Below are 72,089 nucleotides of genomic sequence, written 5' to 3'. Positions count from 1 at the left end.
AACCCAAAATCATCACTGAAATAACGAAAAATCAAAGAGATGTCTTGTTCAATTTAGAAAACGATTTCGGGTTTGTTTTAGTAGAGGTATTGGAATGATGATTCTGTCATAGCAAGAATATGGTAGTGAGGTTGTTGTAGAGTCGAAGAAGATGAAGAGAAGAAGAAGAAGAAGAAGAAGAGAATGGCGGCGGTGGATTTTGGAGTAGATGCTGGGCCGCATGATTCAGAACTTCAAACGGAGTGTAGGTGATGGCTAACGTGTAAATAATTATACTCACAGACATTAATCATGATAACGTTTTGGCCACAATATCCAGTTGACTAACGGGTCAATGACCCAAATACTAAATTGGACAAATTTAAACATGTACCAAAATTCACGACCCAAATGCAAAACAACTCTATTTATTTGTAATCTTTTGTGATAAAATCACAATGTATCTTATCAAAATCAGGTTTTGAAATTATTTGAAACCAACACTTACAGATACACGTCGATTCCTGTGACACCCTCTTGGGAATCTTTAGGTACATATCGTCCGGAAGGCTCGACATGTTGTTATTGCGATCACCACTTCCTTCTTCTTCAGCTTCGGTTTTCTGGTTGATAAAAAACAATCTAGGGTTTTGATACATTGGAAATAGTAAGGTTTATTAACCTCAATATACATGCTAATACATGGTTTTAATCTCTGAATAACAGAAAATATTCTTTATATAAAAATAGAGTTTTTTCGAGCGTTGTGGTTAACCGGAGCTTCTGGTTGATTCTGGCCCCACCATTATAATTAATTTTGGTAATTTTATAAAAATCCGAGAAAATATCTTTTAAGCTATAAGATATTTTCTGGACAATCATATTCAAGAAAAATATTTCCTAAATTAAGTAAATTTTAAGAAAATTTAGATATTTTCTGGACAATCATATTCAAGAAAAATATTTCCTAAATTAAGTAAATTTTAAGAAAATTTTATAAATTACCAAATAAATTCAAAAACAATCATATAAAATTATAATTAATTCCTAACATTGAAACATACAAATAAATACAGCAATTAAATAAAATCATATTTATACAATGCATTATGATTAAACTATAAACATTAAATTATGCACCATGATTATCATCACAGAATTAAATCAATCACAAAATTAAGAAAAAAGTCCATTGTCCGATTACATTTCTTAAAATTAAATTATTTCCTAATTACAATTCCAATATGCTAATAATTAAACAAATTTTAATAACAATTGGGATGAAAATAGAAAATTATCCACCAAATTTAGATGATTAATGATTAAAACTTGAAATAAAAATACCTTTTGATGATCAAAGTGTACTCCTTCTGCAAAAAAATCGGCAAATCCTGTCAAATAGTTGAAAAGAAACTTATTAATGATTTTTTTAAGCAAAACCATAAACACCAATCCAAAGCAAAATAAAACAAGGAAATATATAAAAATCATGGGAAGAATAGCAAAATGAGCTTCAATAATTTTTGTTAGTATTATTCATTCTAACAAAATAAAAAAAACAAAATTAATTGCTATCCCTAGACATGCACGATATTCTTAGTATGTATTATTTATTTTTGACAATAATATAGAAAAAAAATAAAAAATATTTATTTTCATTATTATTTTTTGTGTGAACTTTGGAATAAAATATTTTTATTATATAAGAGTTTTTGATATTTTTAGACATGTATCAAATTATTTTTATAGAAAAATCTTTATTTTATGGAAATTGTGGTTATGTTATATCTATATAAAGCATTTTCCATATAATAAATGAATAAATATAAAGAGAATTTCTATTCTGACTAATATTGTTACCGAAAAAGTGTTATATTTGATTGATATTATTTCCAAAACAAGTCTTTTTTTTATGAGTATCTCTATATAAATCCTTTAAGAAGAGGCAAAACATGTTTCTGGTTTTTTTTTCTCTAATAAAATTATTTATTGTGCAGATGCTTGGATTATGCACCTATTATAGTTGTTGTATCATGACATACGTAAAGAAATATCAAGGGATAAACTCAGGTAAAACTTCAGTACTCTTTAATTCATAAATCACGGAACTCATTCAGTAATTCATAAAAGTCATGAAACTAATCGACAGTAACATCGTTGTATTTGGTTTTGATATTTTTATTATTTTTTCGTTTAATTTCTTACAGGTCCTCGGTATATTTTTCTTGTGTTTTTACAGCTTCAGTTATGTCTTTTTATGGCAGTTAAAGAAAAAGGTAACTGATGTCAACATAGTTTTGATTTTCATATTTTATTTTGATTCTCTCTGTTAGTTATATAATTCGATTTTCATATTTTATTTTGATTCTCTCTGTTTAGTTATATAATTCGTCTGTGTAATTATACACAAATTTAATATCAATTTTTTTCCATTAGCTGGAGGAGGATCCAAGAGTTTGTATTTTTGACTTCAACAAGTTGTTCATGTAAGTATTCCCTTATATTTTTAATATAGCGGGTGATGACTCCTTCTTTTTTTTTAATCGGCATATAGCTTGTGATGATACATGGATCTGAAACAATGGAGGCAACCTATGGTGATGATACATGGATCTGAAACAACGGATGCAACCTATGGTGATGATACATGGATCTGAAACAACAGAGGCAGCCTATTTTGTATGATTATTGAGAAAATCTCGCAAATTCTTGCCCTACTATTTCTCACAGATTTAGTTTTTTCTTTTTAATTTTGCAGGTACGATTTTTACTTTATCAAAATATTTATTGAAAAGATATGTATTTTACTACAAAAATCTAACTTTATTTTCCATTATGTTTTTTCTCCTCCACTCACCGTATGTGCATGTTATCTACTAACCAATATAATTTTTGTCACCAGAAGTTTCAGTTTTACTACCCAATCTCTTCCCTCGATATCCAGGTGACTTTACAACAAAAATGTGAAGCTAAAATTTGGATTTAGCATAAAACATTAAGAAAAGAAAAATATATAAAATATATCTAAGTTCATATTTGTGTAATTATTTGTAGGTACTTTTAAATGCTTAATTTTTGTGTAGGCTAATGGAAAATATTTCAGTTAAGTGAAAGGAGATGGTGGATCGTGATGTTCATACTCATATATCCAATGGTTTGAGGAGGTTGGTTAATTTATGAATTAATCGATGTTCTACCCAAACAGGTAACAATCATCTGGATTGGTTATTTATTATGAGTTTCTTTCATTTATATTAAGTTGCATTAGATTTAGTCTTTCTCATGGAGGTTATATTATTTTACTTCATTTTGAATAGCTATAATCAGATTTAGTCTTTCTCCTGATTAGGTGGCTCCCCATGCTATAACTTATTAAAAACAATTTCCGCTGATTCTCACTTTTGTTCATATTTTTTTTATCTTTTATTTCAGCTTTAATCATGGTAATCATATCAACAATGTAATATCACAATTTTGATTTACAATGTTTTTTATATTAAGTTTTTTAGTAATGCAGATGATTATTATCATTGTTTTTGGTTTTTATATTTTTATTATATGTTTTTTGCACCATTGATTTTTATGTGTTTGCAGCTTCGGTAAGAGAATAATATTTTTATTTTTATTTGTGGTAAGAGAATAATATCAACAATATCATCTCAAATTTTGTTATTTGATTTTTGTTTTCTCTATTTAGTTTTCGTTTGTATAATACAAGGGACTCAATCTCACAAGTAGTTGTTGAAGTAATAGTCATCAAGTACATGTAGTCGATATCCTTGACGGAGAAGAAAGCCGGTGGTAGTCCCGTAGTCCCCTTTTTTAAACCCCTAACTTTCAGTTTTTTGGAGGTTTTTTAAGATAAGTTTTGGCCCTCCTATTTATACTTAGTCATAGAACTCATAGATTAAAATAGATGGTTCCAAAAAATTAATAATCATCCATTTCAATTATATGTTCTCTTATATTTGTTGATTTGGTTGTTTGATTTGCAGTTCGGGGATTCACGGGCGGCCGAATAAGCAATCAGGCCAAAGAAGCAGTTCGGTTAATACCACTTAATAATAATCCAGTCTTTCTTATATATATTTTCATTTGTATCCGTATAGCATTAGTCGGCGGGTTGACTGTTATTTGGTTATGCCTGTAGATTGAGCTTGAGATTGCCCATGGGGTGAAAGGCAATCATCTTCATTTGATGTTCGCTCTGAATGTCTAGATTCATAAAGCCCAAAGATTGTTAGAAATTTTTTGTTTGAATTGATATCTATTCCATCTACATTTCCTTTTTTATAACCAATATGTGGTTTTGAGCCTCATTTGATGTCTTGACAGTTCTGTTTCTCTCAATTTTTCTTTTTTGTTTGTTTTTCTTTTTGATAGTCCTGGTTCTTAGGTTACCTGCTTCTTCTTAATAGAAAGATCTAAAGGTTCATATTAATATCCAGGATCTCCGATTGCCAAATTCACAATCCCGCTTCTGGCACATCTATAAACACTGTCCAATATTCTTTTTGGGGTATTTTTATATATTCAATTATATATGTTTTCTAAATGACGTTTTAGTTTCACATTGCAAATTAAATGATTGTAGAAGCCATTTAGCTTAGGTTTTAAGCTTATATTATAAATTAGTTTGTGTTGTATTTCAAGTTCTAAGCTCTCGACATAAATTAAGATCTTTATGTACTATATTGATTGTAGTAACTGTAACTCATATAGACAAAACGAATTGAGCAAAGGACACTAACTCATATAATTAAATGTTCATCAAAGAAGAACCAATGTTCACTAAAGAAACAATTAAAGATTAGCTGGTATCCGATTATTTTATACGAACCAGTTTCATTATACTCTAGATCTTTGTTAATATAAAATGATGATACGACTTTTTAAATTTCAAGATTTCTTGGTTATAATGGAAATGGTTTTGTGTGTCTTACTCTTATAGTTATGTTGTATTTTCCTTGAGTAACATATGGTGTAACCATATGGGATTCTGGGCTTGAGTTTTCTTTGACATTTAAAACTTACTTTACGTGCTTTGATGATGATAGTAAATTTATATTCTTCTAACAGATGATCTCTAGAATATAAGGAGGGTTATAATTATATTTTATTTTATTGTTTCTTTTAGTTTTGCTTGACAGTTCCAAACAAAACCAAATTCAATTTGCAACCATCCAAGTGTATTTTTTGGGTCATTTATAGCAGTTTGGTGTAATAATAAGATTCTTCAGATCTGTGGTTCATCATCCATATACTTTAATATGTTCACTACACTTATGCGGAGCCAGTGAACCAGACAGAGGATGTTGTGGTCATAATGCACCGGTTCAAATTGGTCTGCCCTCCAGCGTTGCATTTGAACTTTTACAAGTACAACTATCCTCTTGAGTTCAATCCCTGGAGAAATGGGATATGAGTAATATATTACACATTTTTCCTTTTTTTATTGCATGGCTACCAATTCACATCATATAATTTTTTTACAAGGAGTGAAATTGAATGGATGTGTTTGTGTGTGCATGTGACAAAAAGAGAGACGTGACCGAATTTGATGTGTGAATTTTCGGGTGGACAACAATCTAAGGGACTTATGGTTTAGCATTTCCAAATAACTTGCACATTAATATTTCAAAGAACAGTAATAGAAAGAAGAACACAAAAAAATATAAATACTGATTCAGGAACATAAAATGCTCATTAAACCGACACTGAATACTAAAATCCTAAATGTTCCTACTAACAGTCTCTTAGCTCATTGGCTCCAAGCGCGAGGGAATGCTAGACGTTTGGTAATTTACCTTAATGTTCCCACCGACAATATCTTGGAAAATTACCCCAGCTATAAAAATAAGAAGAGTCAACAATACTTTGCAAGAATGTAGTGTATAAAAAAGATATATAAAGTTATAAACAAGCAATTCTGGCCGGATCTTCTCAACTCAACCTCACCTTAACTTATGATCTTGGAAAAAAAAATTAAATCCCGAAAATATAACACACTTAGCATATTAAACTGACAAAAAAAATTTAAAGGCGCACATAGGATTCTCAATTACATCCAAATGGATTTTATTTAACCTAATCGACTATATGTTACCGTAGAGCTAAACACTATTAACATTCACAGGAAAGTGCTCACTTGGTAGAAGATAAGCCAATTTAATAAGCTTGAATATTCGTACCATACTACCATGTCATCCACATCGACCGTGGTTGGGTATCTGTCGATCTGGAAAATAGATTGCAATTAAAGACATATTATTTTTATCTTATCATTATTTTTGATGAAATTAGTAATATTTATTTACTGGCTAGGGATATATCAAGTATAAAATGGAACCATAAATGGGAAACAATGCAATCTGTATTTCAGTATTAGTGGTCCCGTGTTAATTTGTGGCTATGTAAGTACTGTTAATTTTTGAGTATGTAAATATAATGTCATTATCATTGAGCATCTTCAACAAATGATGACCCGATACAGAGATGATACGCCTCTTACTGTAGCTACACCATAAAAAGATATCACACAGAGTGAGACGATGTATCTATGCGCATGAATACTTAGATGTGAAGCATGCTGAATCAGAGGGCTTGCTGCAAGCTATGGGATGAGAAGAGAGGCTAGCTTTACAACAAGTTTGCTTTGATTTTGATGCTCATAATGTTGTAGTAGCAGCTAATGGAGATCTTCATAGAGTCATATAGGAGATCCAGAATCTATCTACATATTACAGATTTGCAAATATGAAGTTTATTAATATGAAGCTTAATAAACCAACTGAATTTAGTTAGTATTTATATGTCTTTGTTGTCCCCATAGGCCTATGTGCTTAGACATATATCCTAACCGAATTTAGTTATACCAATTCAATGTGGTGTCAGCATCAGCGTAATAATGCATCCATGAGAATAAAAAACCAAATCTCTATCGAAGGTTTGTGTTTTGGTTCCTCCACTCACAGTTGTCGTAAGCCCTCCAAATTGGCTTCATGCATCAGTATTACCCCAATTCCAGGTTTGCATGAAGGTTTATGAAAAATTTGTTAATCTTTTGAGAATTTTGAATTTTGGCTTTGGCAACATATCATTTACCCACTGTACATTCTGCCTTCAATCTCAATCTGACGTGAAAGTATTTTAGTTTATTTTGTATGATTTGTATGATTAGTCTAAATTGTGAACTGCAATATCGGCAGTAGCCTTGAAGGAAGACCTAAAAGAAGTAATCTCCCAACATGAATCTTATATTTCATAGGCGAGAAACAGACCCGTGCATCGCGCACGGGTGAAAAACTAGTCCCACTAAAACAAAAAGATCCTATAAAGTAGCTAGGAAACAATCCCACGACCAGGAGTCCACTAAAACACATTCAAATTTTGGACTTGCTAACGTAACCCTAACTAGGATCTTAAATCTCGTCTATGAGCTACTTTGGCTTTGGGGGCATGCCTACGAAATCGGTCTGTGTGCGTCGGCGCTTTACATGCAAGAATACATGCAGTATCTGCATTGTTAAAAATCTAGTCCCCGGACGATCAACACAACGAGTGCAACAAATGGAACAGGCCCAATGTTTAATAGCCCAATCATGGCAGTATATGAGTACATACCGCCTTTGAATCTTATAGACCTTCTTTAACAACCGAAAAGGAGAGGTGTTCTCATTTCTTGATCCAACCAGTAATCGAAAAAGGCTTCCATAATAAAGTATTATGTACTATCGTTGTTCGCATAAAATTGTGCTCGATTTCAAGTCTGTCAGACCCTTGCCAGAACAAGAAATGAGAATTTTCTGAGATGGAAATACAAAAAAATATGGCAAGACATATACCATTTGTAAGTTGATTGATTTTTTCATTCTGTGCATAAGAATTTCACACTAACATGCAGGTATGGATATTTATAAGAGAGATCGGAAAACAAAATGTTACATATCTGTAAACAGTCTATGTAATTTTAGTTTAACCAATGTTTCCATGAATGTCTCGATTATAGTGTTCCCATTCACCATTTTTGTCGTCCCAGCGATCAAGTCATATGCCATTCCTTCCTGGAAATCATAAATATGTTAACAGCTTTACAAGAGAGAAATGGGATGGTGAATATCAACCTTCTCTTTAATCTCGTATAAGCACAAAAAAACAAACACATTTCAGTGTATATCTCATTGGGATTTCAAATTTCCACATTTGAGGAAAAAGTTACTACACTCTTTTGTCTGCAAATGTAACTCCTCCAACAAAGACAACAAGTACTACTGAGCGCCTCCCATCCGCGACTCTGTGATTCCGTACAGAGATGTCAGCTCTTACGAAATGGGTGTGGCAAAACTTAACCTAAAAGAAATTCATCTGTGCATAACTTTCAAGTTAAGAAAAAAGATCCTTGGACATACTTGTCAATACTGGCTGGAGCACCAGGAAGCGTGTCAATCGATGGGGTGCTTGAATATCCGCCCTGTATGCGAAGTAGGACATCATATAAATGGGAAGAACAAAGAAAAATGACAACTGAAAGGTGAATGCTTGATGAAAGTAGAATCTCACTGTCTTAATTTCAGAATGTGGTCCAGGAAGCAGCTTCAAGATCTCTTCAATGGGACGCCTTTATACCAAAAAATTAACCCTAAAATCACATCCAGGGTCTAATCAAAGCAACTGTAGCCTATAACCACAGCGGACAGTGTTAATGTCCACCACTGGTTGTTGGTTCTTTTACCTGTCCGCATCTTCCTGGCTCCATTTCGATATCTTTAGTGATGATCTTAGGTACGTTTAATGAACTTTTCATCATTGCATTCCCAGTTTAGATGGATAAGTTAAGTTTGATCATTTTCGTTCATATTGCAGTATAGACTTGGACGTGGTTTCGAAGAAACACTAATGGTGCACATTGACGATGTAGTCTCAGGACATATATTTCTATTTGAATGCCCAAATGCAAAAGGACGATAGCGCGATACATTTGCTCGTTGGCGGAGACATCTGTATATGAACTAGCCAAATTGATTTCAACTCATTAGTCATTACCCGGATATTCAAATGCCGTTGGAGTAGGTTACAGTTCAAATTGCGCATTTCGTTACCATATTTTGTGTATGTCCATTATCCAACTTTTGTAGTAACACAAACTATTTGGCATCTCTTTCTGCAGGTTCTTAGATGAGACAAGAAACGAAAAGAGTTTTCATCTTTCAGCAAAGAAGCTCTTAAATTTGGGGTTCAAATTCAAATATAGTCTCAAGCATATGGTTGACGGAGCAATCCAAAGTTGTAAGCAAAAGGGTTTCTTGTAGAGATGTGTTGTGGCGTTTGACAAGATTAGAAAACACCATCTGGATACAGTTTCTTTCCTATGTCCTTTTTTTTTCATTCTTTAATTCATTTTGATGTCAAATGTATTTTTTTTTTGTCAAATCTTTTTTGGATCTTATCACAAATACTTCACCATCCAATATACAGTGTATCTGGAAATCGAGAAATAAATTGATATCAATGTGCAGCTTGAAAATTTAAGATACATTACGTAGAAACAAACATAACACCAAGTAATGTTGTGTACTTGTGTTTGTTGCTCTCAATTTCTACTTCTTTTACAACCAATTCATTAATTATATGTACACAAAAATAAACATAGCTAGACAAGAAAAATCTTATAATACAGTAATTGTGTTCCTTAGAATGGAAGAGGAAAAGAAAAAGATTCAGGAGAAGTTACGTCTCTAGACGTAGGTTATGAGCAAAAAGAAAACGAAGCTTACATGCAAACTTACGTCTGGAATAAGAATAAGGTTGGGCTTTTACATAATTGACGTGGACAATTGGATGAGAGTCGATTTTTTCTCACGGTGAATACTTTGAAAGGAGAAGAATGAGAGAAGAAAATCTATGGTTTTCTTTGGCGATTTTAGCGTTTGATCATCACGATTAAATTTAAGCTTTGCTTTCTATTGTTCATATTGTTTTTACATGGATATTAAGAAATCCACGAGTAACTAAACTGATCATATTGGTTAAGGATGTAGTTTGATATCATAATCACGTTACTTAACATTAGTTTTGTCATCTTAATCAAATCATACCAACTACACAAGTTACGTAATGATCCCAAAGGTTATGTACGACTCAAAATAAATACAGTAAATAACATGAAATACGATAAGAAGAAAAGAAAACAGTTTTATCCCTAAGGTTAGGTCTTAAAAAAAGAACAGTTTTATCCCTTACATTATTAATCTATCAGACTCTCCTCGCAAATCTTCACCCTCTCATATTCTCCTCATTGAACAGATGAAGGAGGTGGACCATTACTACTTTCGGATCCAGCTTCTTGTGCCAATGCCCGTGATTCTTGTTCCTTCCTTACCTTTTCGTCTAACAACATTTTCCGATACTTTAATCTCAATGCCGCTGATTCTCTAACCCTAACCTCTGATTCTCTAACCCTAACCTCTGCAGCATACAAAGCTTCTGCAAACTGTGCTGAATTGTCTTGAGGCCGCATGTCTTTCCTGTCCGACATGGCAAAGACCAAGAGCGAAATCGATATAAGAGTTAATACTAACCAAACTGCTGGTATTTATAGACGTCTCATCAAGTCTAATTAAGCTAGGGTCCTTTTTCCAAACAGGAATCCGTTTCCAAATTAAACCGACCGATCCAAGTACAGAGAACACTGCCCAATCAAACCGACCTAAATAGGACCATAAAGTTTTTAGGCATGGGTCAATTAAAAGACCTGCGGCCATTTGACCAAATTCAGGATCTTGGAAGAATTGTGTCAAGGTTATAGAAATTTGTGACTGTAGAGATTCGAACTCTTATCCAATCGTGTTCACCATACATCCATTTGACCAATCCGTAGATATGACTTTTCGTAACTCTTAATTGGTGTGCCTTTATACTTCCGGTAAGAGAAATTCCATCGCAGTCCAATGGGGACAGGTCAAGCAGGTGTTTTAACCATTAACATAATCTAGTTGGTGTACTTGGTTGCTCAAACCTTTGGCAATCACAATTGCTGAATTTAGGTTGCGAAGGTTTAACCAACTACGCAATCGGCTAATTTCCGAAGCTTAGTTGCGGAAGAGCGGTTTATGCAACAAATCTCGCCTTAGTTGTGTTTTTAGTTGCTTAGATATGTAGGCTACTAGTGCATTATATGTAGTGGGCATATCTTTGTTTCCGAAGAGTTTGCAAAATAGGGAAAACAATAGTTGCGATTGATGTGTTGCCAAACTATATAGGAACTAACAGTTGCCTTCGCCTAGTTACGGAAGCAACTAGTGTACTTCATGTAGGTGGCATATATTTGTTGCTAAAGAATTTAGAAACTAATGAAAATAATAGTTGCGGTCAGATTGTTGCCAAATTATATATAAGAACTACTGGTTGCCTTTTACCAGTTTCGAAATCATTTGGCAACTAAATGTTTGAAGCGGTTGCGAGATTTTAGTGGCCTTCGCTAGGATTTTTTGTAGTGAACTTGGAACTCTAGAAGATTCGTCTTTCAGGTGATGGAAACTTGGAACCACTATACTCATTGGCCTTGCTATGCATTGTGAGACTAGGAAATGCAAAAATCTGCAGGTCCACTGAATATGTAGCTGCTTAGTAAGCCCAAGTTACTGGTGAAAATTCGCATTAAATTTGTAGCGCTGCAAAAACTGACAGCATAACAAGCAGAGCCTTTTTTGCTATGTCGCCCCTAGTTCCTGAAGTTTTCAAAGCTGGTGGTGATCATGATATCCATGAAACGACCCGGAGCATAGAAGCTGCTCTTAATGTTTTAAGATTATTAGGTGCAGCACAACCTAAGAATAAGTATAGACCATCCGAACAATCGGCGGCAACTTTCAAGCACACGAAGGTTCCATAGATAATGGTGGCCAGTCTGGTCGAAGTCGCATTAGTTTGGAAGATGTGGACGTTAATTAGATTTAGACTTTATAATACTCTTTCACGACTATCTGGAGATATAGAGCAAGTCGCATTAGGTTTCTGGAGAATAAGCTTGCTGCTTGCAGGTTGTTATAGTTTAGAGATTATATCACGGTTATATGAACTTATGACTAGAGAAATTCGAACGCTTAACCGCCTCTTCGTAAAAGGAATCCAGAAACTCTGATAAGTGCGTTTGGAATATCTACGGGTTTTGGTCGGTTTAGCGCACATTGCGAATACTACAAAAGACGGATTGCTTCACATAGCCTGAGCTTCTCTACAAGCTCGTGCCTTGGGGACATGTGATATCCGATCATGATGATGATGAGATGACACACACAAATCTATCTATCGAACCATTTTTATGAAATGGAGAAATGATGATCGAACTAATTCACAAAATGAGACATTTTACTGAGAGCTCCATAAAACTGTTAAGAGCTCATAAAATTATTTCTGACAAAGAACTGGTTTTATTAAGAAAATGAAATCATACAGTTTTGATGAAGTAACTTTTTGTAAATCCGAACATAAGCTAACCAACTGGAAATATTGACATTACAAAACTTATTAGTTGGAGAAGCAGTGGTGCCTCCATTCCTTCACATCTCTAGAGTCTCGTCAATCTGTTCCTTGATACAACTGACCTGACTCATCAGTCCATTCCCAATTCTTAAGAGCATTTGATGGGTGTCGTGTAATTCCGACAGTCCCTCTTCCGTAGTATTTCCATACAAAATAGCTTGCATGATCCAACTCTCATTCTGGTTAACATAATTCGCCAAATTGAGAAGGTGCTCATACAATGAACACTTAGATAGTATTTCCACCATCTTTCCTTTGTGTAACGAACCATTGTTGTTGAGCATATCTTCCAGGGTATTCCTCTTCAATCTACAAATTTCCAATTCTATGTCTAACTTGCGCTTTCTGGATTCAGAAGCACAGAAAACTGACCAAAATAAATTTTGGCTAGTGTGCTCTCAACCGACAATATAACAGACGAACTGGCTCTGGCAGCACGTATTAGACTTGCAAAGAGACTATACATTTCCAAACCAGTCATTTCGTTGATTGAAGAAGAGTTAGAAGAGAAACCTGAAGAACCGGTTTCTTGATATGCAGAAGCTACTTTATCTTCTTCTGCTTCTTTATTATTCTGAATAGATTCTATAAGCTCCTCGGTTTCACTCATCGCCATAGACAACTCCTGAACCACCTTTTGCCCATCACTATGTAATGGCAACTGCAAGATGAAACTTAGCTTATATAAAGACAACTCTCTTTATTGATGTTTAGAAAATCTCTCAAAACTAAACACAAGCTCTAATCTTGCTCATATGATCAACCACAACTTTGGTGATCATATATATATAGAACTATGAATTCTTTTTCCTAGTCCTATTACCTTATTACATGTCTTTCCTTTTCTTAGAACTAGATGACTTCTAATTCCCTTAGGATTACATCAATTTCCTAATCTTTTCCTAACCAGCTTGTTAGTGACTTCTATGTTGAAGTTTAACCAACATTCTCCCCGTTAAGCTTCAACCTTACCCGTGACATATCTTGTACTCCAATCAATTGTCTCATTTCTTCAAACTTGATCCGAGCTAATGCCTTTGTCAATATATCTGCTTTCTGCTCAGTTCCTGGTATGTGTTCAACGTTGATGATCTCCTTCTCGATACATTCTCGTATGAAATGATACCTTTTGTGAATGTGTTTCGTCTTCCCATGAAACACTGAATTTTTAGTTAGTGCAATTGCAGACTTATTATCAATCTTGATGAGAACTTTTTCAGGTTCTCTTCCTTTGATTTCACCCAACAGTTCTTGAAGCCATATTGATTGTTTAGGTGCTTCTGTTGCGGCCATGAACTCAGCTTCACAGGATGAGAGGGCTACAGTGTCTTGCTTCCGTGAACACCATGTAATAGGTGCTTCTCCTAGATAAAATATATGACCAGTTGTACCTTTTCCATCATCTTGGTCAATATTATGACTGTTGTCACTATACCCAACAATTCCTTTTGATCCTCCTCGACCATACTTCAATCCACAGCTGATTGTTCCTCTTAGATATCTCAATATCTGCTTTATTACATCACCATGAGACTTGTGTGGATTCTGCATATAACGGCTTGTTACTCCCACAGAAAGCCAAGTCTGATCTTGTCTGTAACAAGTATCTAAGGCATCCAACATTTCTTCTATAACTCGTTGGATCAATCTCAGCTTCTTCTTGTGCATTTGAAACTTTAAGTCCAAACTCCATTGGTATCTTAGTTGGATTACAAGTTTCAAGTCCTGTTTCTTTCAGAATTCTCCTTGCATAAGCTTCTTGTTTAATCTGAATCTCATCTACTCCTTGATGGACTTCTATGCCAAGGTAATAAGTGAGTTTTCCGAGGTATGACATCTCAAACTTTAATGACATTTCTCTCTTGAACTCATTGATCACCTTAAGGGAGTTGCCAGTCAAAAATAGATCATCTACATAGACTGCAATCACAAGAAGCGTTCCCTTTTCTTCTCTTCTGTATACTGATGTTTCTTTAGAGCACTTAACAAATCTGATTTCTCTTAAGATTTGATCTAACTTTGTATTCCAGGCTCGAGGAGCTTGTCTTAGACCATATAGAGCTTTTGATAACTTATAAACCTTATGCTCTTGTCCTTTTACTTCAAAACCTTCTGGTTGTTCAACATACACATCTTCTCGCAATTCACCATGTAAGAATGTTGTCTTAACGTCTAAGTGGTGAATTTCCCATGAGTTTGATGCTGCTTCTGCTATTAAGAGACGAATTGTCTCTAGTCTAGCAACTGGTGCGAAAACTTCATCAAAGTCTATGCCTGATTCTTGAACGTATCCCTTAGCTACAAGTCTTGCCTTATATTTGTTGACAGTACCATCAGCATTCCGTTTTATTTTGAAGATCCACTTAAGACCAATCACTTTTACCCCACCTGGCTTATCAACTAGAAACCAAGTCTTGTTTCTGTTGATTGAAATAATTTCTTCTCTACATGCTTGTGTCCATTTAGTCGAGACCTTTGCTTCCTGAAAATTCCTTGGTTCATCATTAACAGAAAGTAGCATAATCTCACATTCTTCTGCAGCTTGAAGAACATAATCCTCCAGATACTGTGGCTTTTGTATCTGTCTTGTTGATTTTCGCAGTGGAATGGGTTGAGTTATTTCATCGATATCTCTTCTTCTTCTTCTTCTACTTCTTCGTTATTCTCAGTGTTTTCATTATTCTTCTTCTTCTTGATTAACATCATTGTTTCCATTGGTATTGATGATTATGGGTCCTTCGCCTTCATCAATTACTTGACCCCATCTCATGTGAAACATTCCTGGATCCCTACTTGGTCCATCATTAGTTTCTTTCCAGTTCCAGTTTGCTTTTTCATCGAATACCACATCTCGACTCACTATTACTCTTTTCGTTGTTGGATTGAATAATCTGTAAGCTTTGGATCCAGGCTCAATTCCTAGATCACAAGAGTCTGAGATCGATCATCCAGTTTCTTAAGAGTTGCAGAATCAACTTTTGCGTATGCTTTGCAACCAAACACTCTTAAATGATCTATGTTTGGTTTTCTCTTTCGCAAACTTTCATATGGAGTCATGTCTTTCAGAGCTTTCGTAGGTATCCTGTTTATTAGGTATGTGGAGTGTCGTACATTCTCCCCATAGATAATTAGGTACCTGCATAGCCTTTAAAGAACTTCTTGTCATCTCCATTAGAGTCTGTTTCTCCTCTCCACCACTCCGTTTTGTTGTGGTGTATATGGTGCTGTGAGTTGCCTTTTGATTCCATTTGACTCACAGAACTTGTTGAACTCTAAGGAAGTGAACTCTCCTCCTCTATCAGTTCTAAGCATTTTGACCTCCTCTTTTAACTCTTTTTCTATCAGATTTCTGAAAGCTTTGAATCTGTCAAATGCTTCACTCTTTTCTTTCATAAGAATAGACCACATATATCTTGAGAAGTCATCTATAATAACAAATATGTATTTGTTATTTGCAAGGGTTTGTGGTGTAATAGGACCACATAAATCAGCATGAAGAAGCTCTAATGGCTTTGAGGCTCTGAATGTTGTTGCTTTTGGAAACCTTGACGAGTTTTTTCCCAACTAAACATGATTCACAGATTTGCTTCATCATTTATCTGTGGTAGTCCTCGAACCATCTTGTTCTGAGACATTGCCTTTAAAGTTCTAAAGCTTATGTGTCCTAACCTTGCGTGCCACTTCCATGTCTGATCTTCCAGTCTCATATTCACACAATGGCCTTCCAATCATGAGACTTATCTTGTAGAGTCTATTCTGTGAGCGTGAGACTCTAACTAAAAGTCTTCCACTTGGGTCATGAACTGTTAGATAATCTTGTCGCATTCTAACATCACATCCAACTTCTGTAGCTTGTCCTAAACTTAGAATGTTGCTTTGTAAGTTTGGGATGAAGTAGATGTTTGTGACAAGCTTCTGTTCTCCGGTCTTGCTCTGAAATAGAATTGATCCTTTCCCTTCAATTTCTACAGAAGATCCATCCCCAAACTTCACTTGTCCTTTGATTTTCTCATTGAGTTCAGAAAAGTAGTGTCTCTTACCAGTCATGTGATTGCTGGCTCCATTATCTAAATACCAGATTCCTTCTTCTCCATCCTTTGATTCGTAGTTCTTTGGTATTAGTTTCCCTTCGTTTAAGAATACAACTTCGTGCATGAAAAGAGTTGTATCTGCTTCCCTTGTTTCATTCTTGTTTGCTTCTTCCATCTTTTGTATTCTTTCAGGGCATACAGAGGAGAAGTGTCCTGGTTTATCACATCTGTAACAAATAATGTTTGATCTATCCTTCTTTTCTTTCCCTTGGTTTTGATCATTCTGACTTGTTGTTCTATCTTGTGAGTTAAACCTTCCTCCCCTTCCTCGGCCTCTGTTTCCTCTACCACCTCTTCCACGACCTCTTCCTCTTGTCGCAGAGTTTTGTTGGTAAGAGTTTGTGTACAAGAGTTTTCCTTGAGTTTCTCCATTGTTTTCTTCATCAAGGATTCTCTCTTCATATGCTTTCAATCTTCCAATTATATCTTCATAGCTAGTCTTCTTTAAATCTAAGACTTGTTCGAGAGAAGCTATGATATGAATATACTTGGATCTTGGTAAACTATTGAGAAACTTCTTTACCAGTTTATCTTCATCAATGGATTGTCCAAGTGACGCAGCTTTTGAGGCTATCTCTGATAGCTTTCCTGCAAAGCTATCAATAGTATCAGTGTCTTTCATCTTCACTCTTTCAAATTCAGACATTAAGGTTTGCAGACGGGCTTCTTTAACTCGATCAGCTCCGAGATTACGTGCCTTTATTGCATCCCAAATTTTCTTTGAAGTTTCCTGTTCACCAACTTGTAGAACAAGACATTCTGGTATTGCTTGAAAGAGTAATCCAATGGAAACATTGTTTTTGTCTGGGTCCAATGTACCAGGATCAATTGTTTCCCAGACTTTGTAGATTTTCATCAGTACCTTCATTCTCATGGCCCATACTGTGTAGTTTGTGGCGTTGAGGATTGGAACTTGTATTGATGGTGGCGTGAACTGTTTTGCACCCACAATGGTGGTTTCGTTTTCCATGGCTCATAAACAAGCTCAGATACCAATTAATGGCAACTGCAAGATGAAACTTATCTTATATAAATACAACTCTCTTTATTGATGTTTAGAAAATCTCTCAAAACTAAAAACAAGCTCTAATCTTGCTCATATGATCAACCACAACTTTGGTGATCATATATATGTAGAACTATAAATTCTTTTTCCTAGTCCTATTACCTTATTACATGTCTTTCCTTTTCTTAGAACTAGATGACTTCTAATTCCCTTAGGATTACATCAATTTCCTAATCTTTTCCTAACCAGCTTGATCATGTAATGTTTTCTAGTGGTTTTAGAATCAATGAATCTGAGAAGTGTGTATATACTAAGCTTGTAAATGATGCCTGTGTGATCGTATGCTTGTATGTTGATGATATGATTATACTTGGTACAAACAAGGATGTAATTGATTCCACTAAGAACATGCTGAATGAGAACTTTGACATGAAAGACTTAGGCCCTGCAGATGTAATCTTAGGGATGAAATTAGGAGAAATTCTAACGGTTATACTATTAGTCAATCTCATTATGTTGAATCTGTGCTTAGAAAATTCAATCATTTTGATTGTAAACCTGCTTATACTCCGTATGATCCTTGTTGTAAACTCAAAAAGAACAGAGGTAATGGAGTATCACAACTTGAATACTCACGAGTTATAGGAAGTCTGATGTATTTGATGAACTGTACTAGGCCATACATTGCTTATGCTGTGAGTAGGTTAAGTAGGTATACTTGTAATCCAGGGCAGGAACACTGGGATGCACTTTTTAGAGTGTTGAGGTATTTGAAATACACGTTGACCTTTTGTTTGAATTATGAAAGGTATCCTGCCGTCCTTGAGGGATTTTGTGATGCAAACTGGATATCAGACTCAGAGGAGTCTAAGTCTACGAGTGGATATGTTTTCACTCTAGCATGTGGGGCTGTTTCTTGGAAGAGTTCCAAACAGACCTGCATAGCTCGATCCACTATGGAATCTGAGTTTATTGCGCTAGATAAAGCAGGAGAGGAAGCCGCTTGGCTAAGATGATTTTTAGAATACATTCCTCTCTGGCATAGGCCTGTGCCGGCTATATCTATACATTGTGATAATCAAACTGCCATAGCTAAAGCTAAAAACAGCTACTATGATGGGAAGTCTATACATATAAAAAGAAGACACGATAACCTAAAACAACTAATCTCAAAAGGCGTTATTTCCATTGATTGGGTTAAGTCCAAGGATAATATCGCGGACCCTTTGACGAAAGGTTTGTCCAAGGAGATAATTAGTAATGCATCTAAGGGGATGGGGCTTAGGCTCATTAAATAAACTTGCCATGAAGGATACTCAACCTTGCTGACTGGAGATCCCAAGATCAAGGTTTCGAATGAGAAACTAATTTGTGGCGGGTCAAGGTAAACACTATCAGAGAATTCATTCTCTGACCCTTCCCTATGATGTAGACGTGATAGTGTGACTGCATGTGAGGATGACTTTCTATTAAGTCTCAATGAGTTCTATAGTTTCAATTTTAGATTGAAGTGGGGTGTAGCAGTAAACACTCTTGATAGAACTCACCTATCTGAATGTGGAAGTGGGTCGCTTCCTATGAGAAGAGAGCTGATTCTCTAGAGCATTCGGAGAAACGGGATTTGTCCAGGGCCAAAAAGGACACAACGGCACGAACTCGACAACACCTAGAGAGATATCACGTGTGGTTATTATCGCGTATTACACCAAAAGATGGTAGTTCAAGACATCGTGTTCACTGTCCATCAAGTAGTTCCGGCAATTTCTCACTAAGCAAAGGTTCAAGACCTCATGAACACCTCTTGCCTAAGTGGTATTTCTCGCTTTCCGTTTTCTGATTTTTTTTATCGGTATTTCATTCATGTGGGGGATTGTTAGAGAAAATGAGTTTATAAAATAGTTTGGTTTTTGGTCTTGGTGGGATTGGAAGTTAGGATCTATTGGTCACTAAGGATACTGGCTCATTTTCACTATTTGTGAATGAACCTTTAGTCCCACATAGGGAAAACTAAAGATGATACCTCTCCATAAGTATTGAAAAGTTTGATATTAGAGTGGCCCTTGGGTCATTAGCGATTTTGTGCGAGGGAGAGGACTTAGGCAATAGGCAAGTTGGCGTAATCACACATTTTCACACACGCGTGGTGCTTTGCACCGAACCACGCACGCCGCCACCGCCGTCCGTCCGTGCGTGCGTGCGGGTGGGCCGGGCTCGGGTTTGGGTTCGGGTCAAGACTTATCTTTTTTGGCAAAACATCTTTTGAATTTTTGAATTAATACTTAAAAGATTTCAAACAAAATAAATCTTTGGGAGACTTTATGTCTATGCATGAACGTTATATCAACATTAATTTGCATGAACGTTTTATATCAAACTTAAATTTGCATGAACGTTTTTATTTCAAATTTAAATTTGCATGAACGTTTTATATCAAATATAATAACGCATGAACGTTTCAAACCGTTGGAAAGAATCTGAATTAATTGAAATTGTTTTAATGCGCGTTTATGAGACCTCTCTCTATTCTCCACTATATAAAGCGATCACTTTCTCTCATTTCGTTTTGTGTCCAGAAGAGATACTATCCTCTTCTTTTCGTCTTCTCCCCCTGTGTGGTCCTTTATTTTTCATTCCGTGCGCAATTGCTATTGAGGTCGTAAGAGTGTGCAAGTATTGTAGTGCTAACAGTGCTTGCAACGGGCAGTTTTATCCTGGATACGAACTTGACCACAGGGTATAGGCATCACTCATTCTTGAGGCGTACCGGTCAAATATCGTGTTAAGGACAGCGTGTTGAACACGTGAATCTGTCATCTGTTTGCAGTCCAATTGAGTGTCTATTTACTTTCCAGAAATTAATCCTTTTATTCTTACATCTTTCTAACATCTTTCTAGAGTGTTTTATTGTTTCAGACGCAACAGTCTTAACACGATATTTCTGTTTTCTGTCTGTAACAATGGGTAAGAACGATGTTGAAAGGCCTGCAAAGTTTTCTGGAAAAGACTTTAAGAGGTGGCAGTCAAAAATGTTATTCTTTCTAAGTTACCATGAGTTGGATTCATATGTTCTGAAACCTTTTGATGAATCATTGAATGATGCTGGTCATGAGTCTTCTTTAGAAGAATGGAAGAGGAACAATTACAGTCTAAAAATCATTTTCTGAATTGCTTGGAGGATGCTTTGTATGATTTTTACAATGCTAAAGAAAACTTCTCTGCTTTTGATTTATGGGCTGCTTTGGAGGCGAAATACCAAGCTGAAACTGCCGGAAGTAAGAAATTCTTAGTAGCTAGGCTTTATGAGTATAAAATGGTGAATGAAAAATTTGTGGTTGATCAATTCCTTGAACTCCAGCAAATTGTGAATGAAATTCTTGCCGAAGGTATGGTGATTGATGAAACTTTTCAAGTGTCTACTGCTATCGAGAAATTGCCTACTTCCTGGTCCGAGTACAAGAAGAAACTGAGACATGAAACTGCCGAAGTTACTATGGTTGAACTGGGTAAGAAAATTCAAGTTGAAGAATTGTTGTGCTCCAAGGACAAAAATGTATCTTCTTCAAGGGACATGTCTTACAAAGCTCATGTGACTGAACACAAAGGTTCCAATGCTGATAAGAACCGAAACAACTCCAAGAAACCCCCAGGCAAGAAAGGTATGTTTCAGAAACCTAAATCTAGCATTAATAAAATTAAGGGTGATTGTTATGCTTGCGGAAATCCTGGCCATATGAAGGTTTACTGTGGAAACCTAAGGACCTTAAAAAGAAAAATAATGCTAATTTGGTTGAAAACAACAAAGATGAATTTTCTGGCACGGTGTCTGAAGTAAATTTGGTAACAAATGTGAGAGACTGGTGGGTAGACTCTGGGGCTACCAAACATGTCTGTGGGAACAAAGAAATGTTCACCTCTTACAGTAAGGTAGGGGAAGGAGAGAAACTCTATATGGGTAACTCATCTGCAGCTGCGGTTGTAGAAAAAGGCAAAGTTGGGCTCAAGCTCACTTCTGGCAAGACTCTCACTTTGAATGAAGTTCTTCATGTTCCGGAAATCTGCAAAAATCTTGTTTCTTGTGCTGTTTTAGATGATAAGGGTTTTAAAATTGTAATAGAATCTGGGAAATGTGTTGTAACTAAGGGTAAGGATTATGTGGGGCAGGGTTATAAGACTGAGGGTATGTATAAGCTTAATGTAAACTCTGCTGTAATGAATAATAATGATTCTTCTGCTTATGTTTGTGAGTCTTTGAACGTTTGGCATGGTAGACTTGGACATGTAAATTATAATCAATGCTTAAACTAGCCAATGTGGGCTGCATACCCAAATTTAGTTTGGAAAAGGAACACAAATGTGAAATATGCGTAGAATCAAAGTATGCTAGAAAACCTTTTAGCAAAAATGTTCATAGAAATTCTAAACCCTTAGAATTAATTCACTCAGACCTAGTTGACATGAAATCAGTTCAAACTAGAGGCGGTAAGAAATGGTTTGTTACTTTTATAGACGACTGTACTAGGTACTGTCATATTTATTTGCTTAGAGGTAAGGATGATGCCTTAGAAGCATTTAAGAGGTATAAACTAGAAGTTGAAAACCAATTGAATACTACCATTAAAACCATTAGGTCTGACCGTGGTGGTGAGTACATAACTCCTATAGGAGATTTCTGTGTAGAACATGGCATAATACACGAGGTTACCCCTCCTTATTCACCTCAGTCGAATGGAGTAGCTGAACGTAAGAACCGCACCCTTAAGGAGATGATGAATGCCATGTTAATTAGTTCAGGATTACCTTCGAACTTGTGGGGGGAAGCTGTCCTCTCAGCCTTATATCCTGAACAGAGTACCTTTTAAAGGATCAGATAAAACTCCATACGAATTGTGGAAAGGTAGACAACCTTCTTTAGCATACTTTAAAGTGTGGGGGTGTTTGGCTAAGGTTCAGATCCCTAAACCTAAAGCAACCAAGATAGGATCCAAAACTGTTGACTGTGTCTTCATAGGGTATCCTGAGCATACACCTGCATATAGATTTATGGTTGTGAATTCTGATGTTTCTGAAATTGGTGTAAATACTATTATGGAGTCTAGGGATGCTGTGTTTTTTGAAAATGTTTTTCCTTTAAAATCTGACTCTCGTAAGAGAGGTGTTGATCCCCTAGATGTTCCTTCAACCAGTCAGACTTTACCTTTAGAGGAAGATGAAGTAGAATTTGATCTTAGGAGGAGTAAAAGGGCTAGAACCAAAACCTCTTTTGGACCTGACTTCATAACACTAGCAGAGTCTGATCCTCAGACTTATAGAGAAGCCATGACTTTTGAAGCTCCGTGGTGGAAAGAGTCTTCTATTAGTGAAATGGAATCCATCAAAGAAAATGATACATGGGAGATAGTAGATTTACCTCCAGGGTGTAAGGCCATAGGATGTAAATGGATCTTCAGGAGGAAACGTAACATAGATGGAACTATTCAAAAATACAAGGCTAGGTTAGTAGTCAAAGGCTACAAACAAAAGGAAGGTGTAGATTTCTTTGATACTTACTCACCCGTTACGAGAATTACTTCCATTAGGATGTTAATTGCTATACGCGGTTCATAACCTAGAAATACATCAAATGGATGTAAAGACAGCTTTTCTACATGGTGAATTAGATGAAGAAATTTACATGGAACAACCTGAGGGCTTTGTAGTGAAAGGTTGTGAAAACAAAGTTTGTAAACTGAAAAAATTTGTATGGATTGAAACAAGCACCTAAACAATGGCATGAAAAATTTGATCATGTAATGTTTTCTAGTGGTTTTAGAATCAATGAATCTGACAAGTGTGTATATACTAAGCTTGTAAATGATGTGTGATTGTATGCTTGTATGTTGATGATATGCTTATACTTGGTACAAACATGGATGTAATTAATTCCACTAAGAACATGCTGAATGAGAACTTTGACATGAAAGACTTAGGCCCTGCAGATGTAATCTTAGGGATGAAAATTAGGAGAAATTCTAACGGTTATAGTCTTAGTCAATCTCATTATGTTGAATCTGTGCTTAGAAAATTCAATCATTTTGATTGTAAACCTGCTTATACTCCGTATGATCCTTGTTGTAAACTCAAAAAGAACAGAGGTAATGGAGTATCACAACTTGAATACTCACGAGTTATAGGAAGTCTGATGTATTTGATGAACTGTACTAGGCCAGACATTGCTTTGTTGTGAGTAGGTTAAGTAGGTATACTTGTAATCCAGGGCAGGAACACTGGGATGCACTTTTTAGAGTGTTGAGGTATTTGAAATACACGTTGACCTTTTGTTTGAATTATGAAAGGTATCCTGCCGTCCTTGAGGGATTTTGTGATGCAAACTGGATATCAGACTCAGAGGAGTCTAAGTCTACGAGTGGATATGTTTTCACTCTAGCATGTGGGGCTGTTTCTTGGAAGAGTTCCAAACAGACCTGCATAGCTCGATCCACTATGGAATCTGAGTTTATTGCGCTAGATAAAGCAGGAGAGGAAGCCGCTTGGCTAAGATGCTTTTTAGAAGACATTCCTCTCTGGCATAGGCCTGTGCCGGCTATATCTATACATTGTGATAATCAAGCTGCCATAGCTAAAGCTAAAAACAGCTACTATAATGGGAAGTCTATACATATAAAAGAAGACACGATACCCTAAAACAACTAATCTCAAAAGGCGTTATTTCCATTGATTGGGTTAAGTCCAAGGAGAATATCGCGGACCCTTTGACGAAAGGTTTGTCCAAGGAGATAGTTAGTAATGCATCTAAGGGGATGGGGCTTAGGCTCATTAAATAAACTTCCATGAAGGATACTCAACCTTGCTGACTGGAGATCCCAAGATCAAGGTTTCGAATGAGAAACTAATTTGTGGCGGGTCAAGGTAAACACTATCAGAGAATTCATTCTCTGCCCCTTCCCTATGGTGTAGACGTGATAGTGTGACTGCATGTGAGGATGACTTTCTATTAAGTCTAATGAGTTCTATAGTTTCAATTTTAGATTGAAGTGGGGTGTAGCAGTAAACACTCTTGATAGAACTCACCTATCTGAATGTGGAAGTGGGTCGCTTCCTATGAGAAAAGAGCTGATTCTCTAGAGCATTCGGAGAAACGGGATTTGTCCAGGGCCAAAAAGGACACAACGGCACGAACTCGACAGCACCTAGAGAGATATCACGCGTGGTTATTATCGCGGATTACACCAAACGATGGTAGTTCAAGACATCGCGTTCACTGTCCATCAAGTAGTTCCGGCAATTTCTCACTAAGCAAAGGTTCAAGACCTCATGGACACCTCTTGCCTAAGTGGTATTTCTCGCTTTCCGTTTTCTGATTTTTTATCGGTATTTCATTCATGTGGGGGATTGTTAGAGAAAATGAGTTTATAAATAGTTTGGTTTTTGGTCTTGGTGGGATTGGAACTTAGGATCTATTGGTCACTAAGGACACTAGCTCATTTTCACTATTTGTGAATGAACCTTTAGTCCCACATAGGGAAAACTAAAGATGATACCTCTCCATAAGTATTGAAATTTTGATATTAGAGTGGCCCTTGGGTCATTAGCACTTTTGTGCGAGGGAGAGGACTTAGGCAATGGGCTAGTTGGTGCAATCACACATTTTCACACACGCGGTGCTTCGCACCGAAGCACGCACGCCGCCGCCCGTCCGTGCGTGGGCGGGGGGCGGCCGGGCTCGGGTTCGGGTGTGGGTCAAGACTTATCTTTTTTGGCAAAACTTCTTTTGAATTTTTGAATTAATACTTAAAAGATTTCAAACAAAATAAATCTTTGGGCGACTTATGTCATGCATGAACGTTATATCAACATTAATTTGCATGAACGTTTTATATCAAACTTAAATTTGCATGAACGTTTTTATTCAAATTTAAATTTGCATGAACGTTTTATATCAAACATAATGACGCATGAACGTTTCAAACGTTGGAAAAATCTGAATTAATTGAAATTGTTTTAATGCGCGTTTATGAGACCTCTCTCTATTCTCCCCTATATAAAGCGATCACTTTCTCTCATTTCGTTTTGTGTCCAGAAGAGCTACTATCCTCTTCTTTTCGTCTTCTCCCCCTGTGTGGTCCTTTATTTTTCATTCCGTGCGCAATTGTTGTTGAGGTCGTAAGAGTGGGCAAGTACTGTAGTGCTAACAGTGCTTGCAACGGGGCAGTTTTATCCTGGATACGAACTTGACCACAGGGTATAGGCATCACTCATTCTTGAGGCATACCGGTCAAATATCGTATTAAGGACAGCGTGTTGAACACGTGACTCTGTCCTCTGTTTGAAGTCCAATTGAGTGTTTATTTACTTTCCAGAAATTAATCCTTTTATTCTTACATCTTTCTAACATCTTTCTTGAGTGTTTTATTGTTTCAGACGCAACAATAACATCCAAGGCTAACACCATTTCAACAAATGTATATCCATGACAGAAACTAAAAATAACAAGATTAATAAGGAATATATTGTCTAAAACCCACAGTTAAGCATGAAAAAACAAACTAGCTACTAGGAGGATCAACTCAAGAATAAGTCAAACGAAAATGATTAAAACATCCTACATACTTGTTCGATAAGTCTGGACAAGAATTTTGCAGTCTTTTTCTTTAAAGAAACCGAAAATTGAAGCTTTAGCTTTTTCTTGGATAGCCAGGTAGTTTGAAACAGTAGCGCTGTTGAATGAATCCATTTCCTCAATCTCTTCCACCATCTCGTCAAACAATTCCTTTGCAGTCTTTAATTAATTCATCAATCAAACTATTTCCAGCACTCATCAACTATGACAATACCCAAACTTATGTATTCCTCCTGTAGGCGGGACAAAACAAAATTCACTTGTATTACATGGTGTGTAAGGTCATAGCATATGAAAAAAAAACACAACAAGTGAAAGAGAGTTCAATAAAGAACGATTACACGAATATATATTAATAACAAGGAGTAGATAGCTGCATATTCACCTGTTTCTCTTCTTAGTCGTACTCTTCTTCATGTTTCTTGTGATTTTTCTCTTTTCCCTTCTTCCGGCAGCAATAATTGATTCTATTGAAACCAAGCTTTCATAATGACTCACTGCTCCTACAGCCTTCAGACCATGAGTGTTTTGTTTTCTTACAGTTCCATACTCCGGGTTATACAAAACGACATTATACAACTGGGTGAACAAGATTTCACCATTTTTAGAAGTACCTATAAGCTCCAAATCATAATAGGGATCACACATAATACTGTCAAATCTTATTGTATAAAGCTGTGCCCAAGATTCTTGATCTCCATAAACTTGCATTGCCCATACTTCAAAAGTCTCTGCAAATTTAACGAGTAGAGAGAGGCGCCCTTCCAACACTCCCATATCCATATAACGTTGATCTTCTGGTATTGTCATTGGTAGTTTCATTTCTTCAAATCTCTCTTCTCCCATCTTCAATGGATTATCCTCTTGGAGATTTTTACCTTACATAACCAGTGAACAACTTCGTTGAAAAACACATCACCCTCCATATAGTGATTCAGCATATCATTGTCAGATTCAAAGTCGTTCCATGAGTTGGACTTCAAAGAGTAAACATAGACCCACTGCTCATATGTATGAACACTGACGAAGTAGTAATCATCCGTCCGATGATCATAACCAAATGCATATAAAGCATCGTAGTCCTTATAATAGTTACTATTAATATCATAACCTGGTTTACGTAACTTCTTGTACTCATTTGTGGCCGGGTTCCATACAATATACAATTTTCTCTTAGAATTCCAAAAGCAGACTAAGCCATTGCACGAGCCTATCAATTTAATCCTACATTTTGAAGATTTGAAGGGGAAATCCATTTCAAGGAAAGCAGCATTGGGGGATGATGATAAAGAATCATATCTAACGAAGTTAAAACTAAATTCATCCTGACTTTCGATCATCAAATGGAACTTATAATCTTTTGTAATAAAATCATAATGCTTTTTATGAAAATCAGGCTCTGAAATAAGTTTACACCAAGACTTACATACGCACTTGCAGATACATGTTGATTCCCGTGGCACCCTCAAGAAAATGTCGAGGTAGAGATCTTCCGGTAGGCTTGACATGTTATTTCAATCTCTACTTTCTTCTTCTTCAATGGTTGAGAAAAATAAACTATAGGGTTTTTTTGATACGGTCTCTGTTGGAAATATGAACCTCAGAAACTATCCCACTAAAACACGTTCAAATTTTGAACGTGCTGACTAGCATAACCCTAGATAGAATCACAAATTTCGTCTATAAGCCCCCCTTTGGCTTTGGGGCGTGCCTACGGACTCGGACTTTGCCACTTTGAGCCACACCATAGTATTGTGAGTGTCGGTGCTTCAACTTGAGTGTTGTGTTGATACACGAAAAATAACACCCATTAGCGGGATGGGATGCCCCAAAAAGTAGAGATAAAACTTGGATCAAGACGTAGGAGCTTGGGGACTAAACCCAAGCCCACATAAAAGATACCCATAAAGGGTAGAAGGATAAAGGAGGAATTAACAAAGAAGGAAGAGGTTATGTTAAGGAATGACATTAGTGGTAATTAAGAAGGTTTAAGACATGTGGCATGATGTCATAAAAAGAGGGGTTTTTAGAAAAGCCTATATAAGAAAGGACAAGGTACAATGGAAAGGCAACTCTCATTCTCACTATTATTGGTATTGTGAGGTCATGTGCAATAGCTAGGACGGTTAGGACCAAAACCGATATTTGGGTATTAACATTTGGCGACCACACCAGGAGGCTCGTGCCAAGTTCACAATGACCCATACAGAAGGCGCTAACTCAGGCGCAGCCGGAAGCCCGAGCACACCCATGCTTAACCCAGAAGGAGAGAGAGATGGTATAGTGACAGACCCGATTACGCAAGTGAAGAAATCAAGTGCTCTGCGCGAAGGATATAAACAGCACGAGAGCGAGGAAGCATCACCCACTCAGCCCTCCCTCGAGGAGATGCAAAAATAATTAAAAGAGCATGTACGAAGGGAGCGAGAGATGAAAAAACTCATGAAGATGGCCAGCGCGGGAAAAAACGTCAAAGAAACAACACAAGACGCGGAAGAAGAAGTAGAAGACGAACCAATGGCTATGACGCAAGAGGAGATTGCAAGATACCTAGAAGTGAATTACAGAATTGTGAAGCAAGACAATTACAACTTCATGGCGATCCCTTACTCCTCGGAAATAATAGAATACCAGTACCCGGAGGATTATACTTCACCAAAATTCAAAGTCTACAATGGCCAAGGTAATGCGAGAGAACACCTAAGTCGATTCATGTCTACAATGAATGATCGCGCGGCAGATGGAAAGCTATATCTGAGAGAGTTTCCGAAGTCATTGACTGATACGGCATTCACCTGGTACGACAACCTCAAGCCAGGAAGTGTACGTTCATGGTCCGCCATGTCGATACTTTTCCTCAGGAAGTTATATTCAGCAAAAAGGAAGGTCACAACCATAAACTTGAGCAAGTGCAATCAGCGCCTAGGTGAAGAGATAGGAAAATACATCGCCCGGTTCCGCCTTCTCACTCTCGATTGCCATGAAGATGTTAAAGAGGAAGCGCTAGTAGAAATTTGCGTTCGAGGAATGACCTCATCCTTCAAAAAGAATCTGGTGAACTTCCGCTTCCCCACGTTCGTAGATTTAAAGGAGGCAGTGGCAAGGATCGTTGGTTGCATTGAAGAGCCAAGCTCGGACTATGTTTGGAGAAATTCAGTTAATATTGTATCAACCGTGCCAAGAAACACTCGTCCAAGCAATAGTCGCGAGGGATGGGGAGCACAAGCACTTCCACCACCTCTGTCTTGCAGCAAGGAACAGATTTTTGACTGCTAGAACAATGGATAGAAAACAAGGAAACGCAATTGCCTCCAACAAAGGAGGATCCTAGCACCCTCGATAAAACTGATGCGCGCTATTTTCACTTCCATCGAAGGATACAACACCCTACAGTTGACTGATTTAACCTGCGGAGGATGTTTCAGAAGAAGCTGGAAATAGGGGAAATCGAGATGAACAAGGCGGAGGACGGCAAAGAAACCTAACATGATGTGATGATGATGTCTCATGACCCAAGCGGGGATGTCTGGAGACCCTGGATTGAAGATGAGGAAGCATGTGAGTTGGATGTGGAAAACACCACTTTCGCTAACACAGATGGTGTGGCTCATCAATTCGCTAAGACGGTGCTGGCCCAACAATTTTTCGACTCACTCGGTTTTAGTGAGGATCAAATCAAGGAAGCGTCTAAATCCATAACAGCCATAGCAGGTGGAAGGCTCTGCGGTATCCTCCCCAAGGAAGCAATCTTTTTCACCAATGAAGACATCTGCTACCCGGGAGAGCACCTCCGACCACTATATCTCACTGTTTACATCAACAGACAGCCATTAAAGAGGGCTTTTATTGACGGGGTGCATCATTAAATTTAATTTCGACGCACACACTCGATATTTTAGGTGTACCACAGTCCGCGATAATAATGCGAGTCACCACGGTGAAGGTATTTGGAGGAATGCCCAAACAGCTATTAGAATCGTTAGCCTAGCAATGAAGGTCGGTCATATCCGAGGGACCACGCCTTTTATGTTCTAGAAGATGATACCACCTTCCACGTACTACTCGACCGAGGCTGGCTACTCAATCACAAGGTGGTTGGGTCAACATACCATCAATGCGTAAAAACCAACATAGGAGGCAAGCAGTATCGAATCCCCGCCATGAGTAACCTTTTCGACCCGGAAGAAGCATACATGGCGGATGCGGTTTTCTATAATGAGCCGATAAAGGAGGATGAAGTGTCTCAGGTCCAACTCACCCCAAAGCTTCCAAAGTGGGAAGAAGTTGAGAAAGAGGAACCAACCAAATATGTGATCATACCGTCAAGGATGGTGTTCCCAACAGAAAGGAAGAGAAAGCAGGGCGAAGAACCCAGTTTCCAACGCTTTTTCAGGCCTGATGGAGGACATGTGTACCGGTTATAGCAATTAACCGAGGGAATACACGCGAGTGAGAAAAACCATGCTGACGAGTTAATGAGTGAAGCGGAGATTTCCGATGAAGACGCAAACCAAAACCTTCCTGAACTTCCCTACAGCACGATTGATGACCAAGAACTATGCGATCAGTTACCAAGCGTCACTATAAAGACTGACGAAGAGAGAACACCAGAGAACCTCACTGTGGATGAGATGGAAGAAATTAACATAGGAACACAAGAAGACAAGCGTCCCATCATGATAAGCAAAAGTCTGGATCAAGAGGAGAGAGAAGCATTGATCACGCTACTCAAAGAATACAAGGATGTCTTCGCCTACGACTATGAAGAAATGCCGAGTTTAGATAGCAATCTCTTGATGCATAATCTAAGGGTATCGCCTGAGTTCAAGCCTGTGAAGCAAAGGAGTCGCGAGTTTCCTAGAGCAACCGCCCTCGCAATAAAGGAGGAAGTAGAACGGCTGCTCAAAGCCAAGTTCATAAAGCCGATACAACACCCCACTTGGTTGGCTAACATCGTCCCGGTAACTAAGAAAAATGGAAAAGTCAGGTGTTGTGTGGATTGCAGAGATTTAAACCGCGCTTGCCCAAAAGATGACTTCCCGTTGCCGAACATTGACATGACGTTGGACACAACTGGGAAAAAGAAGAGGTACTCTTTCATGGATGGCTTCAGTGGATATAACCAAGTGAAGATGGACCCAGTGGATGCAAAGAAGACCGCCTTCCAAACCCCATACGACAACATTTATTACGTAGTAATGCCGTTTGGATTGAAGAATGTTGGCGCCACATACCAGCGCGCCATGACTTCCATATTTCATGATATGTTGCATCAAACAATACAAGTATACGTTGATGACATCGTAGTCAAGACACAGGAGGCGGAGGACCACATCTCTCGCCTAATGAAGGCCTTCGAAAGGTGCAGAAAGTTCAAACTCAAAATGAACCCTCTCAAGTGCGCCTTTGGGGTCACGTCTGGGAAATTCTTGGGCTTTGTAGTGACCAGTGAAGGAATCCAAGTAGATCCAAGCAAGGTTGAACCAGTCGCAACAATGACGCCACTATCAAACACCAGAGAGTTGTAGGCTTTTATAGGACGAATATCGTACATACGCCGCTTCGTACCTGGTTTAGCACAGCTGATGACTGCTTTCCTTCCGTTGCTGAAAAAAGGTATACCTTTCGAGTGGGGAGAAACGCAATGCACCGCATTCGAAAAGCTGAAGCAATGTCTTGTTAGCCCCAAGATCCTTAGACCTCCTATACGTGGGGTCCCTCTTTACCTCTACATAGCGTTTACCAGCTCGGCGATCGGTGTAGTTCTTGTACAAGACATGGGGGGACTGAACTATCACCCATCTATTACGTGAGTCGGGTCTTACGCGATGCGGAACTGAGATATTCGCGTGTAGAGCAGGCGTGTTTAGACTTCATATACGCGACCCAAAAACTGCGCCCTTATCTCTTAACACACGAAACCATTGTGGTGGCAGCAGAGAACCTGATAGCGTACTTAGCTTCAAAGCCGGTCCTTACAGGTAGAACCGCCCGATGGCTGCTTCAATTGTCGGAATTCGAGCTCAAACACCAGCGGCCAAACGTCGTAAGAGGACAAGCAATAGCTGACCTTATGGATATGTTCCCAGGAGAAGGAGACGATGAAGTACACGATTATATACCCGGAGAAGTCGCGGCTGCAGACGCTGACAAACCCTGAGCCATGTTCTTTGATCGATCTTCCTACGGATCTGTCGGAGAAGCGGGAGTAGTCTTCGAAACCCCACAGGGAGAACTATTCTCATATTCATTCAAGCTGGACTTCCCATGCAGTAATAATGTGGCAGAGTACGAAGCCCTAATTCTAGGACTCCAAATGGAAAAAGAGCTCAACCTCGGAAGTGTTGAAGTCAAAGGCGATTCTCGGCTTGTTACGAATCAAGTGAACGGCGACTTTTGCATCAAAGAACCACACCTGGCACCCTACCGAGCAGAAGCCCAAAGACTAATGAGTCAAACGAGATCAACTTTAGACTATACCGGCAGGAGCGGAAACAAACACGCGGATGCCTTGGCAACCCTGGCGAGCAAAGTACATTTAAAAGATGGATAAGAGGGGACGGTCACAATACGAAGAAAAGGGTTACCTAGTACGTGGAAGGAAGACTTGTCCTTCGAGGAGGCGGACGATTGGAGAAAAGTATACATCGATGATTTGACGTGGATAAATGAAGAGCGGGTGATCCCCATCCAAGCTCTAAAACAATCTGTGATGATTCAAGGCGCATTGTACTACCGGGCGGCCGGAGGATCCCTTGCAAGATGCGGAAATAAAAGGGAAGCAGAGAAGCTGCTGCAAGGATTACACGCGGAGACATGTGGACAGACCGGCGATGTCCACTTTTACAGAAAGCTTCAGAAGATGGGCGTATATTGGCCAAGCATGCCAGCTCAAGCATCAGCACTCTAGGATAGTTGTGCCGATTTTCAAGCTCCGCCATAACCTGCGGAAGTCTGCACGGTCGAGGAAGTAGACTGGAGACAGCCTTACATTGACTTCATCCAGCACAGGAAACTTCCTAGCGACAGATAAACGGCTCTAAAAATACATAGGAAGGTGCTGCGTTTCTTCATCCATGAAGGCGTGCTCTACCGGAAAAGCTATGGTAACGCCGCGTTACGATGCCTGTCGAATCAAGAAGCAATTGAAGTCATGACCCGATCTCACGACGCGGAACACCAAGGGATGCGAAAGATGTTCCTACAATTGTATGAAGGAGGGTTTTACTGGCCTACCATGGAAAGTGACACCGCGGAACACGTTTGAAGATGCCTGCGGTTCCAGAAACATGGGAATTTAATCCATGTGCCTCACGCACTATTGCATAGCATAGTAACGCCATGGCCATTTCATAGTTGGAGGCTCGATCTCATAGGTCCGATCAACCCAACATCCTCGACACGACACAAGTACATAATCATCGCCACCTAATACGCGTCAAAATGGGTTGAAGCTATACCACTCAAAGACTACGCTGGAGCTACAATAGCCGCGTTCATCAAAGAGCACATCATTTGCAGATTCGGTGCACCTATTATAATCAGGGCAGATAACACAAAATCATTTGTGAACAAGGATGTAATCGATCTACTCCGCCAATACAATGTAAGACTTCACGCGTCTACCCCTTATTACCCCGAGGGAAATGGGCAGGCCGAGGCAACGAACAAAACGCTCATCCGCATTCTCAGTAGGCTAGTGCATGACCACCATAGGGAATGGCACGAACAGGTATCGTTGGAAATTTGGGCATATAGACTCTCTAAATGAAGTTCCACCGGCGCATCCCCTTATTCACTGGCCTACGGAGAAGACGCAATTCTACCTGCAGAGATAGCAATCCCATCCGCGAGAGTAGCAGTGGCTATCCATACCACGCCAGATGAAGTGAGCTAGTTCGCCCATTTAGACACAATAGAGGAAAGAAGAACGTGGGAAGAAAGGTTCGCAGAAGCTTACAGAAAGCACGCAGCTAACTACTACAACCAGAGCATAAAAGAGAGGACATTCAAGGTCGGTGAGCGAGTCTTGAAAATCGCCCCGCACGTAAAAGGAATGCCAGTGCTGGAAAATTTGCGGCAAATTGGGAAGGCCCTTTTACAATAAGAAAGGCGGCAGAAAGCGGATACTACATGATTCGACGCATGAACGGAACTAAAGTTAAGACGCCCATCAATGGCAAATGGTTGAAGAAATTTTACGCATAAGTCATGCCATGTAAACACCCTCCTGGATAAATAAAGTAAGTTACAAACAAAACAAAAACATGCTTTCGATTGAGTGAAATTCTACAAAAGGTCTCGGGACAGCCAAAGGCGCCTGATTGACTGACAAATTCTACAAAGGTCTCAGGGCAGCCAAGGGAGCCTGATTGACTGACAAATTCTACAAAAGGTCTCAGGACATCCAAAGGCGCCTGATTGACTGACAAACTTTAAAAAAGGTCTCAGTGCAGCCAAAGGCGCCTGATTGACTGACAAATTCTACAAAAGGTCTCAGGGCAGCCAAGGGCGCCTGATCGACTGACAAGTTCTACAAAAGGTCTCAGGGCAGCCAAAGGCGCCTGATCGACTAACACATTATACAAAGCCGCGGGACAGCGAAAGGCGCCCGATTGACTGTAAGTCTTCAAAAGAGTCTCAGGGCATCCAAAGGCGCCTGATCGACTGACATTCTACAAAATGTCTCAGGGAAGCCAAAGGCGCCTGATCGACTAACACATTATACAAAGCCGCGGGACAGCCAAAAACGCCCGATTGACTGTAAGTCTTCAAAAGAGTCTCATGGAAGCCAAAGACACCTGATCGACTGGAAAATCCTGTAAAAGTCTCAAATTCTTCAAAAGAGTCTCAGGGCAGCCAAAGGCGTCTGGTTAACCGATAAATTTCGAAGCAAGAAAAAGAGGGGGAGTAGGCGCGTTTTAACCAACGCCCGCCCCACCCAAAACCCTTGAAACAAAAGAACAAATGGGGGAGGGGGGAGTAAGCGCGTTTACCCAACGCTCCCCCCACCCAAAACCCTTGAAATAAAAGGACAAAAGGGAGGGGAGTAGGCGCGTTTTAACCAACGTCGGCCCCACCCAAAACCCTCGAAATAAAAGGACAAAAAGGGAGGGAGTAGGCGCGTTTTAACCAACGCCCTTCCCACCCAAAACCCTTGAAATAAAAGAACAAAAACAAAAAAAGGGGGGTAGCGTTTAACCAACGCCCGCCCCACCCAAAACCCTTGAAGAAAAAGGACAAAAAGGGAGGGAGTAGGCGCGTTTAACCAATGCCCGCCCCACCCAGTATCCTTGAAATAAAGGAATCTCTGCATAAAAAGGAGGGGAAACAGGTGAGTTTAGAAAACGTCCACCTCACCATCCTCACAAAAAAAAAAGAGGGGGGAGAGGGGGAAGGAGTAAGTGCGTTCAGCAAGCGTCACTCCACCCAGTAACCCCTTGCTATACAAATGGACAACAATATTTTCAAATTAAAAAGCGAAGATCACTTACACCAATTCAAAAAAAAAAACACAAACAACACACAAAAGAACTAGATAACTAAAGACATCCCACAAAGGGACACACAACCTAACCATCTATCAACGCCCGACAACGAGCAATGTCCGCGTCCAAAGCCTCCACCATCAAACGGCCATCGTCGCATTGCACAGTAGCCAAACGGAGATCTTGATCAGCTTCATTCACCAATTTAAGGATGTCCTGAATAATATTACTCTCAGCCCCGGCCCCACGGGCGACTGAAAGAGTATCCTCATGATCGTCGTATTCCTTGCGCACCTTATCCCGATGAATCAACCTGAGCGTCCACAGTAGACCCGCTTCCTCCTTCAGAATCAATAACAAGCTAACTCGTCCTCGAGATAAGAGTAATATACAAGCGTGGATGCAGCTGCTAAGGTCAGGGTATGCCCAAGAAGTGGTAAGCCCCCCTGATGAGAGATCCAAAGATGGCAATCTGAGATGGCGCGATCCATAGTATCTACCATCATCAGGGAATCCGCGAACAATTGATTGGCCGCATCACGAGCAGTAACAGCCTCATCCAATGCCCCCGCTGGATCTCCAACGACACCCGACCGGACGATTCGGCTTGCTGAGCCGTGATAGACACATTTTTGTGTCCGATTTGTATCGATTCTATATATTGTTAGGGCTCATTTTTGTACTTATTAGGGTGTTTTATTTATTTGTAGGTATTTTTGGCTAATAAACATTTTTGGAAAAAATTGGCTCGAAAAGTTGTCGGAAAGCACCCGGAGGACATCTGTTATTCAGACTCTCACTTTGGATAAGGGGTAACCTAATTACTAAGGGGCATCCCATTTCCAGACATCTGTTAATCGCACCCCTACTCTGGATAAGGGGCAACCATCTTCAACATTCAAAAACCAGAAAATTGGCGGGAAAATAGTGCAGTTAAAGAACAGTTTTGGTGATCGTGATTTGGAGGAGTTTGAGGTCGATTAAACCTCTGATTTTCATAGGATAGACTCCTTATGGGTCTAGGAATCTGATATGGGTGTTTAAATCGATTAGATTGGGCTCAAACGACGGATTTTTCTCACAACAAGAAAATATGGAAAATCACGTGTGTGACCTGTTTTAGGGAATTTTAGAGTGATTAAAACGCTGTAAACATTCCCAAAGATTTGTATCTACCTAAGGAAGAGTTTAGAATAAAAAGGAAAGCTCAGAAACGGGTAGAAATCCTAAAACAAGAAATTATCGCAACTTGGCCGTGGAGAGAAGGAAAGAGATTTTGGAAGATTTGGGAGAGATTTAATCGGTATTTTTGATATAAATAGATGTCTTGTGTCATATAGAAGGGGTGTCGAGAGTTTGGGAACCTAAGGAGAGCCATAGTAGAAGAAATCAGAGCTTTACCAAACTCTGTTTCTGCTGTTGCTGCTGTTGAAGAAGAAGAACAGCTGAAGAACATTGACCCTCGATAGACAGTCGCAGAAAAGTGTCGTTGTTTAACAGCTGAAGACATTAAGCTGTTCAGGGCAGTCTTATTTCAGGGCAGTCTAAAATCAGCAACAAAGCAACAGTTCCGTTGTAACAGCTGTTTTGCAACACCAATACACTGTTGCAAACAGTCTGCGTTATTACTTTTCACTCTTTTAATCATCTTTTGAGCAACAAACACATATTTTGAGATCATGATTAATATGAGGAACTAAACCCCATTGCTGAGGCGATAGAGGAAGTTATTTTTCCAACAAAAAGTGGTATATTCTATTTTATCTTTTTATTTGCAATAATTATATGATTATTTGCCTTGAAATATTATTGAATATGATTTTTATTTGAGTGATTGTGATCTATTTTGAAGGAGTATGCTCAGTTTTAAGACTTTTGATGCTTCATACTTGGTATTTACAATTATTACTTTTGAAAATCTACTTGTTGCAATATTTTAGAATCAAATTAAACAAGAAAGTTGCATAAATATAAGTATTGGTTTAATCACTTTGAACTTGGAAAATAATGGAATCTTAGCCTCAGTGTTTCTTTTAGTATTGGTATCATTTTTGATTGAGTTTGCTATAATTTTTAGTGAGTTTTCTATTTTAATATTAGGATTTAAGTCTAATTAATATCCTTCACAAGTCTGAGAATCGAACCACTTTTACCACTATCTACAAATCACATCAAGCATCTTGGTATACCTCATAATGTGCCATGAAACTCGCGCGTTTAGCATCCCTATTCACCTTTCTCTAGGATCGAAGCTCTTCAATCTCGGCTCTTACGAGCAAAAGTCGTGTCAGCTCGTCCCACTTAAACGTTTCCGAGACTAACATGGGAATGGGTGCCAAGGCTAGAATATACCCATGAAGAGAATTAGCCATGCTGGCGATTTTTTGATCAAAAAAGGTAGAGATGGATATGATGGCTTAAACCAGGAAACAAGAACTATATACGAAGACACGTATATAAGAGAGGCTGGCGTGGATTATCATGCAATTAATCATCACCGACCCTTTTTTTCTGCATGACGAAACACGTGACGACTCATATTAAGAGAAAGGAGGTAACCCCAATATACACTGGATGTAAACACCGGGGAGTCGAGAATTAAAGCTCATAGCCAGCATAACATTATTCACAAGGCACTCCGAGAGCTGAGTGAGTGCGGAAGCCCTACCAGCCGACCTATGACTGCAAAGCATCTCGATCTCAGCCTACAAGGCACTCCAAAGTTAAGATCACGAGTCTCCTTGAATAGCTTATCACTAAGATACAGGTCAAAAAAGAGTCAGGGGACTTCAACTATAGCGAAGAGAATACCTAGATAATGATATCAGTATACCTTGAATTAAGTGGAACCTTTGTCTTTTTTCCTTCTTGCATTTGGTTGCCCATAATAGATGCATCGAGCTCAACAGAACCATTACTGACACGCAGAATCTGTACTGGGACTATATTAGAGAAACTCATGACAAGATAAAGACTAAGAAGCAGATAATATATTTTCTATAGTGGTTCTTAACTCATATCCCACGCACGAGATATTGTCAAGAGAGATAGCATATACGATACGCGTTAAGTGGTTTAGATCACCAAGAGTTTGAGTATATAAATGTTATCATGTGAAGTACATTCTTATTCGGCTGGCAAAGAGTGGGTTCCACAAAATATGTCATGTTTATTGCAAGAAGACATGAGTCACATGACAGTTATGAAGATACATGATACACTAAGAGTGAAACTGATTTCATGTGTATTGAAGGTTTTATCATGTGGGTCAAATAAGTAGAAGAACTATAACTGAACCAGAAGAAAAATAAAGATCACACATTTATTAGATTGATCAATCTAGTTGAGTGTCAGTCGCAATTGAACCATATGCTTCACAGAGGATAAAAAAATCACGTGTTGATTGCACAGCATACCTCATCCATTAGGCCTTCATATGTCAACTGGACACACATAGGTGTAACCATGTCTACCTGCATACATATATATGCAAAGGTCATTATCTCATAGCAAAAATCTCAACTGGTTATCTGTTTTAACATGACCTAAGCTAGCTACAAATGACTGCTCATAGCACTTGCTAACAGTTAATGTCGAGATGCACAAATTATACCCTATGGGGCTATTCTTTCACAGTAGTATAGAAGTAGCTACCTCTCTATCCAAAAGGATGAGTGTATTTATCTCCGGGATTCCAACCTGGAATTTGTTATGAAAGCAACTTTATCAGTAACATCAACAAGGCATGCCACCAAGTATTTTACAAAAAAGTGAAATACGTAGATTACATCTGATGTGCTGACTGGCTCTTCTACTTGCATACGGGTTAGAATTTCTGAGATCCGTGCTGACGCTTTGCCTTTAGCCCTTACATTCGGTATAACTCCAAATGAATACTATAAACATCAAAGGTCAAGCATGATAAGGAGACAATACAGAAGATCTGATCACTAAGTTCTAGTAAGATTGTTAGAGGTAGAACCTAGATATAAACTCAATTTGAGCACCACTAGATAACGATATAATAAATAATAAACTATGAGGTACTATTATCACATTTATAAGATTTTGGATACAAACCTCCAGTTTATGTATAGATTTTGCGATATGCCAAAGAGCACTCGTATCACCATCAACCAGGTAGTCCTATCTTGCAAAAGAAACACAAATATGGATGTTGAGTAATATAGAAAAATCAGATTGAATTAAGTAGAATGTTATTCAGAAATTGGAATTACTCTATAAGCAAGATCAAGTTCAAACGAAAGCACATCCTCATCCAACGGAATCATGTATAAGGGGTACTCCCCAATAGTGAGTAGGTGGTGAACTTTTTCCTCCTCAAAAATCTGCAAAAAGTAAGCAACACCATCACATAAAAAATTGTAAGAAAGTGTGTAAGATCGCCTCGTTAACAATGAAAGTTTGTTACAAAATTACCAGTAATTAATCAGTTACTGAGTTACATGCTACTGAAATTTGGATAGTTGAGAAACAACATTGAATAACATAAGCAAGACGTTATTCACAATACCTACGAGCTTTACAAAGTGGTAGAGCACAGGAAAAGAATGTTTAATCCTTACTTCTGTGTGTTAGTCTTAGTTGACAATTAACCAGTACTGGTTTAAGCCTTAGAAGGTATTTTATGCGACAACGCAAATGAAATAAGTCTAACTTTAACCAGGGCGTAAATCACATGCCACTCCTTATCTTTCTATCCTAGTTACAAGAAAAAAAAAAAGTTTATTGATCAGTAAGGTTCTTTTCTCAGTCAAATTAACCAAAAAATCTGGAAAATAGAGCCACCTGATCTACAAGGAGGTGGCAAATAGATTATCTATGGCTATTATATTCAATATTATCATTAGCGCCACAGACCTTGTGAGGCTACAATTTGACTCAAATGTACAATGTACCCATACTGAATATCTTCCAAACGACCCTCCACTCACAACTTCACAGAGACGATATAAGATAAGCCTTCTAAGGTTCAGCCACACCATGGAAAAGCTAAGGTTTTGAAACCATCTTCAGAGTTCAGACCAATAACTATTTTCTATACATAATAATATAATATATCCCTAATACTTCACTTGAGCTTAAATATACACCTCCAACTATAACCTCATCCAAAATTAAGCAAGCAAACAAAAGTCAATCTTTCAATAAGAAACTAGTAAATAATCAAAAGTCTAAGATATCTCACCTTTTCACACGCAACCGTACGTCCAGGAACAAAATAAACTGAATACTCTCTTTGAATTCCTTTAGATAAATCATTTTGAATATGAGCAGAAACCAGCTTCACTAAATTCAGCTGTGACCTTATAAGGTACACCACCTTCGTGCATTCCGTTTGTACTGGTTTCGACAACAAGTGCCGTAACTCTACTCCATGTTCCTGTTATTAAAAATTATCATACAGCAATTAGTCAATCAACTAGGGCAAAAAAAAAAATGACTCACGGGATAATCAAAATGTACCTGGAGAATTGATGTTTGAATGATTAATGAGAGTGATCCACTAAGTTTCTCGTCCACAATTAAATACTTATTCCCCTGAATCTGTCAAACCATGAAATTACACGAAAATGAAGTCATTCAATTTGGAGAAGAAGGAAAAAAAAAAAAGTGTTACAGAAAACTTACGTTTCTGAGAATTTTAAGAAGATCATTCTGTGATTGTTCTCTGAATTCAATACAGAACATGATTAAGAAAACAAAACTCAATGGTACCAATTTTATAGAATATTCATTTCAATTCGGGAAAAGAAGGGGAAATGAGAGGTTTAGGGTTTAAGATTTACCTGAGAGAAATAAATGGGTTCTTCTAGTATTCGAGAGAGAAAGAGGGAGAGGACTATTGCTTTATCGATCAGAAGAAAAAAGAAAACGAAATGGAAAATGAGTAACAGGTTATGCACCTTACGATAGCTGAAATAAATCCTTGCGTCATTAGGGGCCACCCTTTAAGAACTAGGGGCGATTTTTTTATTCCCAATCCATAGACAAGGTTATGGGATGTCTAAATTTGTGGAGATTATCAAAGTACTCTTATACAATCGGTAATTAAGAAAATGGTTTTAGTTACCGATTACTAGGATTCTCAATGTTGTGGTCGTTAGCAATCGGTAGATAGGTGAAGTTCATAAATAACTTCATAAACTTCCGATTACTATGACCCAACTTATTAATCGGACGTTTGGTGAACTTCGTATATTACCGATTATTCTAGTTCCAAATGCGAAAAAATTTGAGATTTTGGCATAAACAAAATTTGGGGCAGCTTCATAATCGGAGGTTACGTTACCTAATTAAACTAACGATTATTGTATTTCCCAAATTCGAAAAATTAGTGATTTCGACGAAAACAAAATTTGGGACAACTTTATAATCGGATGTCGAATTAACTTATTAATCTACCGATTATTGTAGTTTCCAAATTTGAAAAATTAGAGATTTTGGCAAAAACAAAATTTGGGGCAGCTTCATCATCAGAGGTTAGGTTACCTTATTAAACTACCGATTATTGTTGTTCCCAAATTTGAAAAAATTGAGATTTCGGCAATAACAAAATTTTGGGCAACTTTATAATCATAAGTTAGGTTAACTTATTAAACTACCGATTATGTAGTCGGTCATCTTCAAAATAGAGTCGTTGGTACTCTGAACTATATAAGGATGATATCTTTTTACCCTCTATAAACTCTCTCCAACATCATCTTCAACATAATGGCTCAACCATTCATTAATCCTACGGAGTTCACGATAGAAGAAGAGTTATCTTTATGTAGGCGTTATGTTCAATTCTATCCGAGACGAGGAGAAGAACGTAGGCAAGAAGGCCTAATGAGTATGAGTTATTTGGAGAGAATTCACGAAAAATTCTACGCCGACACCGGTAACCCAAATAACCGTCACTCCGCTGATCTTTTCTGCTGAATTGGTTCAATAAACGGAGACGTCGAAGAATTCGTCCATTTAACTTATCTTGTGAATCAATATCGATTGAGGGGTGAAACCAATGATGAGGTTATAGCACGATCTCTCGGGGAATGGCGGAGATGGAAAAGATCAAGCTTTCGTTATGAAGCTCATTTCAGAATCCTTAGGGAGATGGAAAGATCTAATCCGTTTAGGACTCGTCCAACACGTCCACGTCGCTAATCACAAGATCTTGTAATAGAATTGTGGAAGTTCAATCAATATTTATGATTGTAAAATTATTATGATTTGTAGGTGATAACGTTATGATTTTCAAACTACTTATGACAATCGGAAGTTTCAATACTTTACCTAACTACCGATTATACTCCAACGGCTATTTCGTTCAAAATAAACTAGTTGTGCCTCGAAAACCACACACAATCGGTGAATAATACATATTGATAATCCTCCGATTATAGTTGTTGAATGAAACTGAGTATTCTGTTGACAAAACTGCAAATAATCGGTAATACATAACGCTACATAACTTCCAATTATATGTAATCATTCTACGTAAGTGCAGTACGCTCTTGTAAAAGTACGCATCAACGGCCATATTTTCAACAACAAAAATATATGTTACCATTCTCTTCTATATAAGGAGGGTAAACTCTTCTTATTTATGCACCAAACAACACATATATATCTTCGTGTATTCTACAAATAGATTTTCCATCGTCTACTCTTGTGAATTCATTCTACATCTTAACTTACAAGCATGGAAATGTTTGACGCAGCTGAAGATTTGGCCATTGTCAAAACATGGTATCACGAAACAAGATGTGAAGATGTCATAGACGGAAGGATCATAGCCGAAACCTTTCGGGGGAGGGTATATATCCAATTTGTACGAGTGTGGAAATCCAAAGCAAAGATCACTCCAACAAGTTCATGATCGTTTTTGACTTGTCCAAAAAGGGGTAAATGATTACATAACGATACACAAGAGGATCTTTAGCACTAGCCACTTAAGCTTGTCGATCCAACAATTTGTAAGTATTTTCATACTTCTTTTACATAACACCGGGTGGCTAAACTATACGAAATTAATATTCTTTTGTATTGGTTGTTTTATGTAGGAGACACTCGCAAAAAGACATTACTTAGCGGAAAAAGGAGAAGAATTCATATATGATTCTTACCTTGGTGACTCTTTTTCTCCCCACCTCGCTCACATGTCATTTCAAACCGAATATCCTTCACACGAGGGTTCTGAACTACCACGCTCATCTTATCTTTTGCCTTGTTGATGAGCCATTCCTTTGCCTCCTTCTTACTTCCAAATGACTAAATGCGCATATAACAAAACAAACATCATAAACATAAGCATTTAATATATATTATTTGAAGAATAAAAAAGAGAAGTCATGAGTATACCAAATCGTTTGCATAGTGGTGGGAAGTATCAGGCCTCAAATAAAATTCATCATCCACCGTTACAAATAGCCTACAAACGATAACAACAAGTTAGGACACTACAATCGGAAGCACGGGATAGCATATTTCTACTGATTAATGCACAATCGGAAGATAAATACAGTTTATAGACTACCAATTAAATCCTGTGAAAAGTTTTCGGTCTCTGTATGAATAATCTTGAATAATCGGTAGCAGTTGTATTTCTCATACGCCCGATTATTATTGAATCGGTAGAAAAACAAAACTCATCTACCGATTATGAGATTTGAAGAATTAAAAAAAAAAAAAAAAAAACAGTTTTAGAGGAGTTTGATTTTGGGTCTTTCTCAATAATCGGAGGTTTACAAATTTTCATAATCTACCGATTGTGGATTATGAAACAAACCAATAATTGAAGTTTTGAAATATCTGTATTTGGGACGACTTAGTCAATCGGTAGTTATGTAAATTTGTGAAACTACCGATTATCCCAAATTGAAATTTTCAATTTGGGGGTTTTCCATAATTGGTAGAGTTCTATGTTCCCTTTTCTACCGATTAGTTATATATTATTACACAGTACTTAGTAATTGGTAGATGTATGACCATATTATCTACCGATTCTGGGTAGTTAATGGTATTCAATGCATGCAAAAAATGAATTTTCTCGTTTAAAAACGCATACAAAGTGGGTTATGGGTTTCTTAACACAATACTTGTGTGTTAGATGCGTCGCTAGCTTCGATCTCGGTTGATTCTACGCTTTCTTCCATGAAAGCGTCGTCTAGGATTTCCTCTCCACAAAAGTTTGGATCATTCAACAAAAACCCCAAATCGTCTTTTCTAAACGGAGTGAAGCTTCAATATTATGTTCTTCACCTTCTTCTTCATACCCATCCATGTTTCTTGTTGATTTTAAGAAAAATGGTAAACTCCCACTTCTTCTTCTTCTTTCTTTTCTTCTTCTCTGTCTCCCACCAAAAACTTAAACCAAATAATGGGAAAAAGTTTCCCAAAACCAACTTTATACACACTATCTACCGACTGTAGATTTATCTACCGATTTTCATCACCGTAACTACCGATTACTGAGTAATCTACCGATTTTGAACAACAACACAACCGATTCTAATAATAGCTACGGATTAAAGGGTTCGTAGAAAAAAAACGAGGTAGACCAAATTAAACTACCGATTGTACTTTTATATACCAATTATGGAGGGTAAAATTGTCATTTTGAAAAATCAGAGATAAGGAGTATCTTAGATTTACGCTTGGGTGACCTTTTTTGTCTTTTTGTGTCGCCCTTAATTCTTTAAGGGTAGCCCCTAATAACGCCAGGAAATAAATGGGCCTTCAGATATATCGGAAATCATTACCACCTCTTTTTGAGAAAAAGTGAAAAAGGGTGTTTGGATGGTCGTTTTCAAGTTCTGAAAGTCGATAAATTAGAAGTCAGATTGGCAATTTTATATTAGAACGACTTCAAGAAGCATAAAAGTCAACTTTTTATGAAGCAAAACAATTTTACTTCTGACTTCTGCTTCTGGTATCCAAACACGTTATAAAAATCGGCTAAATTAAAAAAATGAAAGTATCAGTTTCCTAAACATAATTATAGGCATATACGCTGTGAGGGTCAGTCGGTGGGCTACTTTTAAGAGGTCATCAAATTATAATTCTAGTTCAGCTCCAGGGGCCTCATTAAAAAGAAATTGGAAGTAGAACTTCGAGGAAAATGGAGAGTCATCTTATACATATTCGGTGTTCAAGAAGTTTTTGTTAAGTAAGTTACCTACAGTTTGTCATCATACGTTTGTCAAAAGGTCAGAAATTTTTCATCTTGGAAGATGATTTAATGAAGCAAAGCACAATTATGGGGTTGTTTCCCGGTGTAAAAGAATGTGATCACATTTTTGACCGTTCTAAGAATCAAAAGGGGGGAAATATGAACTTGTTAATGGTGGTATAATATATATGACAAATGCTAGTCCTATGGAAGCCAGTTTTTTCATTACACTGGACCTACTACATCACCAAAAGGATGTCACATGTGTTACACCAATAACTCACCTTCGTCCATCCAATCATCACAAATATTATCAATTATTTTATTTTTTAAATCTTAAGTGTTTTGGTTTCTGTGTTTACCTACATTCTTCGTAGTTGTTTGAGTGTAAGTTATTGTTATTTTGCAAGTCAAATTACCATATTTATCGCAACCCATTGTAAGAGTATATGTAGGATTACACTAGTCCATTATACGCAACTTCCTCCAAAATATGAATGGGACATTGTACATTCATCATATCAAATTACATGACAATGCTTACAAGAAAAAATAAAAGACATAACAAGTAAGAAAATGATATGTTTTTATTTTTGAAGCATATAAAATGGGATAGTGTGACTATAATGAATCAAGAAGGATGTTACATGTGTTAAAGAAAGAGAAGGAATAAAGTAATAATATTTGAATGTCTTCTCAAAAACAAAAAGGGAAAAGTAGAGAGAAATAATCACACAGAGAAAGAGAGTAGTGCATTCTAACCTTTTCCTGCAAACTTTTGGAATATGTGGCCATTACTTCGCTTCTTTCCTTCTCGAATCGCTTCTTTCTTCTTATTATTATCACACACTCTGTCAGGAGTAAGGATGCACATGTTCCTGTACGGTTCGGTTCTCCTATGGAACCGATCCATGTACTTGGTGTTGACTGGTACCTCATTTTGAGGACCGATACCTGTACTTGTACCTGGTGTTGTACTTGTACTTCCGGTACCGGCCCGGTACAAGACCGATACCGGGTTTTTACCTGAAAACAGTTCAAAATACTAAAAGTCTAAAACAACATTTCCATCAACAATGCAACATTACAAAATAAGTTCAATTTATAACATACATACTTAAGTAGTTAATTTCAACATTTCCATAACTTCAACATTACAAAATACTAAAAAGTAAAAACAACATTTCCATACCATAAGTCTGTCTACGACAAGAAATAAAATGCGATCATCTCATCAAACAGAAAAGGATGGTTCAACTTGCACAGCCTGCACTTACAATCCTAGGCCACAAATCTGCACATTTCTCTTCAGTAAGGCCAGTGATAGAACAACCTCAACCTGTGTGTATTACAAGATACAACCAGTTCATAACAAATATCAAGCAAATCTGCACATTCATTTCCATACATTACATGACTACATTGACTAGTAACAATGAGAATTTGATATAAAAATGAATCCAAACTATGTTTCAACCCAAACTATGTTTCAACAAGGAGTCAAGGACAATAGATTTTCTTAATATGCAAGATAGCAAGAGAGAACAAGATAAAGAAAGTTACCAACCTTCCATTTCTTAGCAAGGAATGAACTTCAAGCTTTTATGTGCAGTCATTGCAAAGACAAGTTGAGGTAAAATTTCAGACTATCAAATTCAGAATGTAGCGTAATTATGTTGCATTACTGTGAAATCTAGGAATGCAATTACCTTCTCTTGAATGCAAGTATTAATGTACTTCATCCCAAAACCAAAAATCCTCAATATTTGTCTATTAATCCTAAAGAGAGTGATACAAATCAACATTTGTTACAGGAAGCAATAGGCCAAAGCCACATTCAAATTGAGCTGCACTCGTTTAACCAATTCCCTGACCAATTGCAGCAGCAAAAAGCAGAAGCTAAAAGATGGAATCAACATTATTTATATAAGAATATGAATTCATATAAGGAGTTCTTGACATATATAAACAAGAGAAGTTCAAGCCAGACGCACTCAACCCTAAAAACCCCAAATCAATCTCAAACATGTACTGAATCTATTAATACAAACAGAACAAGATTCAAACAAACGATTACTAGAAAGTAAAAAGTATAAATCAATTTCAAATCTATTCAAACCCTAAATCAATCCATGAAGATTCAAACAAATCGAACAAGAAGATGAAAAATAGTTATCTGACTCAGTCAGAGATGGTGAAGAAGAATAACAAATCGAACAGAGATTGATTCTTGATAGAGAGAACAGAGAAGAGAGTAGGCTGTGGGTGCTGCTCTTCGAGAAAAAAAAAAGAGAAAATGAATGAACTGATTCTCGATAGTCTATAGACTATACCTAGTATGGATGGCTGAGATTAAAACTATATCTAGATCTTAACGGCTCATATTAGCCGGTACTAATGGTCCGGTTCTAGTCCGGTACCACCCCAGAACCGGAACCTGTACTTAGTTCTATCCTGGTTCTCAAACTGAGTACTGATCCCTGTACCGGCTATACCGGTTCCGGTACAGTTTTTCCGGTACAGGTCTTCTTAACCGGTTCTTGTGCAGCCTTAGTCAGGAGACTCGGGACTCAGGAGAGAGAGAACGACAACAAACAGAGAGATAGAAAGAAAAAAGAGCTAGTACCAGAAAGTATATTGATTTTTCTTTGTTATCTCTTCTTATCTTTTTATAATGAGTGTGGGATTCAAGATATTGCACCTACAACATCACTAGAAGGATGTTACATGTGTTGCACCAATAACCCACCTTCGTCCATCCAATCATCACAGATATCATCAATTATTTTATTTTTTTATTGGCATCTTAAGTGTTTTGGTTTCTGTGTTTACCTACATTCTTCGTAGTTATTAGTTAAAAAAAAAAATTTTGAGTGTAAGTTATTGTTATTTTGCAAGTCAAATTACCATATTTATCGCAACCCATTGTAAGAGTATATGTAGGATAACACTATCCCATGTACACAACTTCCTCCAAAATATGAACGGGACATTGTGCATTCATCATATCAAATTACATGACAATGCTTACAAGCAAAAAATAAAAGACATAACAAGTAAGAAAATGATATGTTTTTCTTTTTGAAGCATATAAAATGGGATATTATAACTATAATGAATCAAGAAGATACTATAGAAGAAGAAAAATTCAAAGATATTGTTTTTATATACATCATACCATATGCTTTATGACTTATTTATTTATTTTCTTGTTGTAAAAAGCATTTCAACTTATTCATATGGATGATGAAGAAAACCATTAGGTCTAAAAAAAAGGAAAACAAAAAAAAATATTAGAAAAAACAATAACTATAACTTATTCTTTTTCTTCACTAAACTTTTCCTCCAACTTCAGCCACTTTCACTTGACTCGGCAAGTGATGAGTTTAAAAGAGCAGACTATTCTCCTCGTGCTTTTATATCACTCCCTTCTCAATAATCCTTAATTTTACGGTTTCTTCTCTGTCTGATTTCCATCCCATAGTGCACTTGTGATTGAATAATTCCTCATGATCACTGAAGGTAAGATAACACATGTTACAAGTATATAAGTTTTCCGTTTTGGAAGAAAAAAATGCTTCTAAATATTTCTTTCTTTCTCACTCTTTCTTTTACTTAAACCTCTTTTCTTTCTCACTCTTTCTTAAACCTAATTTTCACTTTGTTTCCCTACAGTGTGTGTAGTTACTAGTTAGTGAATGTAACAGTAAAATAATTTATAGGGGGAAACCTAATTTAGATATAACAATAATTCCTCATCTCTCTTTCATCACTTCAAAATCCAAATTAGATTTTCTCTTTATCACTGTATTAAACAAAGGAATCTTCTTTCATCATAGTTTCCAGACACCCCCATGAGATGCCCAGTTTGGTTGAAACTAAAGTGTTCCCCTTTTAATGGTTTTATATGATTTGTAAGACAAACTAAAAGTTTAGCTCATATAAACTTAGATATAAATAATAAAAAAAATTAAACCTAATTAGAAAAAAAAAATAGTTTTTACAAAAACAAACAAAACGATCAATTATATTCTAAAAATTACAAAACAATCAGATAATTTGAACATACGAAATAAATTTCTTAGTGATTATCCTTAATGTCAGGGATTCCATCATCATTCCGGTAAACAAGATAATCCGAACCCATCAAGAATTGTAAGAAATCGATATTACCATTAGCTTCGGTAAAACCAACACCAATTGGATTGTTGAGGTTTTCCTGATGATCTTTTAACCAGCTAGTTAAAATTCTCTGATTCGTAGTCGATACAATCTTGATTTTAATTGGTTTTGGAAAATTGATACCAAGACTTATTCTTCTTTCCTAACCAATAACCTAATCTTCATAAGTTTTTAATGCTAAAACCGGCTTCTTTATTTCATTCTATGTCATCTTCCCTTTCATCTTCTTATCCGCGATTTCTGATCACTGTAAAACCTCTAGAAAAAGATAGCTTCTCTTCTACGCTTTTTATCTTTCTATATATGATTCCCTCTTTCTTGAAATTTTAAAATACTGAGTAAAAAAAGTTAAATGAGAACTACGTGCTGATAACGTGTTATGAAATTAAAAAGAGACAAAATAGATGGAAAGAAGAAGTGAAAATTATGTTCATGTACGTGTATAATTACCTTGTTTTAAGCCCTATTTTATAGGGAAAAAAAATACTTAATGTACCCAAGTATATGTAACCTCAAATCTTAAACACAAGGGCATCTTAGTCATTAAATTTATATTTATAACATATTTTTATTTTACTATATGAGTGTTCTATTTTATATTGATTGCATTGTGTCAAAATCTGAAATTTATAAATAATTGATTTTCGAATAATGTTTCCTTCAGACGCAATCACTTTTGAAAATTATTTTAGTCGTCAGAAGTCGGATTTTAGCAATTTGATAACTTCAATGTTTACGTGGGGATGTAAGTATAACTTTGTAATTTATTAAGACAACTATATAATTGGTATAAATTCTTTTTATTTCAGACTTTCAGTATTATAAGTAAACATATAGGTTATATGTGTAGGAAAAAAAATATGTCCAAAAGGTGTTATAGACGTTCTTCGTATAGGAACATGTCAGAGACAACCCTGTTAGAAAGATCTCAGGTAAATCGAAAGATCAAAAATTCTGTTGAAAGTTTGGTTACTTAATAGTAAGGGCAAATGTAAAGACAAAAATATGAATAAGTTAATGGATCACTAATGTTGGATTGTAAATTGCTAATGCATTTAGTTTCATTCCCCATACCAGAAAGAAGAAACTCAAGTTGCCAGTACCGCAATTCTTATATCAAAAGTCTAAGATTTAAATTTAATTGTTGTTTAATAAATGGCGTGTCATATAAATTGAAACATAACCCCGAGAATAAAATATTACCAGGTTTTTTTTCAAAACAAAATATACCCTCCGGCTGCAACATCAGTAGGATGTGTATTGTTGGATATGTAGTTCTTTATGTTATATATCATTATAAATCACAAACAAATTCATCTAGTTAAAATACGTCAAGAATAATTAAATTCATCAATTTGGTTGGTGTGCAGAACAAGTACACGACCAAAATGGAGAGTTTACGAATAACATGGTTAAAACCATTTAAATATATATATGAGTTATCAAAGAACCGAATATGCTAACATCGCGCATACTTTTTAGTTTGAGTTTGAACATGCATCGAGAATCCATTAAAAATTAATTACCACCATACTTCAATTTCTTGGATAGTTTGTTGGATTTCTTGGATACTTTTTTTGCTCTTCTATTAAATAACAAAATTATATCAATCTTTTCCGTCTTCATAGACGATTACTTAACCATCTTTAACTCATCTCTCAAAGTTCTTTACCTGATATTGATTGTTGATAGGATGTTTAGTTTCTTCGAATGTCTCATACTAACACTTCCCCGAACAACAAAATTACAAAGATCTTGTTTTGATCAAAGAACAACAACCAAATATTTGAAGTTTTTGTACTTTTCAAAATTTCTTGACGATTCTTTTGTATTACCCTTTTTAAAGATCTATACTTCCTATTTATATGTTTAAAGAGCATGCCAAATAGTTTTGTAGTCACCCAATTCGAGAAGAGATAAAAAGCATAATATGAGAGACAAGTTCATATGCTTGGAACTAATTACACGATGTTTTATTGTTCATTTGCATTACAATGTACATGAATGAGGAACAACAATTATGATCGAGTCATTAATAGTGGGACATCCTAAGTCATTCATTTTATGCCTTTTTATCATGAATAATAATGGAGTCTGTAACCATAAAAATTGAACCATAACCTTGAACTGCTACCAAGTTCTTGTCAAACAAAAGTAACAACAATTTATATGCTCCTACTACAACATCACCATGAGGGTGTGTGTTGTTTGACATCCAATTATCAATGATATGCATTCTTTCTAGATAGAAGTATAATATACATTAAGAACGATACGAATTCATCAATTCAAGTGGTTTTTCAGAACAAGATATGTAACCAAAATAAAGAGTTTACGAAGTATAACATATACTTAAAACAATTCTAAGAAATGAAAATTCATAAAAGAAAATATATATATCTAGGTTTTAAAAAAACCGAACATACTAACATCGTAGGTACGTTTTTTGGTAAGTTTGAATAGGCGTTGAGAATCCCTATGAAATCAATTATTGATGGGACTCACGTAATGATGCCTTTTCATTATCCGTAATATATATTCATTCAACATATCATTCATTAAACTATTTTATTTATCGATTAGAATTCGACACTTGTTTCAAAGCCTCCTCATATAACTTGCATTGATCATATGTTTCTTATAACATTTATTTCTAAAACTCCAAAAATATATCATCTTCGAGTATTGTCTTTAATATTTCATCTTGTTGTATAGAAAAGTCAAACTCTAATTTTTTGTGATTCCTTCGCATCTTTAAAAGCACCGCTCGTAGAATATGAAGTACTTCTTTCTTTATTTTTAACACCTTCTTCTTCTTCTTCTTTCTTTGACATTTTTTAAAGTATTTTTTTTATTTTTAACACCATTTTTTTTCCTTTGACGATATTTTCTTGCTGAGTACTCTTTTCTTGCCCAAGTTTTGTTCTCTTAGAAATTGGCTCCCTATTCAAGTCATCATCAGATCTATGTTTTCTTTAATTTTTTTTCATTATACCCAAGGGACAATTAGTTTTTTTGCATGAGCACCACTATTCAGATTTTCGGAAGATCCAAGATGATTTTATAAGAACCTTGTGCATTCGACCATAGTAAGAGCTATGAGGTATTAGTGATTGGTAATTTTCTAGTAAGGAAAAAAATGAGGGTTACAAATAGATACAATTTTATCGCATCATACATAACATAAATGTGGACAGAGGGAGAGGGAGAGGGTGCAAGTGAGGTAACTTGCCTATTAGATTTTCAATTTTAGTAAGAAGGGGCTTGGGTTTCGTGTGATTCTAATATCTTATCGGTGCAAATAATTATTGTAAAATTAGTAACGGGTCAAAGTGTAAACCGAAGCTTGAAGTCTTAAATTTCTTTATTTTTCTCCCGAAAAACTCTCTCTGAAGAGGAAAAGAGGAAAACTAAGAAAAGCAACAAATGTGTAACATGTGTTGATAATCACTCAAAGCATATTATTGTGAATTCTTCGAAATCGGTGTTGATCATTTTAACTTTTGATTATCAAACTGATATAATGTATATATTAATTCGAGTGACTCTGGGATTTATTAATGAACTTATGTTGGGTTTGTTTGCAGAATTCACTGTTTCCAGGCATTTATAATCCCATGAGATTACAAATTCTGGGATTTATGTAAATTCCTTATGTGTTTGGTAACTCAATAAAAATTGCTAGGATTTATAGAGTTTTCTTGTGTTAATGTATTTGAACCGTTTGTCATTACCTCAAATCTTAAAATTGCATATATATATATATATATATATATATATATATATATATATATGAGATTTAAAGTTAAAAAAAAGTGGGTCCATAAATCCCTTGATAAGTTTCACAGCAAATCTTAGGGGGGAGGGGTCGGACTCCATATGGAGGATTTGCTGGAAAACTGAATTCCATAAGAAACGTGATTCCAAGGATCGGACAGCCAAACATACAGAGGGAAACGTAATTCTACCAAATCCTCTGGACCCATAAATTCCACCTTTAAAATTCTATATCCAAACTCACCATTAGTTAAAGGTTTACTTTAAATTTGTTAGGGTTTCCTAAAGCTGTTTTCTTTTTTTTAATAGACTGAAATTGTTTGTTTTGATTTTCCTTTTGCAACACTGGGAATTATCCCTTTCTATGGATTGTTTGTCTTGACTTGGGAACCGTGTTTCATTAGGTTATTTTACCTTCAAATAGTTGTGCATGTAAATATTATTTATAGGCTTTGTAAACTGACCAAAGTGGTTACAGTTTGTAGTATTTTCTGATTAAGTTACAGATGCTAATGAGAAGACAATGGTGCTGATATTCAGGTACCACAACCACAGTCTCCCAAGACCGTATAACATTCAAATATGTTAGGTTGGGTTGCATAAATTGTTGTTTTTCTTGTACGTACCTAACTTGTTATTTCAGGACGATTCGTAGAAGCAATAATTTGGATGACACATGATATGTTCTAACTATCCTGACATACCATGTTGTTGTCGGCTCTTGGCATCAATATGCAAATTTTTTTTGCCGAAATTGATATCTATTCCGAATGTAATTAATGATGATATCGCGAAAGTGGTAAGATTTTGTACGATATGAGCTTTCATATTACTTCAAATTGTAGCTTATATATTTTTTTTTTTGAATGTCGAAACAATTTTTTTCTTTTGACCCCATAGCGTATACGTTCTGACTCCATCCCTGAACAACAAACGCGGTAAAACCCACAAGAAAAAAATCAAGTTTTGAGTATTAGATATCTTGTTCTTTAAGACGAAATTCTCTTTATTCTGGTGATTCACAATTTTAAATACATCTGTCAAAATGTGGGAATTGAGAGGTTTATATTGATGATAATTGGTGACTCTCAACGCCAAATGAAGCCACTTCATGGAAAATCACATCTCTTAGATGAATAATATCTTTTGAAAATTTAGAAATGGGACACCCTTCACATTCTGGAGGTAACATGGATTCGAAACGGTATCCTGATTTTAACGTTTAAACTTTAGAGTTTTCCTAAATTGGTCGATGTATACGTTGACTTGACTCGACGGGGGTAAGATTGGAAAGTCTTGGTAAATAATAAAAATCTCTATATATATATATGAGGATCGGGATTCGACTCAAACATTACATCCTCGATTCATTCATCGGAGAGGTCCAGAGAAGAAGAAGCATAAAAAAAATCCCCAAATTGAGACGATTCTTCCAATCTTCAAAAACCCCCCAAGACCACCGATTCTGATCTTTCAAAATGGGGATGAAATTTTTGAACAAGAAAGGATGGCATACAGGAAGTATAAGAAACATAGAGACTGTATGGAAAGCCGAACAGAAACGTGCTGCTGAAGATCTGAAAATTGAAGAGCTCCGTAAACAAATCAAAGAAGAAAGAGAAAAGGCTGAATTCCGTCAGCTTCAAGTTGAAGCTGGTCTTGTTCCGTAAGTTTTTTTTTAACATTTTTTTTCTTCTAATTTTTTTAATTATTACTAAACCCTAAAACTAACCTAATAATTAAAATTTGAATGTTTTGTGTAGGAGGCAAGAGAGATTAGATTTTCTGTATGATTCTGGGTTGTCGGTTGGAAAGCCGAGTTCTGCTGATGGTTTTAAGGAGCTTGAAGCATTACCAACTGCTCCTCCATTAGCCTCATCGTCGACATCAAAGGTATAATAGTAGTTCTCGTAATCTTCTAATTAGTACTGTTTTATTGGTAATCGGTTGCGTACTTAATAGTGCTAGATGATGTGAACCGATAGAAGCAAACAAATGTATTATGTAGGAGCCTCAATAAGAGGTTTTGAAGTGATAATGTGAGCAAAATTGAGATCCTATAACAAGCTTGTGCTCCATAGGGCAAATTTTGGGAGGTTTGTTTGTAATCTGCGTTAATAAATAGACTTTAGGAGCTAGTTGGCAAGTGGGGGGAGTTGCCCCACTTGCTCTTACTTGGCGCTGCTCCTGGTAAATTCATTGCATGATGCTCTGACCAAATGTTTGTGATATACGCAGTGTAGCCTGAAATATGGTTAAGTATGTGAAGTTGAATGGAGAATGATAAACTGATAATATATAAGTTAGATTAGAATTGATGTGGATCTGATAAAGAGCCAAAGAATAGTATCATGTGGTGCTGAAATTTATGCAAAACTGTTGAAAAAGACCATCCTGTTATGATTTATTAAAGTGCTTCCTGTCACATTCTTTATGATTCGACGAATACATTAGAGATGAAAGTTTCATATTGAGGGACCTTTAGGGGCCTATTGAAGGTTTTTGCTTGTGTCAATGTTATGCTTCAGGTTAAAGTAGAATTATCTTTGCAGTTTTATCAATTTAGGACCTAATGATGTGTATCCGCCAAAGGGTTTGCCGTAGATGAATACAATATCTTGTCTGTTATTGGAATTCTTTTATTGATAAATTGCTAATATTCTTGTATATGTGATCTGTTCAGCCACAAGCATCTAATCCAGGAGCTTTATTTGAAGAGAAGCCTCAGTCTGCTAATGATGCATGGAGGAAACTTAATTCTGATCCTCTGCTTTTAATCCGGAAGCGGGAGCAGGAAGCACTTGCTAGAATTAAGAATAACCCGATCCAGATGGCCATGATTAAAGAATCTGTAAGTTCACTTCTTAGCTTTAGCACCTAAATTTTCGTTTTTGATTTTTCGTTTTGTAGATTTGCTATGGTCATAGAAACACCCAATTAAACCAAACTGTATTTTTAAGGCCAGCTTTGGTTTCCATGACTGATATAGTTCCTGTACATCACTTGTGAATTGTTTTAGTAACTACAGAGCATAATTTTTTAGGCCCTATAGCGTCATTTCTATTACTACAATGTCGTATAAACTTTTATGCTCTTAGCCTCATGAAGTGTTTGCAATTAGGGTTCTTAGCTTCTCTAACTTTTGAATAATCTGTTCACCATTTTTTGGTTACTAAACTCAGGGAATTACATTTTATCTGGAGGCAGCACCTTGCTCTAAGCCAACCACTCAACCTCCTTTGGGTATCTAATAGAAGTCTTACATTACTGACGGCCAACACCAAACATTGGGAATTTAGTTACATTCATTATTCGGAACGGTCTCGTAACATAAGTATATGAGACGTAGAGGGTAGATTTGATGGACTTAGCGTTTGGCCATCTTCTTCCTTCAGTTCTCCTTACCAAGCTAATTATACAATCCTCATTTTACACTTGCAGCAACTACAATATTTTGGTGCAACTAGGTTTCTTAGTTCAAAAAGTTTTGGAGCACCAAAATAAGCGATTTGGCTAAAGATATTAATAACAAAAGGGGTTTGGTTTTGATTTTTGATTTTAGTATTGCAAGTATCGTATCAAAGTATTAGACAGCACATAAATATATTAATTTTGTTAATCTTGTGTGACATCTTGATTGCCACTTTATAACACCAGATGACCAGAATACGTTCACTATCTGTCAATTTCAGTAAATAATTATCGATGATTTCTTTGCTGAAATTTTTATATGTTGCTGATGTTATTTTTGAATATGGCTGGTCATTATAGGTTGGCGGAAAGAAGAAGCATGATGATAAAGAAAGCAAGAAGAAAAAGAAGAAATCAAAGCATTGCTCATCTAAAGGTTCATTGAGTACGAAGGATGATGCCGCTACTAGCAAGGGTGAAGAAAGAGGAGAAAAGAGCCATCGGCGTGACTCTGGGCGTCCAGACAATCTTAGCTCAGACTCTGAGGGCGACACATATGAGAGGAAGGATAGGAATAGGAAGAGTTATCATAGGTCAACACGTAACAGGTCAGATGCCGAACCTGACTCACCTGAAAGGGAGGAGAGGAATAGGACGAGTTATCATAGGTCAACACGTAACAGGTCAGATGCCGAACCTGACTCACCTGAAAGAAGGGATAGGAGGAATTATCATAAATCAACACATAACAGATCAGATTCAGAACCTGACTCAACTGAAAGAGGGGAAAGGGATAGGAGGAGTTATCATAAATCAGCACGTAACAGATCAGATTTGGAACCTGACTCAACTGATAGAGAGGAGAGGAATAGGAGGAGTTATCATAAATCAACACATAACAGATCAGATTCAGAACCTGACTCAACTGAAAGAGGGGAGAGGGATAGGAGGAGTTATCATAAATCAACACTTAACAGATCAGATTTGGAACCTGACTCAACTGATAGAGGGGAGAGGAAAAGTAGGACTTATCACGGATCAACACATTCAGAGTCGGAGTTGAGTAGAAAGAGGTCTAATCATGATCACAGTTCATTCAAAAACAATGAGAAGTCATACACTGAAACCATTCGCGCAACGAATGACAGACCAGCCATAGAAGAAGATTTGCGTAGTAAGTCACGTCCTAAGCATCGACAGACTGCGGTGAAGCTTACTGAAGAAGAGAAGGCTGCTAAATTGAGAGAGATGCAAATGGATGCCGAGGTGCATGAGGAACAGAGATGGAAACGGCTGAAGAAAGCAGCAGAGGATGACGCCTTAGAGGAAAAACGAGCAGCTATTCGGAAAGAAGCCACTTTCTTGGATGAGGCACGAAAGAGTGCCTATGGATCCGGGAAAGGTGGGAGCACCACGATAGAAGAGAGTGTCCGTCGACGTAAATTTTTCATGCAGGGACAGTCTGCCGCTGGCGGCGAGACCAATGCATTTAGGCGTTAAACACTCCCCCAAACCCTTTGTTTGTATTGAACTGTGCATTAGCAGAGATGATCATCAATATTCTCTCTGGATAAATTTTTGTAATCATACTCTACAAAATATGTTCATGGGCTTGGTGCATAAATACAAGTCCTGTGTTTAGAAATGTAATGTAAATTAACAAAATAATTTTATTTTTCCTTATTCTTTTTGGTGGAACAAATCACAAATGAGTTTGGAATTCCAAATTGAGAAATAACATGTATGTGATTTATTCTTTTCACCATTTGATAACAGCTGGTTTCGTTATCAAGCCTAACTGTTATTTTAATAGCTTTAAGAAACCTGTAGGCTATAGAAAGGTGAGCTCAAATTCTCCATTTTTCATCACTAGCAAAATTCAATATCCATGAAACTAAGTTTGCCCACCAATCTGATTCTGATTACATTATCACAAAAAGCTTGAAGTTGTCAGTTCTTCTCCGGTGCAGGTGAAAGGCCGAGGGATTCTCGAGTAGCTGCAATTCTGTGTGAACCACAAAAACAAGGCAAATTGAGTAAGTAAATTTTGTTCTGCTTAGTCTTGAAATCCCAGGTAATCCAACTGAAACATATCTGAACATGTTGTAAAGAATACAGATTAAGATAAATTACCTGCAAGCAAGATTAATACATTCTTTATCTATGAGACCAACTGGGTACCCTCCATAGCCTTGAACATGTTCTATAACAACTGGAAGTTGATTTACACCCAATGTATCCATAACACTTTCCACAGAAAGGAGATTCATGTCTGGTGTGGCTGTCCATAAAACTCGACACTTTCCTTCTTTCAAGTGGCACATTTCAGACACTGTAAGATTCTGTACCTGAGAAAATCAACAGAGTCCAAATTAATCAAGAACCACTTCTATTGTTTCAATATTTTGGCTAAGCTCAACTAGACTTCATGTCATGCTCTCCACCTGAGACTAGAGTTGTGAGTTTTATGATGTTTAGTTTTTTTATGTACTGAGAAGTGTTGAACTATACCTCGCCTTGCCCTCGTCTTGAGCTGAACTCTTGGATGTCGTCAAGTGTCAAGAAACCAATTACGAAGTTCTCGTTATCAACTATCATGGCACAAGACTGCCTCTCTTCAAGCATGAGAGTAACAGCTTCCGTCAGGAAAGTGCTCATTAAGACGGTAACATATCTTATCCGCATTGCTTGAGACACGGTAATCCTTTCCTCTATAGCTTTAAGTTCTGTCCCAGAGTCATCTAAACAAAGAGAACTCTCAAGCTCACAAAGCTCATCACCCCCGTTAGATGATTTTTTGTCACTGGAAGAATTTGAAGATAGCTCAGCCGAGTTAAAGGGAGATTGGCTTGTATTTTGCATGACATTTCTCTTTGACTCTAGAGAGACCCTTTTATCTCTAGAATCCCTCTTAATTACCTGACCAGATGCAATCCATGAAGAACAACCTACAGCTCCTAGTAAAGGCAGTACTATCCGGTAGTCTTGCGTCAGTTGAAAGAGAAGCAGAACTGCAGTTAATGGTACCTGACACACCCCTGCTAAAGTCGCAGCCATTCCAACCTAGTGAAAAAGAAAATTTTCGATTTTACATAAAAAGACTAGTATAGCAAGAAAAAGTATCTACTGCAGAGATAATAGAACCGTACCAGTCCATACGCTTGAGGCGAAGCTACTTCCAGTATAGAAAGATGAAATATAGGATCAGAGAGGAAGACTGCCTGTTCCACCAGTTTACCATATGCCATGCCAGTTGCTGCACCAATGAAAAGAGACGGTGCATAATACCCTCCTACTAATCCAGATGCCCGACAAAATGAAGTAGTTATTATCTTGACCCCAATTAGCTGAAGTAAGAGATCAGCTGGGAGGCCTTTTACATAAGGATTGGATTCCAGCAATAGATCAACATTCTCAAAACCCCAGTAAAGAATCTCGGGGTAAGCTAATGCTATCACTCCAACAGACAAGCCACCAATTACAGGAAAGACAACCTTTGGTATTCCTGTCACCTTCTGAGATTTCTCAACAGCTGTTATTGCGTAAGATGTGCACCTCGATAAGGTTAGCGAAACCAACCCGCAGAGAACACCCAGCAAAAGATATAGTGGAAGTTCTGAAAAACGATGAAATGTCGGTAAGAACATTGACATTTGTTTTTGTAGGTGCAGCATACAGAGAGACTAACTACCTTGTTAAATGTATGACAGCCTGAGAAGTTTCCTGGTACACATAGTAACTGAATTCACTCCAAAATTCCTTCAATGAACAACTGAGGTTGGTGTTGTCAAAGCTCCATTATGGCCAACTCATACTTATCCTCAGCTGCCATACAATTAACAGGGTGGTTGGTCTCTCGGTATATCGACTTCAAATAACTGAAGAAGGGCCTTGTATAAATTATGCATAGTACGCAAGCTTTTAGAACCAAAAAAATGTATGGAGTTTGATGTTGTACCACTTGGAGACCGGAAATCATATTCTGGGACCTTGAATGCTGGTTCAGAACCTAGACCCACTTCTGAAATTATGGCAGCTATTACAGCACTAAGGATCACCATTGAAGTTGTGTTTGTAAGTGAAGGCGAGGAATCTGCTGCAGGTGATGGCCATAACACTGACTCCACAGCAAAAAAGCATCCAGCAATAGCAGCATTGAAACCTATCGAAGTTAAAAGTGACACTAACTTTTAGAAACAATCAAAATGAACAACTCAAGTTAATGTGCACAATATTAATGAAACACATGGCCACACCGTTTTCGAATTGCTCAAGTGTTTCTGGCAAGCAATATTTAGTGAGTTCAACAGAAATACTATTATGAGTAAGTATGTAGTGAGAAAATCTGGCAACCTGATGCGATACCGGCCGCTGAACCAGCAGCAACAAGAGATGTCCTTCTCTGATTACTCATACCAAAAACACTACTAATGCCCTTAGCAATAGATGCACCTATTTCCACACTAGGACCTTCAGGTCCTAAAGCATTTCCAGAGCCAAGTGTAACTGAAGCTGCAAATGCCTTCAAAACAGGTCTGAATGAAGCCTTGACATTAGAAAGAAGCATTCCTTGTGATTTGGAAGGCACACTGAGATAACTTCGAAGACTGTTCAACATGGCCACCAAAACACCCCCACCAGTTGGTACTATAATCACTCTTACCCATCTATCTTCAAGGGGCTGTTGTCTCAACCATGTTGCACCTTTCGAAGGGAATCCGTCCCACAGGATATCCCGTAGTTCGTGTACCTACAGTCACTTACGAGCTGGTTAGCTGCGTATTGGTGGGGCCCACATCGAGACGAGGAACGCGGCTTTTGTGGGACCCACTAGAAATGACTATTACAAGACATGAAATGAAATGAAGCAGATATCGATGGGGAATAACTTACTGTGAAATTGAAGAGAACCACACCAACTCCAGTGCAAAGACCAATAATACATGCAGCTATGATGTCTAGTCTCTCTTTTTCTTTCTTCCCCTGCAAAGGATTTCCAACTTCTTCTTCTTCCTCTCCTATCCATTTCTTATCCACATTGAGTACTTGAGCAAAATTATCAGGTTCAGTAGAATCAGTACTTTTAACTCTCAGAGGTTTCAAAAATGCTATTGGCTTTTCCCTATGGTGAAATTTGAGTGAATTGAAGAATTTGTTAGTAAATTTGTGATTTCTGTTGTATAAAAAACTAAATTGGGAGGAAGTAACAATGTAACTGCTAGAATGATATATTCCTAACTTAGGGAGATTGCATAATTTGCAGCAAATGCAAGAAGAAGAGGAAGTACCCATTGGAGCTCTGCCATGAGCCAATGAATGAAAGAAAAGAATGAATGAAATATGTGAACAGATAAGGGAGAATTTTCTATTGATTCTGAACCTTTCTTTTTTAATTTATTATTCTTTGTAGTATTAGCTGGATATATCAACCCAAATACAACTGCAATCAGTTCAATTATTTTTATACCGTTCCACAAAACAATCAACAACTGATTCATCAGATTTAGCTATTACAATCTTCGGCAGAAGAGATGACAAGCTCTTACAAAATGCAAAACTGTAAGAGAGTAATTTTTGTTTGTAACGACTGTAAAAGTGACTAGTGTGTGGAAATAGTAAATGAGCACATGTGCAGTACAGTTATTAGTCAATCCAATCTTTGGCCAGAAACATCATGTACAGAGGTAAGTTTACAACAGGGATAGCTAAGAGGAACCTTAATGCTCGAGCCAATCTCCGGCAGACCATCTTCGTCTTTGGCTTGTTTGATCTACCATGCAAAACTGATGCGCGTCCTTCTTCCATGTAGGTATCTGCATTGTTCATCATCTTTACCCAAACAGATGCCTCCTGAGAGATGTTCTTTTTCCACCGGTTGCAGAACAGCATTGCCCCTGCAACAGAACATTAGATCTCCTGAAAATGATCATTTGCTCCTATATCTATGTTATTATACGGGGTTGGATTGCTCTGGACTGCCACTTTAGATTCAAGTTGTTCTAGTTTACCATAAGCTGTTACAAGTGGGACATTAAGATGGCATTACTAAAACAGATCATAAAAAACTAAAAAAGGAAAAAAAAAACAGCAAGACAGAATATAAATACAGCTTACCTGTGGATCAGTAATAACAGCGACCTTCAGGTCATGCCCTGAGTAATTTGCTTTTGTTTCAGTTTCAGTTCCATAGCTTCAAAAGACATAAGATACCTCAAACAGGAAATGTCTACCCTCAAAAGAAATGTGAAGGAAATCATGTATATACAAGCAACAGAAAAAGAAGATGAATGGGGATAGTTCAGAATTAGTCATAGAGCCAGTGAATAATCTGAGTTCTATTGACACTACATCTAATCAAGTTAGCACGTATCAGCTGCTACATTGGCCCGATCATCGTCTACCTAAGGCTCTCTACATTACCTTTGTATCTCAACAATGAACATATGTATATAAGAACAGAAAAGTTTAAGTAGAATCACTAAGACGAAACAAAATGATACTATTAAGTATAATGTGCTTCCTGGCATTAATCATGAACACATTTTACAGCAATGACACGCCTTCTTGTAACGGCAGTTGGCATTTAGAAACTCAACTTGAAAACACCAATTAGACAGGTAAGGCAAGATTACTAGAGCAACATCGCAGTCCGAGGTACACCATCCCCTACCAAATCTAACTCCACAAGCATTCCTACTTCATTTGAGGATATAACAAGTAGTAGATACTAATTGATCGAAGCTTCGAGATAACACAGCAACTCAATCTGAATTTGTAAGGATACTAAACTTGGGTTCATTCGTACCGAATAAATCAACATACCAAAGATTATGCAATATAGCTCTATGAACTCAAGTTAAATGAAGCCATAGATGAACAAATTGAACTTTATAGTTCTGTAAACTCCCCCTGCAATCTGTAATAGATTCAATAAGGGCAGATCGGATATAGAAAATAAAAACTACCTTTTGATTTTATTTACTCAAAGTACGCAAGGTGGTTAAATCCCAAATCAAGAACAGAAACAAATCTACAACAACTGGAACACTAAAAAAAAAACAAGAAGATAAATTTAATGAAAAAGACCATGGCGCAAAATGTTTTAACATCCTTCCTTCCCAGCAATTAAATAAAGAAGACCTTCATTAGCAGCAATAGATGAGTTCTGAACATTTGTTACTGTTGTTGATGTTACCGATGCCGCTGCTATTTGGGCCAATTTCGATGCTGAGACTCCTCTTAATAAATTGTTAGCTCTTAGAATTCTTGAATCTCTAATTTGGGCTAACGCTCCTGGTTTCAAGTATCTGTAATAACAAGTCTCTTCTCTTTTTGGAGGTGAAGATGATGATTTGCTACTGATGATTCTTCTATTCATATCGACTGATTTGATTTCTAGGGTTCTTTCAGTTGACTGATTTTCTAGGGTTCTTTCAGTTGACTGATTTTCTAGGGTTTGTGCTTCGGGGAACAAAGACTGAGAGAGTGAGAGGATTGGGATGAAAGATTAGACTGGGATGATGGGGATTTTAAGGACGGACGCGGGAGGATAAAGAGGGGCGGGAAATGAAAATTGGATTTTAGTTTTGTGCATCTTTTCAATTGTTTTGGACTAAATGAAAATGAGAGTACTGGCGGGCCGGAGAAATATACCGGATCTGTAAGCGTTTTCCAAAAAATGGAACCTAATACCACACGACTTTGCCAAAAGAAAAAGGCATGATTGCTAATGGGATACCGGGATTAGGAGGGAATATCTTTTGAGTGATCCAGCGGTCAAGATTAGTTTTTATCCTCTTGTCTTATGTAAAATGGTATCCCCTAAAAAAATCTGTATCAGCCTTTACCAATCAGAAAAAAAGGGTCAACATTTCCAGAGATTTGATGGTTGTTGCAAAACATGGTGCCTTGGACTTTGAGATATGACTTTTCCAAAGAAACCACTCATTTTATTCGTTAAAAACTTGAATTAAACTGAGACAGGTGATTATCGATGCATGAATTATGGATACACAAATCTTTTTGGCTATAACCACCTTCCTAAATTGTTATATCATTAAACATCTCGTTAGATACATTCAGATACGGTTTTAAAACCTGAGAGTAGGAAAACATGAATACTTGAAACAATGATAGACCCGCAAATGTTGTCTCGTTAAAATTTTGCTCGTGAAAACCTAGAGGGACAAAAACCAAGATGAAAGAAAAAAAAAAGGTATAATATTTCGAACCGTGGAAATGAATGGACTCGCTTTCCTCATCGACCTTGACAAGGAAAACCCAGTGGGGAAAAACATTGACCAAGGGAAAAGATTACTAAAAGTAAAAGCCCATATCTAATGTCTAAAGTCATCCATGGTTTTACGCCCCCTGACGAGTAGCCTTTGCAGCTGAAGATGATGATTTATTTATGATTTTTCTAATAATATTGAATGATTTGATTTCTATGGTTTTTGGGGTTTGTGCTTCTTTAGAACTCGTAGGACAAACACTCTGAGAGAGGAGTCGGATGAAAGATTAGGCTGGGATGATTGGGATTTTAAGGACGGGAGGATAAACAAGGCGGGAAAATGAACGTTGAATTCTAATGTTATGTATTTTTTTTTAAATGGACGAAAAGAGAGCACAAATGCAGAAGTCAATTCCAGAAGTCGGGAGCAAAAATAGTTTCCTTAAGAAAACTAACTTTTTTACTTCTGAAAAGTTATTTTGTAATAATATCACCAAACTAACTTCTTACTTTTGACTTCTAGAAGTCGAAAAGCTGCTTCTCATTGTCCATTCAAACAGTTGGATACAATTCTGCTTCTGAATTCTACTTCTCTATAAGCAGAAGTCAGAAACAGAAGTCAGAAGTCCAGATATTTTGCTTCACAAAAAGTCGACTTTTCTGCTTCTAGAAATCGTTCTGGAATTCTACACACAAACTGACTTCTTGTTTTTTGACTTCTTCTAAATGTGTATCCAAACGCGCTTATGATACAATTCAGCTTCTCCAGAAGTAGAAGTCAGAAGCTGAAGTCATAAGTCCAGATTTTTTGCTTCACAAAAAGTCGACTTCTCTGTTTCTAGAAGTCGTTCTGAAATTCTACACCCAAACTGACTTCTTGCTTTTTGACATATAGAAGTCAAAAAGTTACTTCTGGATGTGTATCCAAACGCGCTATTAGCATTTAACAAAGAGTCAAACCTAATATGAGGTCGATTCCGGTATGGTATAGCAAAAAGAAGTCACTTACCATGCCAGGTGGCCTGGAAAACTATTTGTGCCACTATGGGCAAGTGTGGAGCGAAATATATATGATATCGAACGATCCAAAAGCAACCACCAGCGTTAAAGTCTTTAATGTTGGCGTTCCTATGTCGGTCAACATAGTTTAGATTGCCAAAGGTCGACTCTATATCTCCAACAATTCTAATTTCTCCCACCTATAAATAAGCACGCCTTTTATCACTTCTCTCCACACTTTCTACTCTTTATTTTTCTCCAAATTTTTCTGAACAAAAATATTTCTGATCACTTGGTCTTATTTTTCGACAATTTTTTTGTTGTACCTAATTTTTTCTTCGGAATTGAGAAACCAAGCAAAAAGCAGAATTCAAGGATCGACTAGCACCCGAATGAGTTGATTAACTATAAGCAAAATAAAGAATATTTCAAAATGTTAGACAACAAGATGGTGATGGTATACTCCTTGTGCATGTATCTAGTCAAATCAGAACGAGTTAATGCAAATCAGAGCGCGTTAATGCAGTCAATCTAAGAGGTGTGTGATTTGAGTTCAATACAGTGTTCGAGTATTTCCCCATTTTGTTAAAGATAAATCCCTAGAGATATCCTTGGTGGGGTATATATTTTTATATAACCTAAAAACCATGGGACTCAAGTTGTTCAAGTTATATTAGAACGATGCTGGAAGACTACAAATACGTTATTTTTCAAGGATTCCGAATGTGGTATGTTTGTTTCTTCTTGTAATTTATATTTGGTTTAGTTTTATTTACACTAAATTTAGGTATATAATGAAACTATCAGCATATACAAACTTTAATTAGTGAAATTATCAGTATATACAAACTTAAATTATGAATATGTTGTTTATAGAAGTTACATAGTGAGATTTGTACAAGTTGACGGGAACTAACTGTGAAGGAAACGTACTTCCATTGAAAAAATCAAAGTGGGAGTCTAAAAGAAAAATGGAAAGACCGACTTCAGTTAAACTCAAATGATTCAAAAGGAAATCCATATTATAAAAAACCAAAATCTCATGGATTAAGAGTGTCTGGATTAAAAATATATTCACAAATAATACCTGGCTATTCTAAGCATACCACATCAAAGGAATTATCCCAAGCATGAAATATCAGACAATGAGATAAAATTATTTGTTATCCTAACAATTATGCACAAAGGTTCTACAAAACCGGTGAAACGGAAACTCATATTTCGATAAATCGATAAACAATATTAAGAATTAATCATATTCGATTCATAATGGTCTTTCGCTCAATTAATCACTTCAAATAGCCTAATACCTCAAGCGGTTTCAATGATAAAACCTAATTACAAAAAAGTTTAGCAAGACATGTCTTTCTTAAAAGCCATAAACATATTCAAGAGAATCAACAAAATGGAATCGAATAAAAAACTACAAGCCCTTTGTTTTCTGCGACCTTTGTCACCGGCCTCTCTTTCTTTTCTCCTCTTCTTCAAGTTGCGGCTCCAATAGCCGACATACAGTCCATCTCAACTTCAGTTCTCCAACTCCCCACAAAAATCAACACCATCAATCCCTATTGTAAAGAATACCCATTGCAGCATCTTAAGTTGGTCGAGGTGAATAAACACGCTTACCATCATCGCAAATATTATTGCAGTAGTCACATCTTCATCAAAAACACCCTTCTATTCAGTTCTTCCATCAACCGCATCTCTCCAAATTATGTCTTTGCTCCGTAGACTACTTAAAACAATTAACTCCACCAGCCGCAACCCACTACCGTCGCAAGAAATCATTAGCAGTTGTTGTCATCAGCCAACATAACCAGTTCGTGGCTCTCCATTCCCTAATAAGCTTTCTTTTCCAGCAGTAATAACTCAGACTGTTAGCATGTAGCTTCATCTCCTTCTTGTGATATCACCACTGCCACCAGTTTCTATTCTTCTAGAATCCTCGATTTGATCAGAATACCCATTTTTGTTCTGCTCAAAACCCAAACCACGGGTGAGAATGTGGTAGTGAGGTTAACCCACCACTGGACTTCACTTCCTTTGAACTAACAAAGATACTATTTTTATGTTTTAAGGGGTGAGGCCTTTGTGGTGTTGATATAGAAATACCAAGCCAGCCATAATTAAATTAGCGCATTCCCTCAATTTTTTCGCAAACGCCAACCAAACTCCTACTTTAGTCGTGCATTTCTTGAGTGATCATAATTCATTCGTACTTTCTACAAAAGCACTAAAATAGTGTCATTGATCAAAATATCGGGTTCTAACTACTATAAATATGAGTATAAAATGTAGCACTTACGTTCTTATCAAGCTCTCCCACACTTATATTTTGCTAGTCCCGAGCAAAAAAAAAATATTCGCTCAACAGCTGGATATGAAGAAACGTCCGCTAAACAGCTAGATGGAACCACTAAACAGTGGTATAAAGATGCCTTCTAAACAGCGAGACCGAGAAATGTCTGCTAAATAGCGAGACAGATCCGCTAAATAGCGAGATCGAGTTATGTCTGATAAACAGCGAGACGGATAATGAGAAAGACCCGCTCAGCCACTGCTCATGTCGTGCAAATTTCTTTTTCTTTTTAGAGACCCGCTCCACAGCTGTATGTAATGCAAAATTATCTTTTTTTTAGACCCGCTCAACTGTCGGTCATATTATTTAGTTTTTCTTTTTTAAATCAAAATTCCTCACGAAAGTGCCACTCCGAACACTTAAACATTACATTGTACTCAATGTAATTGAGACATCCAACGTAGAAATTAAGATGAGAAATTCAAGTAAAAAAATAAAATATGGAGGAAAGAAAATAAATCGGATATGTTGACTCCCATGAAGCATATCCATGTTTGCGCACAACAAAGAATCTCAAACAGGGTGATGATACACCAAAGTAAGTTGCAAAGCATATATGTAAAATCTGAAATGTTGGGGATCAATCCAACAAATCAAGTTTGTTGCGAAAATGAACCTGCAAGCACTATAAACCTCCAAAAAGATGTGTAAATTTACTCCCAATAGAAAACAGTCCTTAGTCGAGATAAGTAAATCACTCGCATGAACAACAAACATAGAATGCATATTAGTTCCTATTCGAGAAGCACACTTTAAATAAGTTGAAATACATTCGGTCGACACATTATCTTCACTCTAAATCATAGGAAGCAATATATTGACAATGTAAGGCAAAGAATTATCAAACTCAGCACAACAGTTTAAATATGTATCTAATGATTCAAGTTTATCAAAATCAGTAACTCCTAAATCTGGTTCTAAGTCCGCGGAAATAACTTCCATCGTTGAGTTATGTACATTACAATAGGATGATCAGAGTTCAATCTTACAGGATCTACGCTGTAGAGATTGAGATAAAACCTCAAAGAGGCGGGAGAGATAAACTCACAAGAAAAAAATCTATTCGATAATCTCCCAAGGAATTACAGACTCAATACTTATTAGGCTAGAATAACGACACATGTTACAAACGCATAGGCTAAACTTACTAACTACACCCAGGCTGCCCTTATACATGGGTGCCTTATAAGAATGAGACATGACAAGTTACCTTGATTAACCATTGGAAGGAACAATGCAATATCAACAAGTATAGGGTCATCGGAATCACCAAAATGACATACGCAAACTGATAAAGGTTTAAAATCAGCAACGCAAGTTACCTAAATAGTATCAATCGACTCATGCATAATATCAGGAACAAGCAAGTCCTCAGGGTACTTGGAAGCAAATAAATCTAACAAAACCTTAAAAGCACACAATTTTAACCCTAAATTAGGTAAATTTGTGAAGTCTAGAGGTCTAGAAACAACCTCTAAGTTGGGTGAATGATCTTGTGAGATAGATTCATCTATGAAATTAGGCAAATCATCCACACAAGCATCCACAGGGTCATCTATATGTTCTGTCTGGAACAGAGAGTCACTACAAGATTCATCATTAACATATAATCTTTGAAATTCAAGAACTCTCAATCTTTTTTCCAAACTAAGCGGTGCGTGTTTGTAATACTTCTCATATAGGTGATTCTTCACTTACCATATGTGGAGCAAAAACTCCATACCGTTTTCCATGCATATATTCATCAAGCGTCATCTCAGATGAGGTTGCATGATAATTTGAACTTCTACGCTTATATTCTCCAAGTGTCATCTTAGATGGCGTCTCTTGTGAAACACTCATCATCCTCAAAAAGGTATACCTAAAATAAAATTCTAAAACACAACCAAGTCAAATGGAAAAATAAATCCTAAAATAAAATAAAAAATATTGTACAAAAATAAAAATAGTTATAAAATCAAAAATACTAATTACAATATTCCATAACCGCTCCCCGACAGCGGCGCCAAAAAATGGTAGGCTTTCGGGATGCCTATATATAATAACCGCAATCGCACGGTGTCCAACTAGTAGACAGAGGTAAGTACGGGTCGAACCCACAGGGAGCCGTGGAAACACTATAATCAATATCTCTAAATAAAATAACAAGAAAGAATATTTTTGGAGTTTTGAAATAATAATAACAGAAAAATAAACTAAACTAAATTATAAGTGCACTGGGAGAATTAGTAATCAGGATTTATCGTCTCCACCACTATTTCTATTCAAATACTGAAATGAAACGTAACTCATGAATAATTATTTATCGTTTATTCTATCGACATCATCTATTATTAGGGCTGCACAAAACCGAACCTAAACCGCGAACCGGACCAAAACCGTTCGTTTATTAACCGAACCGAAGTGAAACCGAATCCATACGGTTTAATCATGGTTTTCAGTTTTAGATAACCGACTGTCCCAGTTTCAGCTTTGGCTGTCGCTCAAAACCGTACCGAAACAACCGAGAAAACCGAATACGCCTGTAACAGTTCTAGCCGTCGATATATATATATCCAATTCATCATAGCCCTAGATTTTAGGTTTAATAGTTTCCTTACTTTTTTTCGGCAGAACATATCCACTCTCAATCTTTTTCTTCCCCCTCGGCTGCTACTCCTCTCTCTTCCAACACAGAGATTCACCATCGCTCCATCACCAGATTCATCACAGACCTCTTACTCTTCTTCTTCTTTCTCTGAATCAACTAATTAAAACCAAGCACCCATGCAAGATTCATTGTAAGGTTTCATTGTTTTCTAATTGATTATTTATATAGTGCAGTTGTAGCAAGATCTTTTTATGGGTTTCTATTGAGTTTTTGAAGTGGATTAAAGGTTAACTGTTTTTTTTTTTGTGTTTTTTTTTTTTGCTTTTGCTGAGAAGGCATATGAAGGAATCAATAATTATAGCAGCTGAACCAGATACAGTGTTCAAATCAGATGTTAATGGTTGAAAAACAAGAGAAAGATGAACAGGTTTGGATCTAAAACTCTATTTTACAGTATGGGTTTTGTTTATTTTTTCTCATTGTTGAGTTAATTTGTTTTATTTTTACTGGATTTTTGGTAAAGTTGTTTGATTCGATTTGTAGGAGGAAGTTGATGGGAAGAAATGGAAGTAGTTCAATGAGAGTCACCTGATTATGACAATACAGGTACAATTCAAATGAAATGTTCATGATACATGCT

General features: G+C 37.0%; 3 protein-coding genes across 3 annotated transcripts; 1 reads left to right on the top strand and 2 right to left on the bottom strand.

Annotated features, from left to right (window-relative positions):
- Window positions 1–37,854: 37,854 nt before the first annotated feature.
- On the bottom strand, window positions 37,855–41,433 carry LOC113359152 (vacuolar protein-sorting-associated protein 33 homolog). The gene is made up of 10 exons (XM_026602830.1): window positions 41,374–41,433; window positions 41,209–41,289; window positions 40,931–41,125; window positions 39,960–40,070; window positions 39,802–39,867; window positions 39,510–39,617; window positions 39,376–39,420; window positions 39,138–39,194; window positions 38,555–38,652; window positions 37,855–38,477 (listed from the first exon to the last, which is right to left on the bottom strand). The coding sequence occupies exons 1-10, from the start codon at window positions 41,431–41,433 to the stop codon at window positions 38,348–38,350; spliced, it is 951 nt and encodes a 316-aa protein (XP_026458615.1). The 3' UTR covers window positions 37,855–38,347.
- Window positions 41,434–55,224: 13,791 nt separating this feature from the next.
- Window positions 55,225–59,030, top strand: LOC113355559 (pre-mRNA-splicing factor CWC25 homolog). The gene is made up of 4 exons (XM_026598448.1): window positions 55,225–55,523; window positions 55,621–55,750; window positions 56,541–56,708; window positions 57,629–59,030. The coding sequence occupies exons 1-4, from the start codon at window positions 55,336–55,338 to the stop codon at window positions 58,766–58,768; spliced, it is 1,626 nt and encodes a 541-aa protein (XP_026454233.1). The 5' UTR covers window positions 55,225–55,335; the 3' UTR covers window positions 58,769–59,030.
- Window positions 58,962–62,710, bottom strand: LOC113355558 (chloride channel protein CLC-e-like). Its single transcript, XM_026598447.1, has 7 exons — window positions 62,162–62,710; window positions 61,622–62,018; window positions 61,227–61,430; window positions 60,418–60,884; window positions 59,780–60,331; window positions 59,402–59,616; window positions 58,962–59,273 (listed from the first exon to the last, which is right to left on the bottom strand). Exons 1-7 carry the CDS (start codon window positions 62,558–62,560, stop codon window positions 59,219–59,221), a joined length of 2,289 nt encoding a protein of 762 aa, XP_026454232.1. The 5' UTR covers window positions 62,561–62,710; the 3' UTR covers window positions 58,962–59,218.
- Between the last annotated feature and the right edge of the window lie 9,379 nt (window positions 62,711–72,089).

Source organism: Papaver somniferum, chromosome 3 (genome assembly GCF_003573695.1).
Source record: "Papaver somniferum cultivar HN1 chromosome 3, ASM357369v1, whole genome shotgun sequence".
Classification (NCBI taxonomy): domain Eukaryota; kingdom Viridiplantae; phylum Streptophyta; class Magnoliopsida; order Ranunculales; family Papaveraceae; genus Papaver; species Papaver somniferum.
Note: the sequence above shows the minus strand (reverse complement) of the source record. Positions and strands in the feature narration are given on the sequence as shown.

What these genes read in the sequence shown, in the direction of transcription:
- LOC113355559 (XM_026598448.1), top strand. Translation starts at nt 55,336, where the DNA reads ATGGGGATGAAATTTTTGAACAAGAAAGGATGGCATACAGGAAGTATA. An exon ending in GTTGAAGCTGGTCTTGTTCC is followed by an intron (nt 55,524 to 55,620) that starts GTAAGTTTTTTT and finishes TGTTTTGTGTAG; the next exon opens with GAGGCAAGAGAGATTAGATT. An exon ending in CCTCATCGTCGACATCAAAG is followed by an intron (nt 55,751 to 56,540) that starts GTATAATAGTAG and finishes TGATCTGTTCAG; the next exon opens with CCACAAGCATCTAATCCAGG.
- LOC113359152 (XM_026602830.1), bottom strand. Translation starts at nt 41,433, where the DNA reads ATGTTCTGTATTGAATTCAGAGAACAATCACAGAATGATCTTCTTAAA. An exon ending in TTCTTAAAATTCTCAGAAAC is followed by an intron (nt 41,290 to 41,373) that starts GTAAGTTTTCTG and finishes ATGGTTTGACAG; the next exon opens with ATTCAGGGGAATAAGTATTT. An exon ending in AACTTGATCTTGCTTATAGA is followed by an intron (nt 39,868 to 39,959) that starts GTAATTCCAATT and finishes TTTGCAAGATAG; the next exon opens with GACTACCTGGTTGATGGTGA.
- LOC113355558 (XM_026598447.1), bottom strand. Translation starts at nt 62,560, where the DNA reads ATGGGTACTTCCTCTTCTTCTTGCATTTGCTGCAAATTATGCAATCTC. An exon ending in TGATTTCCGGTCTCCAAGTG is followed by an intron (nt 60,885 to 61,226) that starts GTACAACATCAA and finishes ATCGTTTTTCAG; the next exon opens with AACTTCCACTATATCTTTTG. An exon ending in CGCCTCAAGCGTATGGACTG is followed by an intron (nt 60,332 to 60,417) that starts GTACGGTTCTAT and finishes CTTTTTCACTAG; the next exon opens with GTTGGAATGGCTGCGACTTT.